The 72,089-nt window shown below is 44.5% G+C and overlaps 2 protein-coding genes across 2 annotated transcripts; both read right to left on the minus strand.

Annotated features, from left to right (window-relative positions):
• Positions 1-29,709: 29,709 nt before the first annotated feature.
• On the minus strand, positions 29,710-30,219 carry LOC136499167 (uncharacterized). The gene has a single exon (XM_066494862.1). The coding sequence runs from the start codon at positions 30,217-30,219 to the stop codon at positions 29,887-29,889; it is 333 nt and encodes a 110-aa protein (XP_066350959.1). The 3' UTR covers positions 29,710-29,886.
• Positions 30,220-32,005: 1,786 nt separating this feature from the next.
• On the minus strand, positions 32,006-36,138 carry LOC136500359 (uncharacterized). The gene is made up of 8 exons (XM_066495699.1): positions 35,942-36,138; positions 34,899-34,976; positions 34,286-34,393; positions 34,026-34,105; positions 33,772-33,847; positions 32,960-33,145; positions 32,730-32,855; positions 32,006-32,531 (listed from the first exon to the last, which is right to left on the minus strand). Exons 1-8 carry the CDS (start codon positions 36,005-36,007, stop codon positions 32,361-32,363), a joined length of 891 nt encoding a protein of 296 aa, XP_066351796.1. The 5' UTR covers positions 36,008-36,138; the 3' UTR covers positions 32,006-32,360.
• Positions 36,139-72,089: the final 35,951 nt, after the last annotated feature.

Raw genomic sequence — 72,089 nt, forward strand, 5'->3', positions numbered from 1 at the left:
TCAACAACTACTAAAGCCAAAACTATTACTGCAGTCTCGCATGTGACAAATTCAGGTGGATCATGCGAGTGTGGCAACAATTAGAACAGGCCGGAACAACACACTCGCGGATTGATCAGTTTCATGAGTTGAACAGTAGACAGGTTGTCATTTACCGTGCCTTCTAGATCCTGGAATTCAGAGAAAACACACTGAGAAGGTTTTAGAGGAGCTACAAGTGGGCAGGATTTTGCCACGAGAATGCGAGAATGGAGATGCAGCTCCTGTAGCACAAGAAAACAAGCTCTTCCAAGTAAGTCCAGCATGACCAAGGTTCACAGTCCAGACCATCAATTTCAACTGCAAGAGCAGCGTCTTGTTCTATGTACACGTAGGTCATGCTGGCAGTTACGCAATTATCGGTATGATATCGTCTAGCAGTGCAATTTCATATAATTAGCTATTATTTTACCTAGAACCATGCTAGCCACTCATGGAGTGAAAGAATAAATCGCCATCAATGGTGACACGACTGCAAAAAAATTGCTCAGTGGGAATGTGGTAAGTCATCACGGTGCTTGAAATCGTGAGGCCACGACTTCTCTCATGCAGATTTTCAGTAAATGGCCCACCGGATGGTGATTTGAATAGCCCGCCCTTTGAGTTAGCGAGAAGAGATTATTTCTGTAGTTTTTTTTTTTAAAACCGACATATTTATTTGTTCATACTTTGTAAACATCTAATTGACCTCCGTGTGTGAATTATCAACTTAGTTATATTTATCTCTTCATCGTGGCTGACGTAACGCCATGCATATGGGACGGTTGACGTGGCATCATTTGGGCCAAAAACCGCTGAGAAACATTGTTACGTGCCCCTGCTGGTGGGCCGTATTTGCTAATGAGGTTTCTCTTGGGCTGGTTCCCGAGGCTGTTTCTTGCATTTTGAGTGCCGTCCATCTTCGTTCCTTACTTCCCTCAGTGGAGATGAAACTCCCACAGCAGAATTCAAAATGGACATGGCCTGTTTGGACCAGACCTGCCTGATTTCGGGTGCCTGCGGCCGCAATCCAAACAGGCCCACGATACGGAGACAAAGCTCCCACAGCAAAAAAGAAAACAAAAAGCCCTTGTTTAATGGTAGGAATTTGGATTTTGAGGTTACTGTAGCACGTTCGGTTTTATTTGGTAAATAGTGTTTAAACATGGACTAATTAGGCTTAAAATGTTCGTCTCGCAATTTCCCACCAAACTGTGCAATTAGTTTTTCTTTTCGTCTATATTTAATGCTCCATACACGGGCCGCAAACATTCGATGTGACAGGTACCGTAGCAACTTTTTAGAAGTTAGGGTGGAACTAAACAAGGGCAAAATGCATGGAAGGTGATAATCATATATACCAAAGTAATTCAACAGATTTTCAAAAAAAAAGTAATTAAACAGGATGGCAAGCACGGTTGAAATAGCGTAATACGTAATATACTTAGCAACTATTTTCGGCATTCGAATGGGACGGGGTTAACGCGCGACCACATCCCCTTCTCCGCTTGTGGTTCCAGGCGCAAAAGGCTAATGCTCGATGTCCTCGATCCCACTCCGGTCCCCCGTTCCCTGCTGCATGTGCGACGCATGCAAGCTGACCCAAGTTGACGTAAACAAAAATAATAATAAAATATTTTCTTTGACTTGGTATAATCTCTAAATGGTGTATTCGTATTCAATTCCGTCTACAACAGTATGTTCTACGTGACGAGATGAACAAAACTAAACCTCACTTACATATATTTCGAAGAATTTAGTAGCAATTTATGTGTAATGTGTGATAAGAGATTTTTCAAAGGAGTTACTAACAAGTAATACCAAAGGTTTTTTTTAGAATACATGTAATACGAAAGTTGCTACTCCAAAAATATACTAAAGTTGCTACATAGTATACACAAGCTCAGGAAAAAAAATCAAAAGGAGTTACTACCATATAATACTAAAGTTGCTAGTCTAAAAATATACTAAGGTTACATAGTATGCACAAGCTGTGGGGCAAAAAATATCAAGGTGTTACTACGACCTAATACCCTAGTTGTACAACTCGGGAGACAAATTATTAAAGTAAGCATTGCAAAACTGTCAACTAGGGACAAATTATTATAGTAAGCATTGCAAATCTGCTCCTCCTCTCCGCTGACTTGCTCCTCCTCCCCGTAGATTGGCCACTCCTCTCCACACTAAAACACATGAATGCTGGTAATATTGAAATTGACAACAAAAAAATTAACTGAAATTGACAATAAAAACTGAAAACTAAAATAGACAAATGAAAAAATACTGCAAAATAACGATGAAGCCGAAATTACCTAAAACTGAAATGGACAAATAGAAACCAAAAATAAAAGTAGACAAAATAAAAAACTAAAAAATTAAACCTAAAATTACCAGAAACTTATTGAAATCGACAACTTTAAAACTAGAATCACAGGAAAATAAAACTAAAATTGACACCCACGGAAAATATTAAACATAAAATTGAAACTAAAATTACCAGAAACTGATTGATATTGACTAGTCTAAAACTAAAATTGACAACCACGAAAACATACAAAATTTGAAAAAAAAAATAAACTAGACAAAAGTCAGGAAACATGACTTGCTGCCAATCGGGAACATTTACATGAAGGTACTGACCCCTAAAGAGAGTAGCGATCTAAACAAGACAAGCTGCAACCTGAGAGTGACAAATTATATAAGCATTTCATAACCAGCCAACTAGGGGGCAATTTATTATAAAACACATTACAAATTCCAGAAAACATGACTTGCTGCTGACTGGGGGCATTTATTACAAAAGTTAGTGTAACACCCTCGGTGTTACACCCTAAACCATTTACTAACACATGTCATGAGCATCATATTTATGTGTTAATGCATGTGATAGAATGTGTAGATAAAATTTCTTGTAACTTAAAATGATCAATAAAAATGTTAAATGAAAGTTGATTCAATAGCTCATGTATATCAAGTAGTGTTGAAAACCAATTTTTATTAAGCAAAAAAAAAACTATAGAACATGTGTGTGATACTCCCTCCATCCCAGAATATCTGTCGTTCTCGCTTCCCGAGAAACAACTTTAACAAAATATATATTAAAAAATATTATTATTTATGATACATAATTAGCATCATTGGAAAGATCTTTGAATCTAGTTTTTTAACAAATTTATTTGAAGACACAAATGTTGCACATATTTTGTACAAATTGAGTCAAAGTCGTGGCACGGACACCGAAAACGACAGATAAATTGGGACGGAGGGAGTACTTAAATAAAGTTTGAAGTACAAACTTTGTAGATGACAGTGAAATACTTGCTGTTGAAAAATAATATTACTAACTAATATTTCTACTAGCCTAGAAATTATAAATTGAAATCAAGTTCAGCTCAAAAACATAGAAAAATTCTAAGTTTGTCAACAGCCCAGAAGCAAACATTTAGTTCTTATAGGCGCTTTAAAATTCGTGCACGACATGGTTTCGGGCTAGTTGGTCGTGTGGGCGCGGTCACCACGCTCAAGCGTTCGTCGTCGCCATGCTGGTTGTCCAGTGCGCACGCGTGTTGCCGCACATGGGCAGCCATGGCTGCTCTGGCCTGGCTATGGCCTGGCCGCCACTGGCTCCTGGCGCGCGGAGCCGCTGTAGCTGCTTACGTAGTCGGGCGGTGCTACCGCCAACCCCGCCGCACTGTGCACTACGACTCGCCCCGTGCCGCGCCGCAGCCACTGCCGGTGTCGTCCCCTCGTCGTCATGTCTGTGTCTCACTCAGCATATATGCGCCGCTGTCGGCCCAGTGCGATGTCGCCTCTGCCGCGCGCACGTGGTTGGGCTCATCGTTGCCTTGTCATTAATGGCACTGTGGTGCGCGGGCCACGCTGGTCGCAAACGCGCGCGCCTGTCTACTAGCGCATGCGCGTGGGCCTCCATGATCACGTCGACCGCGTTCCGCCAGGGCGAGGACGAGCCGAGCCCACCTGCCGTGCCCCGTCTCTCTCTTTCTCCCTCCACTGCCGCCGTCGAGCCGTGCCATCAAATTACCCTGCGAACGATCATCTCCATTCGATTCATCGCATCTAAGGCTTCACCATGATGTCCTCCCGCTGCCCGACCCCACCCAGCCTTGAAGCACGCACGGCCAAACTCCAATTTTGGAGTTTCCCCGCCGCCGTGCCGATTAGGCCGCGTCCAATCGTGGATGTGGGTAGCCCTCCTACTGTCCCGCCCGAGGCAATTCACTTGCACCACTAGCTTCGCCTTGCCTCCCTCTCCACCTTGCGCATGTCAGCGGAACCGCTACCGCCTCCCCGTCATCGCTGAAGCGACCGTGCCACCGCGGTGCCCCACCGCATGGCTCAACCGCATGTGGCCAGCCTTCCTCCACCATCCCCTACCCCAACCGTCATCTTAGCTAGATCCACGGTAGTCTACTGATGCTCCCTCGCTAGCCAGTTAGGTTCTTAGGTGCTCTAAATCACTGGGGCAGGTGCACCGCCGTCATGGATGGTCGCGCATTGCTAAAGCTCGCTCTAGCACGTTCCACCACCCCTCGCCACTGCTTAGCGTAGCCACCAAGATCAGAGATGGTGATCGACTCATTAGGTGGGCCCGCGTAGGTCCTAGGTGACCGGCATAGGCGCTCAGTGCCGCCGCTCGCCATGTTGCTGTGCACTGAGTTGCCGAGGGTGCGCACGGGGGAATTCCAGGAATGCCAGGGGGTTAAGTGAGAAGGTCTGAGAGAGGAGAAAATAGTGTTAGTACTTAATTGTCTGCAGCGTGTACTAGTGAAGCCAGTAATTTTTTGAGGTGATGTGTTTCAAGCATTGTCTGTGATGCCTCCCGCTGTGGAAGGCCTTAGGGTTTTCATAGATAACCAAAAGAGATTTCCAGAGGCAAGCAGACAGCCTGTCTGTGGCTAATGTTTACTGTTAATCAGTATTTCTAAAGGTGGTTATAATGCTCGCCTCTGAAAACATATTAAAAAATAGAAAGCCATAAGCCTGCCGACTAGCTTGTTCTTGAGTCCACCACGTCGTTGAGCCCGTTAATGAGCCCGATGCCATTTTCGAGCTTGCTCCTAGGTCCACCACCATTGCTAAGCCGACTCCTGCCTAGCCGCCATCGCGAAGACCGTTCCCGAGCCAGCTCCTACGCCCGCCACAATCGCCGAGCTTGCTCCTAGGCCAACCGCCGTCGATAAGCCCTGCCACCTCACCGTCTCCCTGCAAACAGAGAGGAAGAGGTGAGGTCGACGAAGTCAAAGCCGGATCCTACTGGATCAGAGAGAGGGTGAGAGAGAGAGAGAAGAGTGATAGAGCAGGATCTCATTGGCCTCCGTGCCTCCGCACGTGTGGATTTTGCCAAGAAAACCGCTGCCTCCGCACGGCCCTCGTCGGGATGGTCACCACCTCTGCGCACATGGATCTCGTTGGGAAGGTTGTCGCCTCCGGATCCGTGTGGCTCTGATTTGGCCGACCACCACCTCCACGTGGCCCTCGCTAGGATGCCGCCGCCTCCGGATGGATCTCGTTGGTCTAGCCGTCGCATCTAAATCTGCGTAACTCTCACTAGGCCGTCGACCTCTGCGCCTCCGTGTGTGGAGGTGTGGGTGGCTCCCGTGTCTGTGACGGTGGAGGTGACGCAAGAGATCTTGATTGGAGAGTGAGAGTGAGAGAGAGAGAGGAACAGGAATGGCGGTTGATGGGTGGGAATAATAAGAGGGTGCAGGTTAGGATTCCCTTTCTAATGGGCCGGTGGGCCGACCGCTCGTAGCTGTTTCCTAAGGCAGGCCTCTAGGGTCTTTTAGAGGTGGACCTTTTAAGAAACCCACCTTTATTAATCAATTTTCACCAGACCATTTTATGCCTACCTGTGTAAATAAATCAGCCCGTCCTAAAATCAATTATGCAATAGAGTAGCTTTTTGTATGTATCCAGATGTATACTGTATCTAGATACACAGTAAAAATTATGAATCCAGAAAAAATGACTTTCAATTTTAGAATAGAGGCCCAATATCATTGGAAAAGAATTAAGGAGTACGATATCATTGGAGTTGGAACTTGGAAATGACCTCGAGGATGACGTAAAAATAAGAATGGGTGTGCGTACTTTACACATGTGTCACTACTATAAAATTGGACATCACTGTCGGCCTCATCACTGTCGAATTTTAAAAAACCAACAGTGATAGACCATCACTGCCGGTTTTCGGCTAAAACCGGTAGTGATAGAACCAACCGTCACTGATATTCGGGTATTCACTGTCGGTTCATATCACTGTCGGTTTTAGCCAAGAACCGACAGTGATATTGGGTCATCACTGCCGGTTTTAGCCAAGAATCGACACTGATACTATCACTGTTGGTTCGTGGCTTGAACCGACAGTGATATGCTGCAAGAAAACTTCATAAGTTTCACATATGATGTTCGATGAAGACGAACTTTATATCAAAGTTGTAGTACTCGACGAGATCTACAACTTTATAGTTCAAACTTTTTTAATTTAAGATCGTTTGGATGTCCAAATATTTTAATTTGAAATAATCTATCTAACGAAAATTACGTTTGATTTCTAAGATTTAAAATTTGAATTTGAATTTTTCAAATGGCCTCAGATGGAGAAACGCCCAAAACAAAAGGTGTAGATCTCGAAAAGTTATGCAACTTTGTAGTTGAAAACTTTTTCATTTGAGATCATTTACTAATTGAAAATGCTATTTGAAATTAAAATTTGAAATTATTGAAGAACTCTAATTTCTCTTTTTAATTTCTGGCTAAAACTTGTAACTAGTCTTTCTCTCTCATACGAACTTCAAATTTAATGATTTTTTTTCTAAAATTTTCTAAAATCATACTCTATCAATTTATTGTGTTCTTACCGCTATTATTTTATCCATCTTTTCATGTGACCGTGTTTTATCTATTTGAATTTTGAATTTCAATAAATGGCAACTTCAAACGTCATTTTTGAACACTAAATTATTTCAGCTAAAAAATCATAAACATAGAAGTTGTAGAACTTATCAAGATCTACAACTTTTATTTTGGTCATTTCTTCATCCGATAAAGTGGTAATAACATTGTTCATAAAATTTACATATATCTCTTATAGTTTCATAAACAACAAGAGTGATATGTAACATTTGTGAACAATGTTACTACCACTATGTCGGATGAATAAATGATCAAATGACCAAAATAGAAGTTGTAGATCTCGAAAAGTTTTGAAACTCTGTAGTTGACAACTTTTTAATTTGAAATCATCTTGTCAAGAAAAATTACGTTTGAATTTCTAAAATTTGAAATTTAAATTTTATAAACGACTTCAGATGGAGAAACTACTAAAATGAAAGTTGTAGATCCCAAAAAGTTATGAAACTTTGTAGTTGATAACTTTTTGATTTGAAACCATCTTCTCAAGGAAAACTACGTTTGAATTTCAAAAAATTTAAAATTTGAATTTTTTAAACGACCTCGGATGGACAAACAGTGAAAACAAAATTTGTAGATCTCAAAAAGTTACGAAACTTCGTAGTTAATAACTTTTTATTTAAAATCATCTTGTCATAGAAAACTACGTTTGAATTTCTCAAATTTGAAATTTAAATTTTCTAAACGACCTCAGATGGAGAAACTACCAAAATGAAAGTTGTAGATCTCGAAAAATTATAAAACTTTATAGTTGATAACTTTTTCATTTGAATTCGTTTAGGGTCTCAAATACTCATTTTAAAATTAGATGAACATAAAATGGCTAGGATAAAAATCTCATTTAAACACAAACAGCTTGCAGGTAGAGTGGCTAGGGGCTGAAGACGCGAAGCAGGACGACAAGGGTTCAAGCGCCGGTGGCCGTGAAGCACGTGTTTTTCGGGCGAAAAATCACTTGACTTGTGACTTACGACGCGCGACCGTGTGGCTGTCCAGTGGGGCCTCTCCCGATATTAAAAATAATTTCTTTATTTTTTCAATAAATTTTTTGGCTTTCCTAGAAACCACGTCACTGCCAGTTCATATCACTATTGGTTCATAAGAACCGACAGTGATGTCAATCCTACATCGTTGCCGGTATATCACTGCCGGTTTAAAATCTGACAGTGTTTGGGTTTTTTTGAACCGAAGATATGGGGTATTGTGTAGACCGAGACCAAGCAAGAAGAAGCGTTTACGTAGGAGTCGTACCATTAGGTTAGTTGAGGGCAGCAATTGCATGCATGCATGTCAAACTTTGCTGCTGCTGATGGATATCAGTAGGACGAGTAGGAGTAGTTTGCAAGTGCTGAACAAGAAACCATCATATATCTCGGCTGCCGTTTTTTTGTCAACTGTTTGACACTGCAGTCATGATTGCAACGTTTACCTGCTACACCAAGCCCATGCATGCAGATCCATCGTCTGCAGGTTCACATACGTACTATCTAGTATCTACTCCAGTGCACAGAAGCAACCGGAAAAGAAATATGTACTATATGTCTACTCTTTCTTTTTTTTTTGAAACGGAACCGGGACAGGAGAGCTGCCTGTTGTATTAAAAAAAAGAAGCCTAGAAAGGCATATACAAACATATATATACAAAAGGTACAAGCGGACGCAAAGGTCCGAACGCCTCGGCTCAGGACCGCACATCAAACACGCAATAATAATTTAGAGACGTATTTTACTCCCGCTGTTGCCCATAGACTCGCGTACTCTTTGATTTTCTGGAGAAGCTCCATTGGTGCGGATTCCTTGTGCTCAAAGGTTCTTGCATTTTTTCCTTCCACACCTCCCAGCAGACAAGAATGATGATGGAGCGTAGTCCTCGTCTCACTGTTGAAGGTGTGCGATCTAAGTTATCCCACCAAGTTTGTACCGAGTCTCCTAGCACTTTATTTTTTGACATACTTAGTGCGCGCGAGATTTTTGTATATTTAGTTTCTTAGGAAAATTATATGAAGGCCATGTGCCTCGAGACTTTGTGCTTGTGTTATTCATTTGTTCGAGTTGAGAACTGAATGTAAGGGTAAAAATAACTACTCCCTCGCTCCAAACTGTATTAGGCCATTGTAGTTAAAGAACTTTGACTTTGTAGAAAACCAAAACGAATTAATGTCTATCTACAACATTAAATTAGTTTTTATCAAAAGCACCATGAAATTTATCTTGATAGTAAATTTATTTAGTATTATAGATGCTAATATTTTTTTAACAAGTATATATGATCAAAGTTAAAGAACTTTGACTTTGTAGAAAACCAAAACGACTGCAATTTAGAACGCAGGGAGCATATATTATTAGCCTAAGTCTATCAAGTTTTTTTTTTAGAAAACAGAATAGATCAAAACTATTGACAACTTGGATAGAGCACAAGACTAGTCAGCGGATCTATTCTTGTTAGAATTTGTATGACGACTTATCTCTTTTCTAGCATGTCTTGTAAGACTATATAAGGGTTAACTCCAAGGATTTATTCCATCTTTCGTTTTGTTTCTCAGTGTGAATACACACGCAGTGGTTGTGGAAGTCGGTTTCAGGAAAAGTTAGCAATCTATATCCATCTATCAGGCAGCTGGTGGTATTAAAAGGTAAAGTTTTTCTTTTCTTCCGAACAGTGTAGTAAAGGTTATAATTGGTAGCTAGTGACTGACAACAGTGCTGTTGACGTGTGATGAAGGGATCATTATCAACGGTAGTAGCTGATCAATGGAGCGAACATATATGACTCCTTTGTTTCTAGACGACGAAGACGTTTGTATGAAATGCAGCATGGATGCACGACGCATGGTAATGTACGTGGATGCACGACGCATGCATGCAAGGAGTTCAAATTGGAGGAAGAAGATGAACGCCTGAGTACATGCTACTGGGTTTTGCATTTAATTTGCTCGAGATCAACTGGTGTCCGATGCTCAGACCTGGCCTAACTGAAATTAAAGCATCCATGTGCTAAGCTGAACGCTGACTAAGCCCTTGTTTAGTTCCTCCGCCAAAACTTTATATCCTATCACATCGAATGTTTGGACACATGCATAGAGTATTAAACACTACGTAGAAAAAGGTTTGTAGGGGCGCCTGGTAACCCTCTGTAGGGGCGGTTTTGCCAGCCGCCCTTATGAAAGGGTGGCTAAAAATCACTGGTAGGAGCGGCTGGTGTTATCAACCGCCCCTACAAATCGATTTATAGGGGCGGCTGGTGTTATCAGCCGCCCCTACAAATCCGATTTGTAGGGGCGGCTGGATATTGAGCCGCCCCTACAAATCAATTTCCAGAAACAGCGAAAAAGTGGCAAAAAAAAATAGCAATTTTTTAACCGAGGAGGTCCCCACCGGCAGCCACACACACACTCACTCTATGGTTGCAGCATTTTTTCACGATTTTTGCACACTTTGCGTCGGCCGAGATTCGAACCGGCGACCTCTCTCGCGCGCCATCTCCTCTACCACTACACCTCACATTCACTTGTGTCCACAATCCATTTTGATTCCCCATGTATTATACAAAACTGAGCATAAATTAATTGTTTGAGGCCCTAAACTAATTCAAATGAAAAAGTTGTCAACTACAAAGTTTTATAACTTTTCGAGATCTACAACTTTCATTTTGGTAGTTTCTCCATCCGAGGTCACTTATAAAATTTGAATTTCAAATAATAGGAATTCGAACGTAGTTTTGCATGACAAGATGGTTTCAAATGAGAAAGTTATCAAGTACAAAGTTTCATAACTTTTCAAGATCTACAACTTTCATTTTTACTGTTTGTCCATCCGATGTCGTTTAAAAAATTCAAATTTCAAATTTTTAGAAATTCAAACGTAGTTTTTCTTGACAAGATGATTTCAAATCAAAAAGTTGTCAACTACAAAGTTTCATAACTTATCGAGATCTACAACTTTTATTTTGGTTGTTTCTCCATCCGAGGTCGTTTACAAAATTTAAATTTTAAATTTTAGAAATTCAAACGTAATTTTCCTTGACAAGATGATTTCAAATTAAAAAGTTGCCAACTATAGAGTTTCATAATTTTCCGAGATCTACAACTTCTATTTTGATCATTTATTCATCCGATATAGTGGTGGTAACATTGTTCATAAATGTTACATATCCCTCTTATTGTTTATGAAAATATAAGAGAGATATGTAAATTTTATGAACAATGTTATTACCATTTTATCGGATGAAGAAATGACCAAAATAAAACTTGTAGATCTTGATGAGTTCTGCAACTTCTATGTTCATAATTTTTTCATCTGAAATCAATTAGTGTTCCAAAATAACGTTTGGCCTTCTTTATGGCTCCTCTAGATATTGTTCCTCTTTTGCCCCTCTATTTTTTTTCTATTTTTTGGGGTGTCGTTGTTTTTTTGGGAAATTTTGACTTTTTTATTTTATTTTTTTGATATTTTTCTTTCACTTAGGAGCACAAAAGAAGTAACCACAAAAAATATGAGCTCAAACAAGTGAAAGACGTGGCCTGTGGAAATTTCAGAAGACGTGCTCAAAATCGACAAAAAGTTTGTGACCACGAAAAGATGATCTTGTGACCACTTTTTGACTAATCTAAAATTTTCGAACCCCAACAAAGTGGGGGATGGACGGATCCGAAATTTTTTTCTGATCGATTTGCATATATGGAACGTCGAAAACGGAGTTCGTATGCGAAACCTAGACCAGTTTTAAGAATTGGCTCCGAATTAGAGGACAAAACGGGAACAATAATTTCAAACAGTATTTTCAAGTAGTAAATGATCTCAACTGAAAAAGTTGTCAACTACAAAGTTTCATAACTTTTCGAGATCTACAACTTTCATTTTGATTGTTTCTTCATCCGAGGTCGTTTACAAAATTTGAATTTTAGTGCTTACTTTTTAATATTCGACGTCCATTTGTAGAGGCACTTCATTTTTGAGCCGCCCCTACAAATCAATTTATAGGGGCGGCTGGATATTGAGCCGCCCCTACAAATCGGGTCATTTGTAGGGGCGGCTAATAACACCGGCCGCCCCTACAAATTCATTTGTAAGGGCGGCTCATTTTGCAACCATTTGCAGGGGCGGCTCTATCACCAGCCGTCTCTACAAAAAATTCGTCCCGTTGCTAAAAAACGTTTTTTACGTAGTGAAATATAGACTAAAAAAATAACTAGTTGCACAGATTGCGACTACTTTGCGAGACGAATTTTTTAAGCATAATTAGTCTATGATTTGACAATAAAGTGTTACAGTAGCACATGTACTAATGCCGGATTAGTTATGCTTAATAAATTCGTCTCGTGATTTACTAATGAATTCTGTAATTTGTTTTTTTATTAGTATCTGAACACCCTATAAGACATCTCATGTAACATCCGATGTGACATCCTAAAACTTTACCTAACGGATCTAAACACCACCTGAGTACGTACAGCTGCAGGGGCTGCATGTAATTAACTTTTGCTAGCTGAGTTCAGAGGTGAGATCAGTTAGAACAGACGGACAACAGGTCCCTGCGTTGTTTGGATGAACCATACACACGCCGACCAGCTTTCTTTTGCAAAAATCACAGTACAAACACAGACGAGATCATATACATATTGAATCATCTCTATGAACGAACGCACGGCACAGGAAACCCTTCGCTTTTCATGACCAAGGAAGCTAGCTTAGCAATGCAAGCAGGGATGATTCATCTGCTGGCCTCCTTCTTCCCTATAGTCTGTGCGCGTACATAGTCCCATATATGCATGCATGCTCACCTCAGCTCATTGTTTGGGCTGGTTTGGTTAATTTCCTTCTCCTGCATGTTCAAGGAAAAAAAAACTTAATAACAACGCAATGGAACTTCCTCGTGGAAAACAACACTCAATATGTTGCTTTCAGATACATTATGGAACTAGGTGACATCAAAATCTCTAGTTCGGTGGCCGCCAAGAGTCCCTGGTTTCTGCACCCAGAACGCACGCACGCAGCTTGTTATCTAAGCCTTGGCAGCAGCAATATAATGAATGAATGATCGATAGCTGCACCTGTCCTCTGTTATCATATGAAAGAAAAGAAAAAATGGCGCCATCATCAAACTGAAACTTATCCATCAATCACCCCCACCTTTTCCTCGTCTTCATAGTTCAATTCTGACCGTGAGCTAATGCAACAGTTAACGGCGACCGGCCACCCACCTGATGACAATTTTTACATGTATACACCAAAGTAAATTCTTGTTAGGTAATTAAATTCTTAAAGGGAATTAAAGCAGCTGAGCTCCTTTAATTTGGCAGATCACGCCTTTTCTGCACAAAGTGAGATTATTACAGAGAGCTGTGTATCCATCATCATATCATCTGCGTTGTTTCTCATAAAGAAATTCACCTTCGTTTTCACCTTTATTACCTGATGCCTGAGCCTGCAGATCGATGGACGACCCCTCTCTTTTTGATGCGGATGAAGATCATGATGAGATTTGAAAGGGATGGAAAACACATGATGGGAAGGCGGAAGAAACATGTATATGCATGCATTGTTTTCATCAAGTTTTCTTCGTGTCAACTCTGCAAACACTGAAACACACACACTTGGTATACATCCATCCACCAAACCAGTAGCATGACAACCATGATTCAGAAGGCTCTCAAAAGACTTTGTTTGGCTTATCATCCAAGGAAAACAGAAGGGCAGTAGTACAAGATCTAGAAGCAAGACAAGGTTTGCATTATAACGCAGGATCGGAAGAGGAACAGACAGATAGGAACATTTTGAAAGTCTAAATGAAATTCTAATGTGGCCACCAATCGAAACGAAAGCGAAAATTCAGTTACCTGCAAAAAGGGGCAATGGTGGCGTAAGATGATAGAGGAATTAAAGGGGAGGTTTTGACATGATTTTCCAGGTTATTAAGAGGGTCACATCTCAAGGGTAGGTGGTAACAGCCCTGATACATAAGAAAAAAGGCCAGGTTAGGTAGTAGCCGGCTTGTGGAAGTATCATGCTAATTCTAGATTTCTTGAAGCATTTGCATGCAGAGACGGTCGCTAGCTTTGATAACCAGTGGCTTCAAAATATAAGCAAAGGAAATCGGCTTCACAGGTCGCTTCGAGAATTAAGGAGGACATTGAGCAAAGAAAAAGGGTTTTAGAAAGGGGGGCCTAGCAAGCCTGTGTTGGTGCTGCATCCGGGCTGTGCTTCTGTGTGTTTGCAACTTCATTTTTTTCTTTGCTTTTGCAATCTGTCGGGCTAAAACGTATACGTAAACTCTCTTTTATTCTACCTTAATTGAGAGGCACAACTCCTGTCGTTCTTTTAAAAAAAAGCAAAAACAATGGAATGCTGACAATGCAAGGATTTATTCCTAGCTCACTGCACCTTGACCTCTTCAAGTTCCAATCCTTGTGTTCATCTATCCATGCTGACAAGAAATTTTAATTTTATTATCAACCTACCGCGCTATCGATATCACGATTTGCGGTAGTCAACTGGCATTGATCTGAGAGGCATCAAGTCAGAGTGCTGTAAACAAAACAAAAGTTTCTTTGAGGAACGTGTGTGTCAAGTTGTAATAATGTGCAAGTCATCCTGGTGCAGATCTTTTCTGCCCTTTTCCTGCAACACAAGTTGATCTGATCCCCACGACCTTTGGAATTGACCATCCATCCAACTCTCCTAAACCTTTCACGGGGATCATGTGACAAACTCAGAAGGTGACAACACAGTTTACTTTCGATTCGCAGCGTCATCGAATTTCGGTTTTCCCGGATTTTGTGGAGCAGCTTCTGACTTAGCTTCTGACACGTGTGAGAATGGACTTATAGATGTTTCTGCTGATAGTGATCAAGCTCAGTAATTTTCAAGGACCTGGTTACTACTAGAAACTGCAAGTTTGCTTGTTTGGCAAGTAGAAAGAGAAAAAAAAAACATGAGGAGGAGGAGCTAGCTGATTGGTTGCAAATTCCTGTCTTCTAGAAGTCAGAGAAACGAAACACACTGGAGACTTGAGAGAGCAAGCTTGTTGGGCCAAATGTCAAGAACACAAAATGGATGGAGATGCACAGCTCCCATTACAGAAGAAAACAAAACAGAAGGTGCTAATCTTGCCAGGACAAGTAAGCAGGATGACAAAAACTGGTGGAATAGTATAGGTTGGCTAGACTGAAATCTCCATTTTCAAAATTGTTGAGTGCACAAACCGGCGGCGACGGTGGCATCCTCACCAGCTCGCTCAAGTCACAAGAAAAAGAACAGTGTTTTCCTCTCACAACAAATCAGCATAAGCCAAATTTCAGCAAAAACAACAGGCCACATGAAGCTGTTCCAGAATTCAGACGCTGTTTTCATGTCGGTGACGGTTGCAATGAACATAACCGTGTTGACAGATCCGACGTTTCTTCTTTGGGATGATGAGAAGTCTGATGCCTTCATGTAAAAGTCACCTCCCAACACGACGAAGGTTCAGAGTTCAGACCAAGTGCCTCAATTTCAACTGCAAGCAGCGTCTAGTTCTATGTACACACAAGGTCACGGCAGTCACGCAGAACGCCTTATCGTCACCATCCTTTCCTGCTTCAATAAGCCTGCTTCATGTGATTGCTTTCAACAACTACTAAAGCCAAAACTATTACTGCAGTCTCGCATGTGACAAATTCAGGTGGATCATGCGAGTGTGGCAACAATTAGAACAGGCCGGAACAACACACTCGCGGATTGATCAGTTTCATGAGTTGAACAGTAGACAGGTTGTCATTTACCGTGCCTTCTAGATCCTGGAATTCAGAGAAAACACACTGAGAAGGTTTTAGAGGAGCTACAAGTGGGCAGGATTTTGCCACGAGAATGCGAGAATGGAGATGCAGCTCCTGTAGCACAAGAAAACAAGCTCTTCCAAGTAAGTCCAGCATGACCAAGGTTCACAGTCCAGACCATCAATTTCAACTGCAAGAGCAGCGTCTTGTTCTATGTACACGTAGGTCATGCTGGCAGTTACGCAATTATCGGTATGATATCGTCTAGCAGTGCAATTTCATATAATTAGCTATTATTTTACCTAGAACCATGCTAGCCACTCATGGAGTGAAAGAATAAATCGCCATCAATGGTGACACGACTGCAAAAAAATTGCTCAGTGGGAATGTGGTAAGTCATCACGGTGCTTGAAATCGTGAGGCCACGACTTCTCTCATGCAGATTTTCAGTAAATGGCCCACCGGATGGTGATTTGAATAGCCCGCCCTTTGAGTTAGCGAGAAGAGATTATTTCTGTAGTTTTTTTTTTTAAAACCGACATATTTATTTGTTCATACTTTGTAAACATCTAATTGACCTCCGTGTGTGAATTATCAACTTAGTTATATTTATCTCTTCATCGTGGCTGACGTAACGCCATGCATATGGGACGGTTGACGTGGCATCATTTGGGCCAAAAACCGCTGAGAAACATTGTTACGTGCCCCTGCTGGTGGGCCGTATTTGCTAATGAGGTTTCTCTTGGGCTGGTTCCCGAGGCTGTTTCTTGCATTTTGAGTGCCGTCCATCTTCGTTCCTTACTTCCCTCAGTGGAGATGAAACTCCCACAGCAGAATTCAAAATGGACATGGCCTGTTTGGACCAGACCTGCCTGATTTCGGGTGCCTGCGGCCGCAATCCAAACAGGCCCACGATACGGAGACAAAGCTCCCACAGCAAAAAAGAAAACAAAAAGCCCTTGTTTAATGGTAGGAATTTGGATTTTGAGGTTACTGTAGCACGTTCGGTTTTATTTGGTAAATAGTGTTTAAACATGGACTAATTAGGCTTAAAATGTTCGTCTCGCAATTTCCCACCAAACTGTGCAATTAGTTTTTCTTTTCGTCTATATTTAATGCTCCATACACGGGCCGCAAACATTCGATGTGACAGGTACCGTAGCAACTTTTTAGAAGTTAGGGTGGAACTAAACAAGGGCAAAATGCATGGAAGGTGATAATCATATATACCAAAGTAATTCAACAGATTTTCAAAAAAAAAGTAATTAAACAGGATGGCAAGCACGGTTGAAATAGCGTAATACGTAATATACTTAGCAACTATTTTCGGCATTCGAATGGGACGGGGTTAACGCGCGACCACATCCCCTTCTCCGCTTGTGGTTCCAGGCGCAAAAGGCTAATGCTCGATGTCCTCGATCCCACTCCGGTCCCCCGTTCCCTGCTGCATGTGCGACGCATGCAAGCTGACCCAAGTTGACGTAAACAAAAATAATAATAAAATATTTTCTTTGACTTGGTATAATCTCTAAATGGTGTATTCGTATTCAATTCCGTCTACAACAGTATGTTCTACGTGACGAGATGAACAAAACTAAACCTCACTTACATATATTTCGAAGAATTTAGTAGCAATTTATGTGTAATGTGTGATAAGAGATTTTTCAAAGGAGTTACTAACAAGTAATACCAAAGGTTTTTTTTAGAATACATGTAATACGAAAGTTGCTACTCCAAAAATATACTAAAGTTGCTACATAGTATACACAAGCTCAGGAAAAAAAATCAAAAGGAGTTACTACCATATAATACTAAAGTTGCTAGTCTAAAAATATACTAAGGTTACATAGTATGCACAAGCTGTGGGGCAAAAAATATCAAGGTGTTACTACGACCTAATACCCTAGTTGTACAACTCGGGAGACAAATTATTAAAGTAAGCATTGCAAAACTGTCAACTAGGGACAAATTATTATAGTAAGCATTGCAAATCTGCTCCTCCTCTCCGCTGACTTGCTCCTCCTCCCCGTAGATTGGCCACTCCTCTCCACACTAAAACACATGAATGCTGGTAATATTGAAATTGACAACAAAAAAATTAACTGAAATTGACAATAAAAACTGAAAACTAAAATAGACAAATGAAAAAATACTGCAAAATAACGATGAAGCCGAAATTACCTAAAACTGAAATGGACAAATAGAAACCAAAAATAAAAGTAGACAAAATAAAAAACTAAAAAATTAAACCTAAAATTACCAGAAACTTATTGAAATCGACAACTTTAAAACTAGAATCACAGGAAAATAAAACTAAAATTGACACCCACGGAAAATATTAAACATAAAATTGAAACTAAAATTACCAGAAACTGATTGATATTGACTAGTCTAAAACTAAAATTGACAACCACGAAAACATACAAAATTTGAAAAAAAAAATAAACTAGACAAAAGTCAGGAAACATGACTTGCTGCCAATCGGGAACATTTACATGAAGGTACTGACCCCTAAAGAGAGTAGCGATCTAAACAAGACAAGCTGCAACCTGAGAGTGACAAATTATATAAGCATTTCATAACCAGCCAACTAGGGGGCAATTTATTATAAAACACATTACAAATTCCAGAAAACATGACTTGCTGCTGACTGGGGGCATTTATTACAAAAGTTAGTGTAACACCCTCGGTGTTACACCCTAAACCATTTACTAACACATGTCATGAGCATCATATTTATGTGTTAATGCATGTGATAGAATGTGTAGATAAAATTTCTTGTAACTTAAAATGATCAATAAAAATGTTAAATGAAAGTTGATTCAATAGCTCATGTATATCAAGTAGTGTTGAAAACCAATTTTTATTAAGCAAAAAAAAAACTATAGAACATGTGTGTGATACTCCCTCCATCCCAGAATATCTGTCGTTCTCGCTTCCCGAGAAACAACTTTAACAAAATATATATTAAAAAATATTATTATTTATGATACATAATTAGCATCATTGGAAAGATCTTTGAATCTAGTTTTTTAACAAATTTATTTGAAGACACAAATGTTGCACATATTTTGTACAAATTGAGTCAAAGTCGTGGCACGGACACCGAAAACGACAGATAAATTGGGACGGAGGGAGTACTTAAATAAAGTTTGAAGTACAAACTTTGTAGATGACAGTGAAATACTTGCTGTTGAAAAATAATATTACTAACTAATATTTCTACTAGCCTAGAAATTATAAATTGAAATCAAGTTCAGCTCAAAAACATAGAAAAATTCTAAGTTTGTCAACAGCCCAGAAGCAAACATTTAGTTCTTATAGGCGCTTTAAAATTCGTGCACGACATGGTTTCGGGCTAGTTGGTCGTGTGGGCGCGGTCACCACGCTCAAGCGTTCGTCGTCGCCATGCTGGTTGTCCAGTGCGCACGCGTGTTGCCGCACATGGGCAGCCATGGCTGCTCTGGCCTGGCTATGGCCTGGCCGCCACTGGCTCCTGGCGCGCGGAGCCGCTGTAGCTGCTTACGTAGTCGGGCGGTGCTACCGCCAACCCCGCCGCACTGTGCACTACGACTCGCCCCGTGCCGCGCCGCAGCCACTGCCGGTGTCGTCCCCTCGTCGTCATGTCTGTGTCTCACTCAGCATATATGCGCCGCTGTCGGCCCAGTGCGATGTCGCCTCTGCCGCGCGCACGTGGTTGGGCTCATCGTTGCCTTGTCATTAATGGCACTGTGGTGCGCGGGCCACGCTGGTCGCAAACGCGCGCGCCTGTCTACTAGCGCATGCGCGTGGGCCTCCATGATCACGTCGACCGCGTTCCGCCAGGGCGAGGACGAGCCGAGCCCACCTGCCGTGCCCCGTCTCTCTCTTTCTCCCTCCACTGCCGCCGTCGAGCCGTGCCATCAAATTACCCTGCGAACGATCATCTCCATTCGATTCATCGCATCTAAGGCTTCACCATGATGTCCTCCCGCTGCCCGACCCCACCCAGCCTTGAAGCACGCACGGCCAAACTCCAATTTTGGAGTTTCCCCGCCGCCGTGCCGATTAGGCCGCGTCCAATCGTGGATGTGGGTAGCCCTCCTACTGTCCCGCCCGAGGCAATTCACTTGCACCACTAGCTTCGCCTTGCCTCCCTCTCCACCTTGCGCATGTCAGCGGAACCGCTACCGCCTCCCCGTCATCGCTGAAGCGACCGTGCCACCGCGGTGCCCCACCGCATGGCTCAACCGCATGTGGCCAGCCTTCCTCCACCATCCCCTACCCCAACCGTCATCTTAGCTAGATCCACGGTAGTCTACTGATGCTCCCTCGCTAGCCAGTTAGGTTCTTAGGTGCTCTAAATCACTGGGGCAGGTGCACCGCCGTCATGGATGGTCGCGCATTGCTAAAGCTCGCTCTAGCACGTTCCACCACCCCTCGCCACTGCTTAGCGTAGCCACCAAGATCAGAGATGGTGATCGACTCATTAGGTGGGCCCGCGTAGGTCCTAGGTGACCGGCATAGGCGCTCAGTGCCGCCGCTCGCCATGTTGCTGTGCACTGAGTTGCCGAGGGTGCGCACGGGGGAATTCCAGGAATGCCAGGGGGTTAAGTGAGAAGGTCTGAGAGAGGAGAAAATAGTGTTAGTACTTAATTGTAAATTGAGGAGAGTTTGAGGTCTCTTTTGCAAAATCGCTAGCGCGCGCGAGATTGCCCCGCCACGGGCCGTCTCGCGCTGCAGGCCGGCCTCGCGTGGGCCGCACCGTGGGGTAGCGCGTGCTCGCGCGCGCGCTGCGTCGCGTTGGCCACGCGTGTGGGCCGCACGGGATATTTCATTTTTCTTTTTCATAAGGAATTAGAAATAGTTTTCTAATTTAAATTTTGAGCTAATCTTTGGTAAATCATATAAAATCATGTAGGTGTCCAAAAATTATGAAACAAATTTTGTTAGGTTCCTAAAATTATGCTCTATCTGTTAGTGTATTTAGTTCATATATGTACATATTGATACCAGGAGCTATTAAATCATTTGAAAATGTTTAATATTGTTAGAAGAATTATTGTAGGAATTTTTGTGGTAAATTAGTGATAACTTTAGTCCTAAAATTTTTATGATAGCTTCATTGTATTATTATGTGCTCACTGTAATTTTTGTAGCTGTAGAATAGACTAAGCATTAGGGTAGTTAAATGCTCTTTGTTTCAAATATACATTAAATCATTAGTAGAAATAAAGATATATCCTGCATTTGTAAAGCTAGGTGTTTGTTAGTTGAACCCAACACTTTGTTTGGTAAAGATGATAGTTAGCTTAATAGCTTAGTATGCATATTCTTAGTTTAGGAGTTGTTGTTGCTTAAATACTAAGTGTTGCATCATCATCGCATGTATATAGAGAACGAGTTGGCGGAGATCATGATCACCGGTGATCACGAGTTTGAGGAGATCGTCGAGGAGTACGAGGAGGAGATTCTCATACAGGAGGAAGTCCTGGAGCCGCCACTAACTAACTCAGCTGACACCGCACCTGCCCAAGACAAGCCCTGGTGCATAACCCTTATTTTTGATAATCACTGAATATATATATGTGATGTGCATTTATGTTATAGAAATTTTATGAAAACCACATGCAAAGATATAACTGTCCTATGAGTCTTACTAGTGCAGGTTCGAGTAGCTGCTATGCTTAGGTTTTCGGTAGTGTGAGTAACCTGTCGTTACTCACAATAGGTGATTATTATAATTACTCTCATGATAAAATGATGAAAGAAAAAATGAAGACACGGCAGGGATATGGTATGAGTATTGGTGGGTGTAACAGGTTGTGTCCCGCGGCCAACGGGGCTTAGCTTGGTTACACTGTTTTCCCTGTTCATGTCGATTAAGGACAATCCGTTGTTGTAGATGGTAGTTAGGTCACATACTTATTATCCTGAGCATATACTTGCTTATGGGAGCGGGAATGCTCGTTATGCTCTTGCCGTGGGTTACGGCTCTTTTCGGACCGACTAGCTAAAGCTTGTTGCGGCCTATTGCTGGATAGCTGCGGCTAGTAATGGCTTGCTGCTAGTTGGCTGTGGCTGGCTACGGCTAGCTGCGGTTGGCCGGCAGCTTGCTAGAGGTGGCAGCAGACATCCAGGAGATGGTCGTTGCTACTGGACATGGCTTCGGTCCTCGACGGTGATGGCTGGAGTCGACGAAACATGCTGTAAGGCTACGGCGATGGTGGAAAAGGGAGCTCCGACAAGGTTGGCGTCGACGGTAGCTGCAGAAACAAACCCACCTGAGCTTGAAGAGAGGCAGGTCGATGGGGTTGCTGTGGCGGTAGGACTGCTGTGCCCGGGTCAGTGTGGGGCAGACGTGCTCCTGGGCGGCGGTGGAGTAGAGGAGGCCAACGATGGGTGTGCTCGGCGGAGATGATGTAGCTCGGCTCCATCGTCCAAGCAGAGCAGGGCATAACCATGGCAGGTGGCGGGAAGGTCTCGGTGAGGAGGAGCTCATTGGTGGTGAGGTGGAGCTCGACGGTGTAGGCAAGGGACACCAACGGTGAGGAAGGGCGTGGCTTGGTCGTGATGCGAAGCAGGGAGGTGGTGGTGTCATGTGAAAGGTTCTAATGGCTAGAGGGGGGTGAATAGCCTATTAAAAAAATCTACAACAATACTTAACAAACCGGTTAGACAATTATGAGGCGAAGCAAGTGTTGCGCTAGCCTACTAAAATAGCAAGCCATCTACCACAATTCTAGTTTATATAGTTTCTATCCACACAATAGCTATGACACTACACTAAGTTAGTGTGCTCTCAAAAGCTAACTAAAGAGCCACACTAACCAAACTAACAAGCTCTCACAACTAGGTACACTAAAGAGCTTGACAACTAGTTTGCGGTAATGTAAAGAGAGTGAGCAAGATATTTATACCGCCGTGTCGAGGAAGGAGCCAAACAATCACAAGAATGAATACCAATGAAGACCAATCACCTCAGAATCAAATGATGAACACAATAATTTTTTACCGAGGTTCACTTGCTTGCCGGCAACCTACTCCTCATTGTGGCGATTCACTCACTTGGAGGTTCACGCGCTAATTGGCATCACACACCAAACCCTCAATAGGGTGCCGCACAACCAACACAAGATGAGGATCACACAAGCCACGAGCAATTCACTAGAGTACCTTTTGGCTCTCCGCCGAGGAAAGGTCAAGAACCCCTCACAATCACCATGGTCGGAGCCAGAGACAATCACCACCCTCCGCTCGACGATCCTCGCTGCTCCAAGCCATCTAGGTGGCGGCAACCACCAAGAGTAACAAGCGAATTCCGTAGCGAAACACGAACACCAAGTGCCTCTAGATGCAAACACTCAAGCAATGCACTTGAATTCTCTCCCAATCTCACAAAGGATGATGAATCAATGATGGAGATGAGTGAGAGGGCTTTGGCTAAGCTCACAAGGTTGCTATGTCAATACAAATGGCCAAGAGAGTGAGCTTGAGCTGACCATATGGCTTAAATAGAAGCCCCCATGAAATAGAGTCGTTGTACCCCTTCACTGGGCACAACACGGGGTGATTGGACGCTCTAGTCATATTGACCGGACACTAGACCTTAGCGTCCCATCACGCGATGCGTGCCACGTGTCCCCTCTCTTCAAATGTTGATCGCCCGATCTCAACGGTCAAGTGATGATCAGATGCAGCATCTCAAAGTGATCGGACGCTGAACCCCAGCGTCCAGTCATTTCTAGTAAGCAACCAGAGACGACTTTTCATGACCAGACGCATTCGGTCATGCTCGACCAGACACACCCAGCGTCCGGTCAGAGACCGACGCTGCGTGCCCTCTGCTGCCACTAACCGGATGCGCCGGTCCAACCGAGACCAGCATCCGGTCACTTACAGTGACCTCCATCTTTTCTGTCTAGGGCACCGTCGAACTGTTCGCACTCTATGGGCGGACACTTTGCCGGTGAAGTTCCTAACCCTTGCTCAAATATACCAACCACCAAGTGTATCACCTTGTGCACATGTGTTAGCATATTTTCACAAACATTTTCAATGGTGTTAGCACTCCACTATATCCTAAATGCATATGCAATGAGTTAGAGCATCTAGTGGCACTTTGATAACCGCATTCCAATATGAGTTTCACCCCTCTTAATAGTATGGCTATCGAACCTAAATGTGATCACACTCTCTAAGTGTCTTGATCATCACCATGGCATCACCATCATCATGTCATGATCTTCATTTGCTTCACCACTTGGAATGTGCTACCTATCTCATGATCACTTGATAAACTAGGTTAGCACTTAGGGTTTCATCAATTCACCAAAACCAAACTAGAGCTTTCATCATGGCATGGTTCCAGCATCTATCAGCAAGGAGGGAGAGGCCACCGACGAGGTCGTAGAGGTGGTCTGGGCAGCGGAGGTGCTCACGGACGGCGACATAGTGAGGTCAAAGAAGGGGCTCATGGTGGTGGTGCTAGAGGCAGAGCGGGGCACATCGGTGTTGGCTCGGTGCTCGGCGAAGAAGATGACACAGCGCCAGGGAAGGAGTCTGGGGTGCAGTGGCGCGGTGGAGACAGCTCAGGCAAACACGGGTTGGAGAGGTGGCCTCGGCGTAGCTCAGCGAGAGGAGGTGGCAGCTCGACGTCGCGGCGTGGCTGGAGGTAGAGTGCGATGTGGACAACGAAGAGGAGGTAGACATGGAGGACGTCGTCGCGGTGGCAAGGCAATGCACAACATCGAGGCGGTGGCGTTCAGCGGTCGGCGCTATGGTCATGACATGACGAGGGCATAGAGGCAAGCAAGGCGATCACGGCGAGCTTGGCGAGGATGGTAGGGTAGCATGGTGGCCGGCTATGGCCACAGCGGTGGGTGGAGTAGCGGCCATGCCCGGCTTAGGGTTTGGCGCCGTAAGAGGGAGGAAGGGAAGCAGAGGAGTACAACGGTGGATTAGGGAATGGAGCAAGGAGTGACGACATCTGCTCCATTTATAGGAGGCAGCTAGGGTTAGGGTTGGCCGTGCGGCTTCTATGGACAGCGGCGATCCTCGGAAGGCATGGTAGGGACGTGTGGCGGTCATCCATCGGCGCGTGGTACGGATGCCGAGCCCGGCACGGCACGGGCACATGAGAAGCAATGGCGGCACGGCTTGAGACCGAGAGCTAGGAGCTCCCTCTCCTAGGGTTTTCACCCCGGATACACGAATGGCCCCATGGGGGCTAACGGTGCGGGTCTGCGAGGGTTGGTGGGTTGCGAGCTAGGCTGAGCGGGGCGCTGCACTGGTGGGCCGGGCGTGGGAGGAGGCGAGCGGCCTGCTGAGCCACGACATGGGTTGCACGGCCAGGAAGGGAAGGGAGAGGAGCTAGGCTTACGGCGGCGGGTTGGGCTAAGGCACGAGCGGGCCAGGCGGGGAGAAGCGGAAGGCGAGCTGGGCCTACGGCGCTATTGGGCCACGGGAAGGGGAGAAAAGGGAGTGGGCTGGTTGGAAAGAAAAAGGAAAAAGGATTTCCCTTTTATGAATTATGACCCGAGGAATTTGAGAGTGGTTCAAAGGAGATTGGAGATGAATTCGAAAGGGATTCAAGAGGATCTTGCTACGGATTTGTGCACCCCAAACTCCAAACAAACTCAAACCCCAAACCAACTCAAGAACACAGGCACTTCCTACAATCAATTCTATATGAGTGCAACAATTTATTAGCGGGTTTGACTTAAGTTTGACCTAGAGACTACATGATCCACACATTGCATGAAAATTTTTAAAAAGCTTGGATTTTTGGATGCTCGAAAACCTGGGTTGTTACACACGACGTGTTGTGTGGAGTGCATCCAATCCTCCCCATACGCTCAGTACTAATTTCTGACCCTGTTGCACTAGCAAAGAAGCAACATCATCCACTCTCGTGACTTGTTTGTCCAATATCCACACACGCACATTGGGACGAGCCTACAAATATTGACAAATAAATCAATACGAAACGCCATGTATAAGAAAATTATGTTTACAATATCATAAGTGTAGTATACTGAAAATAATTATGACAAATATGCACAGACATACCACATCTGACCATGGCAAGGCCATGGCCATCGTTCAGCCAACAGCAGCCACCCCTGGACAGGCCACAGCTGACCCTGGCCAGGCCATAGGGCAGCCACGGCTGGCCATAGAGAGGCAGCAGCCGGCCACGAAAGCCAGGTAGGTAAGGGCAGCAAAGGACGGCCGGTAGTCGGCCACGGCCGGCTGCGGCTAGGCAGGGGCGGCCAGCGGTGGGCTGTGGCGTGGCTAGTGACGGCCATGGCATCTAGGCGATGGCTCTGGCCGGCAGTCAACCCTAGGGCCGGCAAAAACAACACTACAGCAAGGTGGAAGCAGTAGATCAATGGCTTACCTGTACCCTAGGTCGGCGGTGGCCAAGATAAGCTCCCCTGGACGGATTCTGGGCTATGGCATGAAGGAGAAGAGGCGCGGAAACAGTCGCGGTGAGTGCGTGAAGGAGATGGCGGCGCGGGGAAACTCCAGATACCCGCGACTTGACTGTGCGCATTTTTACGCGCAAAGGAGGATGTTTTTCCATGTGCCAAAAGATTAGGAAGGTTTATTGGGTACTCTTGGAGATGAGTTTTTTTTTCCTAAAAAAAACTTGGATTGAGAAGGTTTATTGGGTACTCTTGGAGATGCTTTAAGGGGCCAGGTCCATGGCTTCCGGATGTCGTTGTGGTATGAGCATATAACATGATTTTTTTGTCTGATCGGTTGATTCTTCATATACTATGAGTTTATTAATTTGATGTAAAGGAGGAAGTTTTTCCAAGTGCCAAAAGATTAGGAAGGTTTATTAGGTACTCTTGGAGATGAGTTTTTTTTTTCATTTTTCCAAAAAAAAACATGAATTAGGAAGGATTATTGGGTACTCTTGGAGATGCTCTAAAAGGGCCAAGTCCATGGCTTCCGGATGTCAGTGTGGTACGAGCATATAACATGATTTTTTTGTGTGATCGGCTGATTCTTCATATACTATGAGTTTATTAATTTGATGTAAAATTGGCACTGCAATTGATTGAGGTAATCTGATGTAATTGGCATGCAGTTGATTAAGGGCCAGGTACCACTTCTATTTTGATTTTTAAGTGTGATCGGTTGATTCTTCATATACTTTGAGTTTATTAATTTGATGTAATTGGCATTGCAATTGATTGAGGTAATCTGATGTAATTGGCATGCAGTTGATTGAGGGCCGAACTAAAGTACAAACAAGTGTGAGATCATATAACATGTGAATTTGTGAAAAAACAACAAGCAAATAAAAAGAGAAAAGATAATGGACACAGCCGTATATATGGTACGGTTTCTATAATGAATGGCTTGTCTATCATGCAACGGATGCTACTATTAAGTGATTCATATGATGAAGTCATAAGCCAAATTTATAAGGCTAAGAGACATATATATAATTGCTTTGACATTTTCACAAGTATGAGCCAAGGTACCATATTTGTAAGGTAATGGACTTGTAAAGATCTTAAGAATATGTCAATTTACTCATGAAATTGAGATCTCGACATTGATGCATGTGTCCCAAAATGAGTTGTCTAAATGCATGTCAATATGTTATCTACACCTTTAATAATAACCCTCTTTTGTGGTTCCATTTTTTTGTCTGGCCTTCCAACTTCTTATCAGGATGGTGAAAACCTGATTCCTAATCCAAATCCAAATAGGAAAAAAAAAGTTGAATTCTATAAACAAGAGGATGGGAACGAGAGTAGAATTCTACAAGATATATTTTTTTCGGCTCTAATTGTTTTTTTTAGTTTGTCCAAGAACGTTCGGACTTTTTTCTTTTTTGACGTAGAGACCAACAAGAGGACGGGAACGAGAGCTGTGACTCCTCGCCGGACATTTTTTTTTTTGATTCGTTTTTTCAGTTCCGGCAGTTACATTTCCTTATTCACACGTTCAACTAAATAAATGTAGAAACAGGTAGGTAAATAATAACAATAAAAATAAAAATAAAAACAAAAACAGCACAATATATAGGCTTTGAACTTCATATTCCTTTGATGAGAAATAAATATTTCTACCACCAAGTTATTAATGTATTAAAAGCAAAACTCATATTATTATAACCTGATTTAGTCGATAATCCAAAATAAAATCATGAAATTAGATCTTGAGTAGTTTGTTATCTCTAAATAAATGTGCCTCCTGCCACCAGTGCCATCACCGACAATGAAACGATGTGGAAAATCGACAGCAGCCTTCTGTCATAATCATCACAAATAGTAGCCCTTGATATCAATAACTAATGCCACGCTAACTTGAGTTACAAGTTTTTAAGTGTCTTCAAAAGAATTCATGAAATTTGATATTTAATTGTACCAACATATTTTTGTGCTTAGCAATGCGAGAAAAAGTTTACAATGACCTTATTTTAATTTGATACAAGCTTAATTATACATTGTCATAGTATTGCCAACATTTGCTTATATTTTCGTTGTTGTCACAAAATAAATTATAGCTCTCAAACTTTATAAAAAAAAGGGAAAACATATAAATAAACATGTGGCACTTTTTCTCCCATTGCAACGCACGGGCACGTTTGCTAGTAGAAATTAATTGTGAAAAAACTATTGTATATTTTTGGTATTTTTTGTTGGAGGTATGTGTTTCCTTGTGAAAAAACTATTGCACCATATTTTTTATAACCGCCAAGTAGCTATTACATGTATACTTGTGTTTCCTGAACCTACAATTCATTTTATTAATTAATTGAATTTGCCTTGAAAGTTTTTTTTTTTTTTTTGATGCAACGTCTGATGTTGCAATAGTGACGGCTAGCTCTTCAATTTGGAAGACTTGTGACGTTTGTTTGAATGGGCCTTGGCGATATTTAATTGGCTTGAATTTTATGTCACCTATAAAGTTCGCTTCAAAATGAGCTGGGCCCACAAAGGCACACACAGTTTACCAAACTGGGTTAAGAAAAATATTAGGCCCCAAATTGGATCATAAAATGGGCTAAGCCCAAACAACCTGGTTTAGAAATTGGCCCATAAAAGCTACAGCCACATGGGCCATGGTTATGTGACAAATTTTATGATGAAAAACAGACTTGTCCATTGGCGGTAGCCTTTTTTTTTGGACATCCGTAGCCTTCTTCATGAGAATTTCAATTATCTTAGCATTTGTAATATTCCGAGATCATGATGGGCTGACCCCCTCCCTAAATTTGTAACAAACTTGGTTGCTCGCGATTTGGCTGAGCATGAGTTTACTAATGCAAGGCCGTAGAGCCATGTTAAGGATAAAAAAAAGGCTTATGATTTTATTATTACGATGATGTGTTTTGTCCCTAATTCTATGATGTTTTGTCACCCGTTTGTTGCTTAGCAGCCTGGGAACGGGAACATTTCCCGTTCTCAAGTTACACGTTCCGGGAACGTCTACGTTCCGGAACGAGAACATCCCCGTTCCCATGTTATAAAATAATACCCCAAGTTCTCGTACTTGTTCCGGGAGCGTGAACGGAAACAGGAACATGGCTGCTAAGGTTTGTTTTTAGAAGTTGTTGCTTAGAGACGCATCGCATCTTCTATGACAATTGGCCGATCGCCATTTCGTTACTGGATGTCAACATCATACGTTTAGTGACATAAAAAAGCATCTTCTCCTCCAATCCTCCATCACAGTGACTTGTGACATGGCATGTTGCCGTGCTATGTCTGATATATATGCAGGAGGTTCATGATGCTCTTCTTGACTAGAACTTTCTTCTTCTTTTTTTCTGGCCGAACCTTTGTGCAAGACAAGAAGAATATATTACGAAAAGTATTCCATTTTAATCCGGCCCGTGCGTGTAGAATATATATAATCACTGGGAGTCTAGATGGAGGCATGCCAAACACAGACGTACCCTGCATGAAGGAAGGGCTCTGTTTCATCCCTGGTCCGACACAGGATCCCATCCAGGACACGCGCATGATGCGAATTCCAGTTTTGAATGCATGTTTCACATTAGAGCCTTAGAGGGTGAAGTGAGGATTTATAATTAAACAAAAAGACAAGGAAAGGAACCGCAACAGCTCTGACGAACACAGCTAGACATAAATGTTTGTATCAGCAGCTAGCTTTGAGAAAGCACGGTCCTCCAGCACGTAACAGCCCTGAATACAGCTGCGGCAGCGCCGCTCTACCCCCTCGTCCTCCTCCTCGCAGCCCCCGCGCCCGCGCCGCGGTTGCCGGCCTTGGCCATGTTGGGCGGCAGGGCGGCGCCGCCCCGATGATGCCGACGCTGCGAACGCCGCCGCGACCGCGACACCGCGGCGTCGGGGAAGAACGGCAGGACCATCGTGTGCTTCTCGAGGACGTAGTGCAGCGACGCGAGCTCCAAGGAGTCGTACAGCGGGCTGCCGCAGTCCCACGTGGCCAGCACCAGCTCCTCCTCCTCTTCGCTCCCTCCTCTCATCTGCAGCTGCAGCTGCAGCTCAGCTCCTCCCGCGGCCTCTCTTTGCTGCTGCTGCATGGTAGCTTGGGAGATCAGCTGCTAATCATCCCAGGGCCAGGGGCTATCATATCGTCAGACACTATGTGCTCGTGTAGTACCAGTCACCTTCTGTGTAGGTAGAGGAAGCAATGCCGATCGCCCTCTATGCAGGTAGACGAAGCCATTGCAAGCGTGTGGTGGACCGTTGGGTGGGTGCAGGAGAATAGCCCTCTTTTAAATAGTGTCTCCCACCAGCGACCATAGGCCGATCCAAGAGCAAAATTGATTGGGAGCATTAAGTATAACTCCAGTGTAAGAGGGCCTTGTAGTAATTCATTTATGTTATTACCATATTTGGAATGCTGCTTTGTGCCCTCAGTCACTCCAAATATATATAGGAGGTAGATGCCCACGATTTCAATTTATAAGACGTTTTAGTTTTTCTAAATACATCGCTTTTACTATGCATCTAAGCATAATGTATATCTAAGCACGTAGCAAAAGCTATGATCTAAAAAAATATCAAAACATCTTATAATTTAGAATAGAGGAAAGTAACTCTTACATGCCCCTTGAGTATTTAGATAACGATAATGAAACATACCAGATGTCCGGACGGACGAACGCCTTCGTCCGCTCATTCCACCCGCGCCCCTTCCCCCACCGCGGCATCTCTGAACCCGCCACACCCACGCCGCAATGCTTCTCTGCAGAGCCGCGCCCCCGCCCCCGACCCCAAGCGCATCGCACGAGCCATGCTCCCCGCTGCCTCCCTCTCCCTCCTCCTGCTCTAGCGCGGCGGTGTCCCTGGCGCGAGCACGAGCTCTGATCCACGCGGCCACCCCCGGCGACCCCCTTCCTCTTCTCCGGTCGGCCACCCCCGGCCTCAACTCCGGTGCGGGGACGGGCGCGACCCCGGCGACGGCCTCGGCGCAGGCGCAGATCTGGTGCGGGCGCGTGGCCCTACTCCAGCACCGGGAGCCCCCAATGCCCACAGATTCAGCGGCCATGGCGCTCCCCGCGCCAGGCTCTCTCCCCCCTATGTTGCAATTGTATGTTTTAATTGTTTCGGACATTTCAGAGGTATGTTGCAGTTGAATCATATGGATGTTGTAAAAGTAGATCGGGGATGTTGCACATGTTACATATGTTGCAATTGTTTTCAGAGGCATATTGCAATAGTATGTTTAGAGTGTTTTAGATGTTTCAAGGTATGTTTTATATGTGTTTTCCAGATGCATGTTACAATTGTGTTTATCTGGATGTTACATATGTTTCACACATATGTTGTATGTGTTTTATTCGGATGTTGCGTATGGGTTGCAATGGTTTTCAAGTGTGTTTTAGGGTTTGTTTTTCAAGTGTTTCAACTGCCTTCAAACTTATATTCCAACCGTTGTATTTGAATGTTTCAAAAGTAGACCTGGTGTTGCATCTCTCCTCCTCCCACCTCTGTTGCATCGTCTCTCCCGGAGCCGGCAGGGCATCCATACGAACGAGGGATGGGCGATGGGCATGGGTCGAGGAAGGTGCGTGCATCGGGCGCAAGTGAGAGAGCTCCGTACGGACGGACGCTGCCTCGGATGCAGGATGGACACTGGGCGAAGAGGGCTGCGTACGTCGCAGTTTGGGAGCAGGGGCGCAAGCACGTGGTGACATGGGCACAGCGGGCGGGCACTCTCCTGTTGTGCTAGTGCGTGAGGGTGCACGGAGGTTGCGTCGTACGGGAGCCTCGTCTGGACGCACGCCTAGAGCCAGACGTCTAGGCGCTAGGCTTGCCGTTTAGATAAAGTTTGTAAACGATGGCACCATCAGCTCAGCAAAAGAACAGTTGAAAAGCAGAGCTCCAGAAATGAACAAATATTACACCATACTGATTTTATGTCGAGGGTTGCCCACTTGTCCCTCTATAGTCCAAAACTAATAATTAGTTAGAAACCAAGTTCTTTCAGAATGCTACCAAAAAGCAGCTTTAAAACGACAGCGACATCCAACAATGAGCGGAGACGCGCCTTAAGGCAACATAATAATGGCACAAACATTGAGATTTCTGGTTTCCACAAGTCAAAGTGTACAACAAGCTCCCCTGGAGGCCAGGTCGGCACTAAACAACGGCCATGGAAATATCCGTTTGGTGGTAGGCTCACAAGTTAACAAATTGAGTGACATGCCAGTTTGGTTTATTCCTCGTCATCCACTGCATCACCGGAGCCACCTTTAAGGTGCAGATGCTTCTCCCTCCTTTGGAAGTCAGTCAGGCCTTTGCCACTCCCAGTGACACCCACCTTACCTCTGTGGTCATCCGGCGACTTGAAGATGCTCTCCTTCTTGCGACCAGAGAAGAACCCCACCTGCAAACAAACCATCGAAATTCAGACAATCTGTTTGTCGACAAACTGGGATGCAGATGCTCCATTTTAGTCATCATAACATATAAAAGCTGAGGAAGTCAGGTACCTTGAAATTCAGATTTTTCTAACTTATAATGAAAGAGTGCCTAGCCAAAAAAATTTCCCAAAAACAATATGGTGTGGGGGCCAAGAAGCTACCTTTTTGGATTTCCCTTTGGTTTGAAACTGCTGCCATGCATTCTGCCGCTTGTTTTGGGCAAATTCAAGTTGCTCAAAGCGGGCTTTTGATTTGAAAGCATGTATTTTCTTACGCTTTGCAGCTTTCTGCAACACACAAAATGGTCAGTAAGAACACACGATACCACAAGGTTTAGGTTAGTTGCAACTTGCAACGCACATTATCGAAATGAAAAGGCGAATTCACTTACAACATCCTCAGGATCACTTGGTTCGACACGAAGTTTGGCTGGCAAGCTACGCGCCTGAAAATCAGATGTTGCAGCTTGCTCAATTTTCCTCTTTATTGCCATTTTTGTAGCTTCAGCTTCCTTTTCAGCTTGTCTCAAAGCATCAGCTGCTTCTTCCTCAAGCAGCCTCACATTATCTGGGTCCACCTATATAAGGCAGTCAAATTAATAGCTTAGAACAACATATTATAGAAGTTCAGAACTGTATATGAATTACTAATTACTTTTTTTTTTGAGATAAAATTACTAATTACTATATAGCAATCTTACAAGACAAACTTAAACAGGATAAATGTAGCTAGGATGACACATGTTCCTGAGAACAACTCAACCCATTAGCAATAAGGGCCTCTTTGGCAGGGCTCCGGCGGCTCCGGCTCCCGCCTGTCAGCCGCCTAGCGGCCGACACCCGGTTACTGTTCACCGGAGCCGTTTTTCTCTCTCCTCCTTTCCTCTCTCACTAACACAACCGGAGCCGGAGAAGCTCGTTTTTCTGGCTCCGCGGCTCCGGCTCCTGTAGGCACCTGTCGGCCGCCCAGCGGCCGACACCCGGCTACAGTGCAGGAGCCGGAGCCGGCCGGAGCCCTGCCAAAGAGGGCCTAAGTTTTGATGAACAAAACATTTGAATTTGCAGGTCATCACACAAGTAATATTAGAAACAATTCTGTTTAGTGCAACTGAAGTAGTTGTCTGCTCCATACTCATATAAGAATATACCAACTCTATTTTTAAAAGAAAAATATATTACTTTCAGAAAAAAAAAAGGAGCATACCTCTTCCCTGTTTCCCCAGCCATCGTAGGCTACATAATATCCATTTGGTGTCAAAGCTTCAACTGTTGCATTATACCTGGCAATTCAGCTAATCAAACATGTTGTAATGGAATGATGTGAAAAATATTGAAGACAAGATCATCTAACCTGGCAATTCAGCTAATCAAACATGTTGTAATGGAATGATGTGAAAAATATTGAAGACAAGATCATCTAGACACAAACAATGCTATGTATATCAAAGAGAAGCTCACCATTCCCCATCTTCACTCCACACAGCTTGAACTCTAGTACCAACGGCAAACTTATGGGAATGTGAAAAGTCATCTAGTCCCTGCCACAAGACTGTCAGAGTAGTGTAGGAGAAGCCATTATATTTCAATGTAAGCAACACAAATTGTAATTCATCAGGACAATCCCTTTATCTATGGAACAATTGGCATGTCTGTATTTCTTATTAAGAATTTCAGCTAAAGGAAGAAGCCATCTAACGAGTAATGAAGAAAAACGCTACCTCAGACTGCACTCCAGCTGAATAATTTGATGGTGATAGACCTGCAGCATTCTGGGCACTCTCAGTTTGCTTTGCAGTTGCCAAAATCTCTTCGGTCAATGTTATGACCTGCAGCGGTCACAAAAAATGACATTAAGCATCATAACACAAGCAACCTCCCAGTATTATTAAATATGCGCTCGTATTTCGAGATCCAACTTAGAACAGCAGCAGCGACACCCAAATCAGGAGTAGTACAAACCTGCAATCAATCAAGATAAAGGGTAATGGACAACTTTGAAGCCACTGAATTTTTGCATATTGTTCATTACTATTAATATGGTTGCTCAGACAGTCCCTACCATTGTCATAATCAACCTTCTCACCTTTCAAGGTTACAAAAAATCTAAATTCCCCAAAAACAAATCTTCTGTTGCAAGCGGCCTTTGCATGCTACCTTGCTGGGCATGGCTCCTTGTAACAAAGAAGAGAGAGGAATCGATAGCAACAGGCCCCAAAAAACAGAGAAGAAATCAAGCATCCATTTGTGAAAATCATTAATTCCATGTATCTGACGTGTAGCTACACGAGCATGAGGGATCACATTACAGGATAAAATAAGAAATGAACTCACCTCTTGAAGCTCTTTCTCCATATCAATATATTCAGAAATTCCAGGGTCATCCTTTTTCTCCTTGATAAGCTTCTTAACCTGAAACACATGGACATAAGAGACATATGTAAGTACATGAATTTGATTTACTATCTCAAACGCATGGACATAACAAGAAATGTTTCACAGTAAGATAGATTTGGTAAGGAAAAATAAAGGCAAGGAATTAGCATGAAGCTTCAGTGTGAAATGGGTATAACAAGGATCTTGACTAATGCAAACTTCAATTATTAATCAGTGACTAACAATTCCATTCTCAAGTCAAGTGTGATGCTAATATAGCATATTCTTGGCAGTTTCCAGACAGAAGAAAATAGTGTGCCACGTCTGCCTGAAGAATAGCATTCCTCAAAATGAAATCACTAGTCAAAAACAAGAATGAGATGAGAGACATTGGGTCTGAACAAGAGTGAGGTTCCATGTTCTAAACATTGAGAGCAATAAGAAAGGCTAATGTCTAAAATGCATAACATGAAGTCTCTAACAAGTAACAGATGTCGGTTTCCATCAAACAAATAACCTAATTAACATATAAAATGCATGTAAATAAATATAGGCATAAACATGACGCCACTTTTTGCTACTTGTTATTAGGAGCCAGGAGCAAAGTTGTAATTCCAAAGGCATGGATATGACTGAATTACTAGCTAAATGGCTACATCCTATATAAGGTAAATGAATGTGTTGCTAATTCAAAAGGCAAGGCTAAGCACGATGCTATTCCTATCAATATAACACGAGATGCAAATAACCGAGCAAACCAGCGAGGTATAATCTTATTACTCGTAAACGAATTTGACAACGAATAAAACTTAAAATAATCAAATAATCAAAACCCTAGACTAAATCAGAGCCGAACAACCATTGTAAAGGAATCCAGTTACAACAGTGCGCAAATCCTGAGCCGTAGACGACGACACTCGCTAGAACGACCGTTCTAGAAGAATCGCAGCCAGAACGGAAAAGGGGCGCGGCCAGATCGAGGAGAGCGGGGGAGAAGAGACCTCGCGGAGCTGCTCTTTGTAGGTGGAGAGGTTGGAGGCGAGCTCCTCCACGCTCAGGTCCTCCATGCCTGGCGCCGGCGCCGATTCCGCCGCCCTCCTCCCTGTCTCTGACGCTTCTCCCCGGCTGGATTCGATTCGATTCGATTTGCCTCTCTCTCTCTCTTCCCCCAATTCGAGTTCCCTTTTTTCCCTTCTCCTGTTTTCTGATGGTTGGGATTTTATGAGCAAGACAAGAAAAGGCCGAGTCGTGCTCGTGCCCCAATCTTCCACATGGGCCCGGCCTCATCCTGGTACTTTCGAGCCCATTTCAGTTTGCACTATATGGGCCTTCAAAGATGTGCTCGGCTTGGTTTGGGAATATATGTTTTTTTTTTCTCAAAAAAACTCTTCTACAACATCAAGTTGGTTCCATGGAGGAGGATCTGAAAGAGTTGGGCCCCTTTGCGCTACAAATTCTTCTACAACAGATGTTTGGATTGTAGACTGGTGGGCCAAGTGGGGATTGCCTCGTTCGATTGCCTACCCGTTCTGTGACCAAGACGAGAAAATAATTCAGCATTTGCTAATCGCTGCCCGGATGTCCGGACTGGGGCTAGCGTCCGGACATCGCGCTTGTTGCGCTTGCCCGCACCCCCACGTAGGCAAGCTACGCCTGCCCGCACGCCTGCTTCACGTGGGGGCTGGCGCCGCTCTGTTGCCCGCGTCTGCGCGCCCACCTAGGGCCGCGTCCTTAATTTGCACCCACATCATTTCCCGCGCTTGCCGCTTGCACCCCCTCTACACCCACGCACATGCAGCGCGGGCCCAAAAGCTGCAGTAGGTGGCTACGGCAGATGGGTTCCACTGCAATATGTGCAACACCAGATCTGTTTTTGTAACATCTAAATGAAACACACTTGCAACATATGTCCAAAATAGTTGAAACACTTGTAAGATACATTAGGAAAACACGTGTGAAGCCATTGCAAAACATATGCAACATCTAGATAAAACACTTGCAACATATGTGTGAAACATATGCAACATCCACATGAAACACTTGCAACATATGTGTAAAACATATGCAACATTCAGATAAAACACTTGCAACATACGTCCAAAACACAGATGAAACATTGCAACATACATTTGCAACATTCGTGTACAACCATTGCAACATATACAACATCTCGATCTACTTTTGCAACATCCATCTGAAACACTTGCAACATACCTCTAAAACATCTTAAACACTTAAAACATACACTTGCAACATGCGCTTTCAGCGCAATATCACCTTGCTGCTTGGACGAATGGAGCTCGTCGTTGTGGAGCTCGACGACGGCGCGGAGGTCGACGGCGGCGCATAGAGCTCGCCGGTGCGCCAGCGGAGTGGCAAGCACTGCGCGGGCGAGCACCACCTGCAAGATCGCGAGCACCCCTAGCGAGCAGGAGGGCAGGGCGAGCACTTGCGGCTGCGTGGTGTGGACCGGCGCGGGCAGGGCGAGCACGGACTGTGCAGGGCACGAGCACCGCAGCTGTAGGTTGACCATGAAGCCACGTGATTGGGAGGAAGGTGTGGGCCCGCCTGCGGCAGTGTGAAGTGCGCGCGTGGGCAAGGATGCTGAGCAGTGCTGGGCGTGGAACGAGTGGAGTGGAGAGTATAACCCTCGGTGAGGAGTGGAGGAGGTATTTTTGAGAGAGAGATGGAGCCATAGAGAGCAGGCGTTGTTGGGCTGATAGCGCGCAGGCCCGGGAAGCGTCGCGTCGAAGGACGAACGCCTTGAGGGTATCATTAACGTTTGCTAATCTCTTGTGTTTTCTCTACGTAGGTTTGTTTTTCCATTTTACAACATCTGAATCTGGATGCGGTAGAAACAATAATTTTTATCTCTTGCATTGTTTGAGAAAAAATAGAACACTAATTTAACGTATGACGATTATTATTTCCACATCTCATAGACTCCAATTGACGCTTGCGTTGCGCATATCCTATTTATTGTAATTTTCACATCCTAGCTTGTCTTTTATTCTTAAGCTTTGCTTAATGTTTTTGTTGTGCCTTGGACCTAGGATTTCAACTGATTAGGCTCCTTCCTAAGTTATGGATTTGATTCAGATCTATTATGTGCTTTTGATGGGCTGCTAGTTGCTTTTTGATTTGATTGCCAAATTTTGTATTAATAGCTAGGCAGAGGGGGCATGCTATTGGTTCATAATTTGATAGATTATGTGCCAAAATATCAGTCAACAAATAGATAGAGAGATCCCTTATTTATTCTCTTGCATCCAAGAATTCTGTAAAACTAAAAATGGATATCTTCAATATTAAATAGGCATTGAATACCTCTAGGGATCTCTATTCATAATAAGTGATACAATATCTTGGTTGCACCATAGGGTATCTATCTTTCACAAAGTTTGATTAAAGGTTCATCAAGAATCAATGCATGAATCCCTTGTAGACTATGATCACTTGCCTTATTACTATATATAGGAGCTCGTAGGCCAATGTTCTATACAGAGCATCAGGCTTAGGGCTTTGTTCATTACTTCATTCACCCATTTGGTCAGCACCTGCTAAATTACACTATTAGCACTGAGATGTTACCTAAGAAAGTAGCTATTCTCTTTCTAGTAGTAGTGTTGGCAGCAATTTCTTCTCTTGACACCGTGACTAGTGGATGTTGCGGCAAGACATGTACAGATAAACAAAAGAACTACATCTTGCAAGTATGTGGGCCCTACATCATGGCATCAAACACCCGTAGGCTGCCACCTAAAAGTGATCCATGTTGTGCGTCCGTGAGAACATTGCAGAGCCACGGCGAGGGGATGATGCAGTGTGTCATCGATCGACTTACAAACGCAGAGAGCGGGCAATACAATGCAACAGTGATGCTATATTTGAAAAGATATTGCACACAACGTTCATCTTTTGCTCTTCCATCTGCTGAGGTAAAAATCATGTATTGATGATTATTTGCATATACCAGTCCCACACAACAACATGCAAGTGTGTAGCAGAAGCTAAGAATTTGGTCATTCTTTAAATCATGTTTCCTTATTACCAGGTCATGGAGTGTAACGATGCTGACGAAGTGCATGGTCATCACTACTACAAAAAGATTTCTGGAGAGGCGGTTGTTCTTAAAATCGAATGTTGATACATCCGCTAATTGGTTAATAAAATCGATCAAAGCGCAAGACCATTGTAACTTGTATCTTGAATTGTTCCTAGCATGGTATACTCCTAAATAATAAGTGGGACCATTAATTTGATTAGATTAGCAAATATACCCGTTCGTTTCAAACAGAGGAAAAAAATCACTGCATGTCCTTGACCATATCTCTACTATATGAAGAACGAAAAGGAGACATCCACACTTACCTTCGTCCGTCGCCCCCTTCATCCGTCTGTTGGTTACCTAATCCCAATCCCCATCCATCCATCCCCTCCTCTAACACAACCCACGCTACGCCACCCCTTCTCCTCCTCACCCACGCTGATGGCCGACCCTACTCCTCCTCATGCACTCCTGCTCCACCTCCCCCCACGACCCCAAAGACATTCCTAGCCCCACAACTATCTACAACAGCTTTAGCACCGACGCTTGCCTCCTACTGCCACCAGACATTGTACAGTGCCAGCCGGCTCCGCCCATATCCCTGCTACCCGTGCCGCGACATGTCCTGCACTGCTCGAAGTCGCTGCAGAATGTGATCCACTTCCTCCTTGCCATCCAGTTTCCCATCGCCGCAGCCAAGCACAGCGAACACCACACAGCGGGCTTCTCACCGTGTGCCGCGACGAGAGGCCAGGGAGGACGACATGGTTTTGTGTTTTTTGTTTTGACATTTCCGAAAGGTGTAGCGGACATTGGTGAGATTTATGTTTGTATAGGTAATAGAAGCAAGATGGCCATCATGCGTTTCTTGACAAGGATGAAGAGAAAGACTACAAGTATGATGAGTCCGGCAATTGGGACAACGAATAGACAATGAACTCCATGTTGTCAATGAGCGACGACGAACTCCGTTCTTTTGATGGGGGTTGACATGGAATGACGAGTGCCGCAACGGGTTGACGATGAGGGCACTGTGGAACCACAATGAGGGTTGTGGCAGGTTGCCAACGAGGGCTATCGCGGGAAGACCAAGATTGATGAGGGATGTTGCAGGCTGCCGATGAGGGCTAACACGAGAAGGATATGATCGATTAGGCGACGATGATTTCTGCACCGTCGATGATGGACGACGTTGCGACGATGAATCTCCACGCTATGAACAAGAGACGATGAGGCAGCGACGATCTCCATGCCGTCGACGAGAGATGACGATGATCTCTATGTCATGGACGAGAGATGACGAGGCGACGATGATTTCCGTGTCGTCGACGAGAGACGGCAAGTCAACGATGAACCCTAGCTGTCGATGAGGGACGACGAGTCAACGACATTTTTTGGCTATCGACAAGAGATGACGAGTCAACGACAAACTCGAAGCCGTCCTATGGGTGTGTAACCCTGGGTACCCACGGCGATGTACATGGGCCGCACCATCGGGGACGGTCCAGCCCGCAGGATCAAGGCGTGTGGTGCAAGACACTGCTCGGCGTGCACCACAAGACTTCTGGAAGGAATCTCGAAGACAAAGATAGATCTAATCGGATATGCTAGATATCGTATTCCTTATAATGATTATCTTGTAACCGACTAGATTTAGATCTAACCGACTTGTAACCCTACCCCGGACTATATAAGGCGGGTAGGTGACACCCTCAAAACATATCACATCATCTCATTACAATACAATCCACCAAAACACAGGACGTAGGGTATTACCACTAGTAAAAAAAGGGCTTCTATTCTCGGCTGCCAACCCCCTTTATTCCCAGTTACGCAGCCGGGAATAGGAGTTCGGAAATAAAGGGTTAGTAGCCAGGAATAGAAATGGACCTTTAGTCCCGGTTGGTGATACCAACCGGGACTAAAAAGGTAGCCACGCCAGCGCTTGGGCTGGCCCCTTTATTCCCGGTTGGTATTACCAACCGGGACTAAAGGGTCTTTTTTTTATTTTCCTGCTTATTTCAATTGATGATTCTTTTTTGTTTTAATTTGGTTTTCGAATACGCATTATTCGCTGCAAAGTAATATACGTATACGCGTGCGTACTGTAAAGTTTTCGCTCGATCAATGCACGCAAGCAACACAAGTAAAAGTAAACTAAACATAATATTACATTTCATCATCACATGTAAAGTTTGCATTAATTGTACATTTCATCATCACATGTTCTTTGGATCAATATGAAATTTGGCTTTCATCATCACATATTTGGATCATAGTAAAACTCGCCGTCGGGAGTTAAGACCTGATCATTCAGAAATCCACCTATTGTCTCTTGGATTGCTTTGAGATGGTGTGTGTCCAGGGTTTTTTCCTTCAACCAACGAGTCTTCAATTTGAGATATGAGATAAAGAAAAAGTATATTAGTATATATATATATATATATATATATATATATATATATATATATATATATATATATATATATATATATATATATATATATCAAGAATAATGATAAATAAATTGTATCTATCACGAATATATATATATATATATATATATATATATATATATATATATATATATATATATATATAAATATATGTATGAAGAATATATATATATATATATATATTGTGTGTGTGTGTGTGTACACTTACCCTTTTTTGCTCTAGACTAGTTCTTTTTTAGCACACTCTCATGAACTCGCAAACATAGTATCCACAGAGATTGGTCCCCTGGGGCTACAGCAGAACCCACTTTACGAGAAAAAGATTCGTCATCATCTGAGCAAAGGGAAATTGAACTAAGGTAGGTATATAGTACTTACTTTGTATAGCACTACTTTCAGTGGCACTTTGCGTTTCATATGGTGTTCCTGACAGACCTTTTCCCAACAACTACCAAATAACATAAAAAATATTTGGACCATTAATTTGCATGCAGAGACACTAGAATAGTTTTGCTAGTGAGACTGCAATTACCTCTGAATAATATTTATCATCTCTTGGAACTCTTTTTGCTCTTTTCTCATCGAGTCCCAGATGCCTAGAAGACCTTTCTCCAGATCGAGTTCCATCAATATCCAGTGTTCACTGCCATGTCCATTAACACTCATTAATTAGCTAACAGGTACAGTGAACATATATATATGGATACACGATCGTCGACATTATGAACACTTACCTGAAGTTGTAGGGGAAGAGTATACATTTCTCCCTTACAAGGTACCCACAGTGGTACACGAATTTCTGTGCATATTGTCCTAGTGGTTCGCCTGTAGCCACGTTGAATTCTGAGATGATGTAGCGGCCTTCCAACGGCTTTTTGGCCCCTCGAACATTCTTTGTGTTCCCCGTCGTCGTCGTCGTCGATCCAGACGGCTATGTACGCATAGAAACACAAAAAATATTATAAAACAAAGGTCGATCCAGTGGGCTACATGTATGCATAATAAATAAATGAGAGCTAGATATTGAGAAATATATACCTCGTCGGAATTATCTTCATGAACAACTTCCTCAACAATATGATCGAGATTCAAGTATTGACTCCCGTCGTCTTCCTGCTGGTCATTATCAACATCGGCACAATGTTCAGTGCCGGCGTTGATAATATCTATCATTTCCGCCTCCAGGTCATCGTCTCTCGGGTCGGCCATAGAGAGCCTAAGCAATTAGGGTTTCATAGACATTTCATACACATTTCGGGGTGATGGTGCCTGCGTGGGGCGGCCGGCCAGCGTCGATAGCCGGGGAGGGTTTAGGGTGGTTTAGGGTTTAGGGTATAGGCCACATGGTATCAGAATATAACACAATTGATTTTTTTTCCTAAGGAAAAATTATACATGTATACATTAATTGATATATATATATATACACACACACATTAATTTCATACATATATACATTAATTGATATATATATACACATTTCATACATACATAATTTCATACATATATACATTAATTGATATATATATATATATACACATTTCATACATATATAATTTCATACATATATACATTAATACACATTTCGTCAATATAATCCATAAATATAATAAATATAATATATATATATATACCGGCGGTTTAGAATTAATGGAGTGTTGGCGACGAGCGGTGGTGGACAGCGGCACTGGATCGAGGCACGGGGGCTCCTGGCCGAGCGCGGCGTCGTCGGGGCTACTCCGGTGAGGTGTGGGTGGGCGTCGGGATGCCCTCCGGTGAGGAAGAAGGCGCGGCGTCAGGCCGGGGTGGCTCGGGAAAGCGAAATCGGCGGCGGCGTGGCGTGCGCGCGGCGTCGGGGGCAGCCAGGGGCTCCTCCTTGAGGGGCGCGGCGTCGGGGCTACTCCGGTGAGGTGGGCGGGCGTCGGGGTGCCCTCCTGTGAGGAAGGCGGCGTCGGAGTGGCCGGGAAGGTGAAATCGGCGGCGGCGTGGCGCGCGCGCGGCGTCGGGGGCGGCCGGGGCCTCCTCAGTGAGGGGCGTGGCGTCGGGGCTACTCCGGCGAGGTGGGCGAGCCTCGGGGTGCCCTCCGGTGAGGAAGACAGCGTCGGGGGTGGCCAGGGAGGCGAATCGACGGCGGCGGAGCTCTGGGGACGCGCTGAAGACGAAGACGATCGATGAGGAGGAAGAGAGAAGGGAGGCGGCGGTATATAGGAGAGGGACCTTTAGTCTCGGCTCCATCCACCGCCCGGGACTAAAGCACCTTTAGTCCCGGCTCCTGCTACCACGGCTGTTGGAAGGAGACGGGACTAAAGGATTTTTTGGCGGACCGACAAATGCAGCCCACCTTTAATCGATGAGTTCGGGCGGAAATTCAATTAAAGTGAAAAAAGTACCAAACCACCTCAGAAAAATCTCAAACTTGGTGGTGGCTACACATAAGGCATTTGAAGTCTTGAGAAAAAGTTTCAGCCCAATCCGGCACTAGAAAGCACATGGACCTCAGAATACCAGAGAACCTAGGTGTATAGATAGGGTTCGACGAAAGGTTCTATATACCTCTGTGAAGCACGTCGACTCTGCCTTTGTCGAAATGGCTTAAAATTTTTTTGGCAGTCATTTACACCCAAAATATGGCCCCACACAAGATCTTACTTTTTCTGATAATTATTTTTATTATTACATTTTTTCTTTGTGCCACGTGAGATGAAATACGGCGAATTACATATTCAAAACAATATAATTTTGCATCAACCTCCACAAATATTTGTCTCCTAGGGCACAAGAGACCATTTGGCAAAGTTTGGCACCATTCCGGATCTTTTCGGGGGTGGACTCAGTTCAACGTATAATTAATCGGTGAAGTCGCGTGGAGATTCAATTAAAGTGAAAAAATTACCAAACCAATTCAGAAAAATCTCGAACTTGGTGGTGGCTTGACACTGGGCATTTGAAACCCTGATAAAAATTATGAGATCAATCGGGCACTAGAAAGCACATGGACCAGAAAATTCAAAGTATAGTTAACAAAAGAATATAATCAATTAAAGGGTCTTTTCTCTTATTAAATAAATGTTTGGGTGCTTTCTTGTCGAGAAAGTGACTTAGTTCAGATGGCTAGCCAGTGCGCTGCGGTTTGGACCTTGGCTATGAGGTCGTGGGTTCAATGCCTGGCTGCCCCATTTTTTTGTCCAGCGCGACTATATTATTTTATCAAGAAAGATTTTATCCTGGTCCCAGAGCCGGGACCCGGCTGGAGCCTCAAGCCGGGAGTAAAGATTTATTCCTGGTTAGTCCCGGCTCTGGGCTATAACCGGGACTAATTGTTGCCTGCCGTCGCCACACACTTGGGGTACAGACTAATAGTCCCTTTAGTCCCGAACACAAAAAAATACCGGGACTAAAGGCAAAAATAGAGCCGAGATGAAAGGTCTGTTTTCTAGTAGTGTACGTCGTATTGATGGCCCGAACCTGTCTAAACCTCGTGTCCCTCCGCTTATATCACCATCTGGTTCTTGATCACGCGCACCTCCACCACACAATCTACCATTGTGAGTATACCCCTCGATGGACTATCGACGATATCTCATCGACAGATGACGCGTCAGGTAGAGGTGTACGTGCTGATTCTCCGGCGAGCCATATGACAGTTTTCATGGATGTCTACTAAAAAACCGGATGCGACTCATCTCAAGCCGGTGCCCTATCTCGCTCGCCCCCCGCATAGTCGACTTCGGGTGCCGAATCTCGGATCCCAGCATCTACGCATGCGACCTCTCCGCTTAGCACACCATCAACGTCCTGCCGTCGCAGCAGTGGCCTCGCCATCAACGACTTCGCCGTTAGTATCTCCGGCGTCATCTCGTCAAGTACCCGGTCTGGCCATCAGCAACTCCGGCAGCTCTGTCCTCGTGGCCGTGCACGTCTGTGATCTTGCTACAGCAGGAAAAAAGAGATCACATGCGATCTGCACTGCTATGCAAGACAAGGACAAATAAGCAAGCTGTACAAGCATGTACGAACGTCCACATGTACAAGAATATTTTGTTTTTGTTTTTGCGAAACACATGTACAAGAATATCGAGGCTCCAATGCAGCAGCCATGCAAGCACGGAATAGTTTCCTTGCCGCTTGTTAACGCTTGCGTGATCCGACGACTCGTTCACCCGATGGCAACATCCTTCGGTCGGGGAGCGACGACGGGACTCGAAGTGTTGGATCGAGAGGCGGAGACGGACTCAGCACTCGGCCGGTGGGGTGACCTACCTATTCAAGTCGGATAAGCGATGCAAGCTTTCAAGTCCGGCAAGAGCACGCTTGATTATTCCCAAACTACTCAAACACGGCAACCATGATGATATTTGGAAGGCATTAATCATGGGCATGCACGTACAAGACAAAGAGTATCAAGACGGCTAAGACCCTGTTCTCTTGGAGGAATTTAGATGAATCTGGAGGAATTTGTGAGAGCGTAAACAGTGAATTTCAGCTGTCTACAGTGAATTCCGGCTGGTTTTTCAACCAGCCGAACGGCGCCTAAGTCATGCAAGCGCGAGCCAACCGAGCCGCAGCGAGCCGTCCGAGCTGCAAACGAGCCGTCAAGTCGTCGCCGAGCTGCAAGCGAGCCGTCCGGGCCACATCCGTCCACTCGGATACCGCGACATGCCGACTACTCTACTTGGATGCTGCGACTCGTCACATGTCGACTACCCCACTCGGATGCTGCGACTCGCCGACTCCTCCACTCGGTCTTGAATCAGACTAAGTCACGCTTTAATATTTTTCTAAATATCTCCGGATATTAAGTCACGCTTTAATCAAATATTTCTTTGATCCCCATACATCTTCAAAAAATTTCTTCATGATTCTTTGCCGACCACCCTAAGGGTGCGCTTAGCGTCTAATTATGTTTCTTCGCCTTTTACTTTCGACTAAGTCGCTAAAGTATTTAGGTGGAACACGCTTTCATCGTGAGGCAAAGAAGTGGCCCTGTTTCCGATTCAGCACCTAAATGTGCATGGACTGCGTCATGGGCTGGTCGGCAGAGGTTCCTTGGTGATGCATGTACTCTTAAGCGTGTATGGGCGGTAGCGCTCTACGCCATGGGGTATGGGATAGCTGGGGCTTTGTTCTCACGTAAAAGGCTAACCACTTGAGAAGATAAAAAGAGCGAGAGGTGAAGTTATTTCGCATATGTTATTTCATCAGTGCTGATTTACTCTGAAGTTCATATATTTTATTTTTACATCATATACTACCCATTCTACATATTTGTATTACAGGGGCCAGATTCGGTCGACGAGCTCATTTTTTACGCTCGGGGACTGGATCAGTCAGGAAAGATAAGAGGATCATCGTCCGGGTGATCACACCACCTGGCACTCGGACTTCATCACCGACCAGTTGGTTGGACTGCTCGGCGCTCGCTTCGTCGCTGACCAACTGGTCGGACTGCTCGGCGCTCACTTTGTGGCCGACCAGTTGGTTGGACTGATCGGCGCTCGCTTCGTCGTCGACCAACTAGTCGGACTGCTCGGCGCTCCCTACTACCCGACGCTCACTCCGTCGCCGACCAGTTGGTTGTACTGCTCGGCGCTCGCTTCGTCGTCGACCAACTGGTCGAACTGCTCAGTGCTCACTTCATCGCCAACCAGTTGGTTGGACTGCTCGGCGCTCGCTTCGTCGCTGACCAACTGGTCGGATGGCTCGGCGCTCCCTACTGCTCGGCGTTCACTTCGTCGCCGACCAGTTAGTTGGCTCGGCGCTACATACTGCTCGGCTCTCTCTTCGTCGCCGACCAGTTGGTTGGAATGCTCGGCTCTCGCTTCATCGCCGACCAGCTAATCAGATTGCTCGTCGCTTGGTTTTCATCGTTAGCTACGCTGGGGGCTTGCCAGCGATGCTGGAGACTCCTCGGTGTTCGGATTCTTCGTGCAAGAGTCGCCATCTAAGCTAGGGACTCCCTTGGTGGTCGGATTTTGCTATGTATCGTCGGAAGGATTTTTTGGACCCTGCTACAAGATTTTTTTCTCACTCTTCTAGCAGGCTCGGGGACTAAATGTGCACACTTCACCTTATGGTGAGTGTGCTATATCTTCGTGTTAAGGGTTATCAGCTAAGCTGGAATTGGCTGTGTGAACAGCTAAGCACCTGGAGTCTTTTATTTTTGAGTTAAATGCACCAGGAGCCCTCGAACTTGTAAGCGTGTGTCACATAGACTCCTAAACTTTGAAAATGCATTTCTAGTCCCCTAAACTTGTTAAGTGGTACACCACAGGCCCATACTTGCCACACGGGCATTTTTTGCTGACGTGATGAAAAAATATGCACCAAACCCCTTCACAGAGGTGCTCACCATCAGGAAGGACAACAAGGGGAGCATCAGTGGCTAGAGGGTGAGGTGGCGCCGTGGCGCGTCGTAGAAAGCACGACCCTGGCCGGCGATGATGCTTCTCCTAGTCGTAGGCCAGACCGCGTGCGCATGGCTCTGGTCAGTGATGCTTCTATGCGTGGCTTTGATCGTGCCGTGGCCAGCCATGGGTCCGCGCGAGCTCTGCGACCAGAGCCACGCGTGGAAGCATCGCCGATTGGAGCCATGCGCACGTGGTCTGGCCTGTGACTAGGAGAAGCATCGCCGGCGGGCAGGGTCATGCTTTTTGCGACATGCCACGGCGCCACCTCACCCTCTAGCCGTCGATGTTCCCCTTGTTGTCCTTCTTGACGGCGAGCACCTCTGTGAGGGGGCTTGGTGCATATTTTTTCGCCACCTAGCAACGCCATGTCAGCAAAAAATGCCTGCGTGGCAAGTATGGGTCTGTGGTGTACCATTTAACAAGTTTAGGGGCCACAAATGCATTTTCAAAGTTCAGGGGCCTATATGTACCACTTAACAAGTTTATGTGGCCAAAAATGCATTTTTAAGTTCATGGGCCTATGTGACACACGCTTACCAGTTTGAGGGCCCCCGGTGCATTTAACTATTTATTTTTTGACCCTGGCACTAGGTTCATTCTTCACCTAATGTTAGGCTCAGGGACTAAGTGGCTACGCTTCACCTGGCAGTGAATGTAGTGCTTTTTTCCTTATTTACACTCCTTATTGACTAAGTCATGGATGATAATCATCTGACCTCGCAAACGGAGTCTAAGTGGCTATACTTCATCTGAGGTGAAGAAATCTCAAAATTAATTTTGAGCTTCTTGCATCCTTCTGGCAAACCTTACTTAAATAAGTCCGAGGCATGCTGACTAGTTAAATTGGTCGGCACCTATGTTCACTGGTCAGATTACCAGCTAAACTTGTCGGCACCTAGTTTCATTGATCGGATTATCAGTTAAACTGGTCAGATTGCTAGTTAAACTGGTCGGCTCCAAGTCAAGCTGCTCAGACTGATTCAAGATGGCGTTGCTCAGCGGATACAAGGCGCTCGAAGACTAGTTGTGGGGGATATACCCCCGGGTACCACAAGATCGTACAAGATGTGATATACTAGGACTCTTATAGATATTATAATCCAAATAGAATACCTACCATATAGCCGACTAGGATACTTTCTTTGTAACCCTATCCCTCCAGAGTATATAAGGAGGGGCAGGGATCCCCTAGTTGACATCCCGCATCTGCATACCAGATCTAGATCCACATCCGAATCTATATAACCCCAAGGCCTAGCCTACGACATCTCGTCTCATTACCTCATACACAATCAATACAAACCAGCAGAACATAGGTGAAAGGTCCTAATATGGCTAGAGGGGGGGGGTGAATAGCCTATTTAAAAATCTACAAATCAACTAGAGCAATTTGATTAGTATGACAAATAGCGTAATGCAAACTTGCTCTAGCTCTACAAGGGTTGCAAGCCACCTATCCAACAATTCTAGTTGCAATGATTACTTAGGCACACAAACTTGCTATGTAACTACTCACTAAGAGCTCTCAATCTTGCTACTCTAAAGAGCTCAACTAGATGAATGTAAATAATAAAGCAAGCTCTCAATTCTAATTACACTAAAGAGCTTGTATCAACTAGTTTGCAAGAATGTAAATAAGTGAGTAGGGTGATTATACCGCCATGTAGAGGATGAACCAATCACAAGATGAATATATAGCCAATCACCGGGAGAATGCCAAAGATAAGAGACAATCGATTTTCTCCCGAGGTTCACGTGCTTGCCAACACGCTACGTCCCCGTTGTGTCGACCAACACTTGGTGGTTCGGCGGCTAAGAGGTGTTTCACAAATCTCATCCACACGATAGGACACCGCAAGAACCGACCCACAAGTGAGGTAACTCAATGACACGAGCAATTCACTAGAGTTACCTTTCGGCGCACCGCCGGGGAAGGTACAACTCCCCTCACAATCACCGAAGGCGGCCACGAACAATCACCAACTCGTGCCGATCCTCCACCGCTGCTCCAACCGTCTAGGTGGTGGCAACCACCAAGAGTAACAAGCAAAATCCGTAGCGCAACACGAATACCAAGTGCCTCTAGATGCAATCACTCAAGCAATGCACTTGGATTCTCTCCCAATCTCACAAAGATGATGAATCAATGATGGAGATGAGTGGGAGAACTTTGGCTAAGCTCACAAGGTCGCTATGTCAATGAAAATATGCAAGAGAGTGAGCTTGAGCCGGCCATATGGCTTAAATAGAAGCCCCCACGAAATAGAGCTGTTATACCCTTTCACTGGGCAAAACGCGCTCTGACCGGACTCTCCGGTCAGACTGACCGGACCCTAGACTCAGCGTTCGGTCCACTGATTTATGCCACGTGTCACTCTGAGTTAAAACTGAACCGTCAGATTACAACGGCTAAGTGCTGACCGGACGCTCCGGCTAAACTGACCGGACGCTGGATCCTCAGCGTCCGGTAGAGTACAGTAAGGGTCCAAATCCGTTTTTCCTCGACCGGACGCGTCCGGTCCACCACGACCGGACACAGCCCAGCGTCCGGTGGCATACCCTAGCTAATGTACCGCCAAGTCAACGCGACCAGACGCAGGCAGTCAGCGTCCGGTGCATTCAAATCCAGCGTCCGGTCACTTGATCGACGCTGGCATCTCCTCTGTCTTCTTCACCCTTGCTCAAATGTGCTAACCACGAAGTGTATCACCTTGTGCACATGTGTTAGCATATTTTCACAAATGTTTTCAAGGGTGTTAGCACTCCACTAGATCCTAAATGCATATGCAATGAGTTAGAGCATCTAGTGGCACTTTGATAACCGCATTTCAATACGAGTTTCACCCCTCTTAATAGTACGGCTATCTAACCTAAATGTGATCACACTTGCTAAGTGTCTTGATCACCGAAACAAAATGGCTCCTACTATTTATACCTTTGCCTTGAGCCTTTTGTTTTTCTCTTTCTTCTTTTCCAAGTTCAAGCATTTGATCATCACCATGCCATCATCATTGTCATGATCTTCTTCATTGCTTCATCACTTGGACTAGTGCTACCTATCTCATAATCATTTTGATAAACTAGGTTAGCACTTAGGGTTTCATCAATTAACCAAAACCAAACTAGAGCTTTCAATCTCCCCCTTTTTGGTAATTGATGACAACCCTTATACAAAGATATGAATTAAAGTACATTTGAATCCACGTTGCTTGCCCAAGCATATTTACCATGTGTAAAGGATATGGGCAAGTTTCATGAACTCCATATGATAGCAATTGCTCCCCCTACATATGTGCTAAGAGTTTGGATTGAAGCTTTGCACATATGATTAGATAGGAAATTTAGGAGTCAATTTCTATCAAATGATGCTAAGGTATAAGAGATGGACCTTTGAAGCGTGATACCAATCGGAGTGCACCATGAAAGGATCAAGATGCCCAAGAGGGGGGGTGAATTGGGCTAATTCGAAATTCTCTTGCAATAAACAAATCCTACGGATAGCCCAATTAACCCCTTGTGCCTAGAAAAGTGTTTCTATCAAACTAATGCACAACGAACTCACAACCTATGTTCCAACCTTTCTCTAGCAAGCAATTCTATGGATGTAAAACAAGTATTGAATTGCTCAAAGTAAATACTCAAAGTAAGTGCTCAAAGTAAATAGGGAGAGAAGGGAACGCGGCGATGTTTTGCCGAGGTATCGGAGAGTCGCCACTCCCCACTAGTCCTCGTTGGAGCACCCGCGCAAGGGTGTAGCTCCCCCTTGATCCGCGCAAGGATCAAGTGCTCTTTACGGGTTGATTCTTCGACACTCCGTCGTGGCGAATCACCCAAAGCCGCTCACAACTTGAGTTGGGTCACCCACAAGCTCCGCCGGGTGAACACCAAACTCTCAATCACCACCAAGCCGTCTAGGTGATGGCGATCACCAAGAGTAACAAGCACGAACTCTCACTTGACCACACGAAGCCTAATGAGAAGATGGATGCACACTTTGCTACTCTTGATTTGCTAGTGAGGCTACTCTCTTGGATTCTCAAATCACAAACACCTCACTAGGACCTTGCTCTTCTTAGCACTCACAAACGTGTTTCTCAGCTGTTGGAATGAGCAAAAGTAACTCCACTCACGAGTGGAGCTTCTATTTATAAGGCAGCCTGAAAAACTAACCGTTATGAGCTTCTGCGGGACGACCGGACGCTCCAATCATGATGACCGGACGCTCCGGTCAGTTCAACCCGCGAACCAGTAGTAACGAGTCGACCGGACGCTGGCAGGGTCCGGTCAGCACTGACCGGACGCGTCCGGTCGCATAAAACCCTTACTGGAACCTTACTGGACTCGACCGGACGCTGAACCCTCAGGGTCCGGTCATCACTGACCGGACGCGTCCGGTCGCTCTTTCCCAAGTCTGGACCCTTACTGGAGTCGACCGGACGCTAGCCCTCAGCGTCCGGTCACAAGACCTTCCAGCGTCCGGTCACAACAGACTTAACCACCTCAGTCAAACGAACTGACCGGACCCTGCGGCCAGCGTCCGGTCGCACCGGAGCCAGCGTCCGGTCAGTGTTTGACCCTCCATTCACTTCCAACTTTCGAACATATGTGAATGAAGTTTGCTCCAAAGGATCTTAGGCATTCATAGGAGCTACCTAGAGCTAGTTTTAACAAGTGTGCACCACACCTAACTCACTAGACTCAACTAGGTCAAGCTACCCATTCATACCCCCCTTCATAGTACGGCCAAAGGAAAAACAAAGTCCTAAACTACTCTAAGTGTCTCTCCAACTCCAATCGACACTTAGAACTAGTCATCCTTAACCTTGTCGTCCATCCTTTGAAAACCGAAACGATTTCCATCGTAGGGGCATGACAACCTCGATTGCCCAATCGATCTCCATTACCATGACCTAACTTAATTGCCTCTGCAAAACACACGTTAGTCATAGTAAACTTGTATTGACATTAATCACCGAAATCCAACTAGGGGCCTAGATGCTTTCAATCTCCCCCTTTTTGGTGATTGATGACAATACCACCTCGAGTATGTTATGGAGTGAGGTTTTTGACGGGCTTGGTTCATATAAGCTTTTGTCAATAAGAACAAAAAGAGTTAGTCAAGCTTATATGACCCAAGCCAACACAATGTACTCAAAGGATATGAATTAAGCATGAGTACAAATAACAAAGCTCATTTGCTTCGAAATATAAACGCGGAGGCAATAGCAAATGAGCATTACCCAAGTGATATGACATATAGATAAAGCAAAGTAGAAGTCACACATGTCAAATATCACAACCACGTAGATAGCACTATCACATATATATAATAGTATGCATGAAAGTAAACACACGAATGCATAAGTAATAGTGTATCACACAAATAAAACTCCAAATGTATATAATAAGCTAATACTAGATAACTAGCTCCCCCTAAAGCTCGCTCCCCCTGAGTCTTCATACTCAAACCCTCTCCCCCTTTGGCATCAAACACCAAAACCTAAGGGTCGGTCGGCGGGGCTGCAGCGGACGAGTCGGGCGCTGAAGTACGTGGAGCAAGATGGAACTGGGCGCCATCATCATCTGACCCTGAGCTCTGAACTGACTGACCCTCTAAAGTAGGAAGTGTCGCTGAAGCGGTCTGGGTCTAAGCTGGGGCTGGTGCTGCCTATGATGCTGCAAGTATGTCCGTCGTAGGATCTGACGAGGCGACAGACGAGGGGAGCCTCTGAGTGGTCATAATAGCTGGAGCTGCTGTAGACGGACCGACAGAATGCATGTGAGGCGGAGTAGGCATGCCGGTCAACTCGCTGAATGATGCTCCAAGACTCCTGGAGACTGACGACTCAGGCACGAATAGCGAGGAAGTCTGCTCTGGTGAGAAACCCGTGTGATAAGGAGTGAACTGCGGGGCTACACCAGGTGAAGCTAACCACTAGGACACCTGTACAGGAGGTGAGGTAAACTGAGCTGGAGGCTGTCCCTGACTCTGAAGCCCGATGGGCTGTACTGCTGGAGTCGTCGAAGTGGTAGGTGGCTGTGCAAGCTGGGGCGAAGTCTGTGGCAGTGGGATCCCAATGGCTGTCACTACATGCTGCATGAATCCCATGAGCTGCTGCTGCATAAGTAACTGCTGGTGCTGAAGGAGCTGCTGCTGCCGCTGAAACTCGTCCTGACGAGCCTGAAACTGTGCGAAGTTTGTAGCTGTCTCCTGTGCCTGTCGTGTCTGATCCTGCTGCATCCGCTCAAGAATAGCAATGAGAGCGGGGTCTGTCTGTGGAGCAGGTGGAGCAGAACTGGAGCTATCGGCCTCTGCATCATGTCTACGTGGAGGCATCTGAGGTATCGGCTAGTAGTCGTCGTCAGAGCTGTCACTGTACTCACTCACTCCCTGCTGTGCCTCTAGCTCCTCCTCCTCAGTGGCTGCAATCCCTCTGATGATCTCGTCCTGCTGAGCTGCAGACTCTGGCACGTCGGGGCGACGGCTAGGCTGACTGGGTGCCTGAGGAGTGGCGTGTCTGATCCTCTGTGACAGGTTGTAAGCTGGGAACTCTGTAGTGGCACCTGTATACTCATCCATCATGCCAGGGGGCTTATCAATCACAACTCTGCGGATGAGGAACGTGATCTAGTGAGCATAGGGAAGCTGCCTGCGACCCTTGAATCCCTCAGCTATAGTATCCTCCATCTCTGAAAGAAGGAGATCCCAGATGTCAAACACTGTCATCTGCATGATGGCATTGAGAAGCCAGAGCTGTAAGCGAGTCAGGCCCTCCCTGTATCCCAACCTAGGAAGCAGTGTCCTCCTGATGATGGCCTCTAGTATCCTCGCTGTAGGAGTCAAGTCACTGGGGTTCCTGCTCGACCCCTCACCGAACGGCTCCTTGAAGCAATGCCGCACTAGATCTGTAGGGGGCACCTGCCCTCCATGAGGACGCCTAGGAGGCTCCTGATGTCCATAGCAAACCTCATGCATCTTTACAGGCTGCTCCTGTAGTCTCAGTATCTCCCTGGCTCTGCCACTAGTCACTCTGTGGTCTTTGCCGTTGAAAGCAAAGTGAATGAATCTGTGATGAGGATCGATGTAGAGCGAGGCATAAAACTGACGGACCCAAGAAGGTACATATATCCCTGTCCGTCCAATCAGATCTGACAGTCCTGGCAAATATGATAAGTATTGCCGAATGCCCTCTCCGGCTGCTGCCACAATGGACTCTATCTGATAGACCCTCTGTGATCTGAACACTGCCCCACTGTTAAGATATGCATTGTAGAAATCCTCCTACAGTGGCGTGTAGAACCCCTCAGCTGCTCTCTCATCCCTCCTCGGAGGAAACCAAACCTCAAACTCAACAAACCACAGCTGCTGAACCTGCCTGGCTGTAGCGGCCCTCAAGTCGAGGTGAACCACTGGAGGCGGACCCTGTGGTCTGGGCGGAGGGCGTGAACCCCTGCGCCGTGTAACTAGCCTCGGTGGAACTGCAGCACTAGTGCGACTCGAGCGGCGTAGCTGAGGTGCCGGCTCGGTCTCCTGACTCTCCTGAGTCTCCTGGGCTGGCTGAGGCTCTGCTGGTGGGGGCTGCTGCTGTGCTGACGGACCCTCCTCAATGGCGACCCGTCGTCCTGCAAACGTGGCAGTCCCAGCTGGACTACCATGACGTCACTCAACCTCCTCAATCGCAGCTCTGACTACAGGTGAAACTGGCTGATCTGCAATGACAACTCCGCTGCGGGTACCACCTCTCTCGGCACGCTCTGCGGCCTCTGCAACAGCTGCTGCTCTCGATGTCTCTGCATTGGGGTACTTGCGCTTCTTGGATGTCAGCTGCTTGGTTGACTTGCCCTTAGATCCGGCTGGCTGGCGAGGCGGGGGCCTCCGATCATCATCACCTGGGCCACCACCAACGTTCTTGGTGCGAGCCATCTGAACAGACAAGATGGTGAACTGCCGCTGGTGAAGATCAACTGTCAAACTGCCGCTTTCGAGGCTTGGCCTCGATCCTTACTCGCGAGCTTGGCTCCGAGTTGACTGCCAACTGCCAGACGAAACACAACGGAACTGACTCGCTGCACGATAGAATAGATGGATATACAAATAAATACCATATTGCTAATAGATGCGAAACCCTAGCAGAGAAAGCAATGGAGATGCGAAATTGAATCGAGTGGCTTTCTACCTGACGATCAGCGAACCGAGACGAGATGAGATGTCACGTGGGGGATCCTCGGAACCAGGCTAGGGTTAGGTCAAACGCCCTGAATGCAATGGGGAATCAGGCATTTAGAATTGATCTAGGTCACAATTGGAGATCAAGATTGAAACGCAAAATCTCGCCTTACCAAACAATGGGAGGATAGGGCAAGAGCACTTGGCGAAGATTTGCAGCCTGGCAACAGTGGAGCGGCAAGCTTCGGCGCGAGGTGGCTGGCGTGGTGCTGCAGAGGCGAGGCAGGGCTGGAGCTTCGGCGGCGCTTGGCTGCGACGGGCCGGTGATGGCGCGGGGCAGGGTAGGCGCGGGACTACGGCGCGATGCTGGCGCGGGGGCCAACCGCTGAGGCGCGAGGGACGGCGTGAGGGACTGCGGCGACTCGGCGAGGCTGCGGCGGCGCGGCTGCTCGGGCTAGGGCTGGCGAGCGAGGCTGCGGCGGCGCGGCTAGGCAGGAGATGGCGGCTTGGCTGCGGGCTCACGGCGGCGCTGGTTAGGTCAAGGCAGGTGAACCGAAAGTCCGGATATATAATCCCCCAACTCGTGACAGAAAAGGAAACGGGGAAAAGAGACCTGAAGGCGCGCGAAATCCACTGACCAGACGCTCCGGTGGTAGCGACCGGACGCTACCACCCAGCGTCCGGTCAATTCCAGAGAGGTCCAAATCCTCTGAAATCGCGACCGGACGCGTCCGGTGGTCCATGACCAGACGCAGGCAGGGTCCGGTCAGTACAACTTGACTTTCCTCCATCGACCGGACGCTGAACCCTTTCTGACCGGACGCACAGACGCAGCGTCCGGTCACTCCTTCAACAGCAGTTCACCTCCTGTGAACTGACCGGACGCTGGACAGCAGCGTCCGGTGCAGCGTCCGGTGCACCTTTTCCAGCAAACCTTCAACCTTCCTTCGCGCTGCCTGTTCCCAATCAAGTCCCAACTTGAATAAGATCCAAATAAACACCAATTGGGACTGATGTGAGTGACCTCTCTCAAACCCTCATATTTTTCAAAATATTTTGCCTTAGGCTATAATTCTTTTTAAGAAAATAGGCAACAAGAGGGTAAATGGAACAAAACGACAAAACAACATTCATGCATATGTAATGCTTGTAAGTAAATCTAGTTGCTTGTCAAGTTTGATCCAAGGTTAAGCTTCTTCACATGCTTTTCGGCGGTTATCTTAACCATGTTAGACAAGCCCTATATGCATTGCCACAAATTAAACATGTTGTATATTACAATGAATGCAAGGGACAACACAAGCTCAATTTTTAGTGAAGTTACTAAAATCAAGTACATTGAGCTCGTTCCGCAATCTACAAAATGTAGCCTCATCTAGTGGTTTAGTGAAGATATCCGCTAATTGATCTTCGGATCTTACACCTTCTAGTGATATATCATTTTTAGCTACATGATCTCTTAGAAAGTGATGGCGGATATCTATATGCTTGGTGCGAGAGTGTTGAACCGGATTATTTGCAAGTTTTACCGCACTTTCATTGTCACACAAAAGAGGTACTTTCTCTAGAACTACTCCATAGTCTAGTAAAGTTTGTTTCATGTATAATATTTGTGCACAACAAGCACCCGCGGCAATGTATTCCGCTTCGGCGGTGGACAAAGCCACACTATTTTGTTTCTTGGAGGACCAAGACACAAGTGATCTACCAAGCAAATGGCACCCTCCGGATGTGCTCTTTCTATCAACTTTGCATCCGGCGTAGTCCGAATCGGAATAGCCAATTAATTCAAATAAAGCTCCTTTGGGATACCAAAGGCCAATGCTTGGAGTGTGCTTAAGATACCTAAGGATTCTTTTTACGGCAATTAAATGTGCTTCCTTAGGACTAGCTTGAAACCTAGCACACATACACACACTAAACATGATGTCGGGCCTAGATGCGGTTAAATATAACAAGCTACCAATCATAGAACGGTAGAGAGTTTGATCAACCGAGTTACCTCCCTCATCTAGGTCGAGATGTCCATTTGTAGGCATTGGGGTCTTGATTGGCTTACATTCATCCATCTTGAATCTCTTGAGAAGATCTTTTGTGTATTTCTCTTGAGAGATGAAGATGCCTTCTTTCATTTGCTTGACTTGAAAACCAAGAAAGAATGTAAGCTCACCAATCATTGACATCTCGAACTCCTTAGACATCAATTCACCAAATTCTTTGCATGAGTCTTCATTTGATGATCCAAAGATGATATCATCAACATATACTTGACAAATGAAGATATGCCCATCAAGCTTCTTGGTGAATAGTGTGGTGTTGACCTTTCCAATGGTGAAGCCCTTCTCAATAAGGAAATCCCGAAGGCGCTCATACCAAGCTCTTGGGGCTTGCTTAAGCCCATATAGTGCCTTGGACAACCTATAAACATGATTAGGATATCTAGGGTCTTCAAACCCGGGAGGTTGATCAACATAGACTAGTTCATTAATAAAGCCATTTAAGAATGCACTTTTCACATCCATTTGATATAGTTTCATTTCATGATGTGATGCATATGCAAGAAGGATACGGATGGCTTCTAATCTTGCAACCGGTGCAAAGGTTTCTCCAAAATCTAAACCTTCAACTTGAGAGAACCCTTTTGCTACTAGTCTTGCCTTGTTCCTCACAACAACACCTTGATCATCTTGCTTGTTGCGGAACACCCACTTCGTTCCAATGACTCTTGCACCTTTTGGTCGCTCTTCAAGATTCCAAACTTCATTGCGAGTGAAGTTATTCAACTCTTCATGCATGGCATTGATCCAATCCGGATCTTTGAGAGCTTCTTCTACCTTGGTAGGCTCATAGCAAGAGACAAAAGAGTGATGAGCAATAAATGAGGTAAGTTTTTGAGATCGAGTCATCACCCCCTTTGTTGGACTCCCTATGATGAGATCTTGAGGATGATCTTGTAGGAGAGGTGTATTTCTTCTATTGACCACTTGAGGAGGAGGTTGTGGAGCATCAACATCTTGTGCTTGTACCACCATTTGCTCATGGGAGATATGAGTATCTTCATTTTCTACTCTCCCAACTTTTTCACCATCTTGTGGTACATTTGATGAAGAAGGTTGGTTAATGACTTGTACATCATCTTCATCATCTTTTGGCTTGATGTCTCCCACCGGAATATTCTTCATAGCCTCTCTCAATGGTTCATCACCTACATCATCAAGATTCTCATGTGCTCCTTGGGAGCCGTTAGATTCATCAAATTCCACATCATATGTTTCTTCAACCAAGCCGGTGGCATGATTAAATACTCTATATGCTTTGGACTTCAATGAGTAACCAACAAGAAAACCTATATCACAACGCCTTTGAAACTTCCCTAGGTGTTGCCGCTTCTTGTAGATGTAGCACTTGCAACCAAACACCCTAAAGAAGGAGACGTCCGGCTTCTTCCCATTGAGCAACTCATATGGTGTCTTGACAAGGAACTTTTGAAGAAATAGGCGGTTGGATGCATAACATGCGGTGTTGATTGCTTCCGCCCATAGAGCTTCGGGGGTGTTGTACTCATCTAGCATTGTCCTTGCAAGAGTAATCAAAGTCCGGTTCTTCCTCTCAACTACACCATTTTGTTGAGGAGTATAGGTTGCGGAGACTTCATGTTTGATTCCAACTTCATCACAATAAGCTTCTATGTTTGTGTTGTCAAACTCTTTGCCATTGTCACTTCTTATCTTCTTGAGCTTCACTTCAAATTCATTTTGAGCTCTCTTGGCAAACTTCTTGAAGCAAGATGCAACTTCGGATTTGTCATGAAGGAAGAACACCCATGTATATCTTGAATAGTCATCCACAATCACAAGACAATAGAGATTTCCTCCCAAACTCTTGTATGTTGTTGGTCCAAATAAATCCATGTGTAGGAGTTCTAGCACTCTTGTGGTTGACATGAAAGCTTTGGTTGGATGAGTGTTTGCAACTTGCTTGCCGGCTTGACATGCACTACAAAGCTTGTCCTTCTCAAACTTCACATCCTTCAATCCTCTCACCAAATCATTCTTCATAAGCTTCTTGAGTGAGCTCATCCCAATATGAGCAAGTCTTCTATGCCATAGCCACCCAAGTGTTGTTTTGGTGAATAAGCAAGTCTTCAAGTTTGCATCTTCGGAAGTGAAGTCAACTAGATATAAGTTGTTGTATCTAAATCCATTGAATATCACTTGATTGTCATCTACCTTGGATACAACAACCTCCTTCTCGGTGAATAAGCATTGAAAGCCAAGATCACACAATTGCCCAACGGATAGCAAGTTGAAGCTCAATGAAGCAATATAGAGCACATTGGAGATGGAATGATCATTTGATATTGCCACTTTGCCCAATCCTTTGACCTTGCCCTTTGAGTTATCTCCAAATGTTATTTTCTCTTGACCATCTACCTCTTCATCTAGTGAGGTGAATATACGAGGATCACCGGTCATATGTTGAGTGCAACCACTATCAATAACCCAATGACTTCCACCGGTCTTGTAGTTCACCTACACACAAGAGATTCAAGCTTTAGGGATCCAAGCTTGTTGAGGGCCCTTCACCTTCTCAACAAGTGACTTAGCCACCCAAATTTTCTTAGGCCTACTCTTGTTGGGGGGACCTAAGAACATGACTTTCATCTTTCCACTCGAATCTTTTCTAAGCATGTAGTGAGCATTGAAAGCAAAGGGTCTAGCATGCTTGGGCAAGGGTTGTGGTGGTGGAGTTTGACACTCATGAGCAAAGTGGCCTTCTTGTCCACATTCAAAACATCTCTTTGGCTTTGGCTTTGGCTTTGATTGTTGGTGTTGAGCTTGAGCCTTCTTCTTCTCTACACTTGCCATATATCCAATGCCACTTCTATCCATCTTCATGACGGTATTCATGAGTAGCTCACTTTGGAGATGCTTGCCTCTAGCAAACTTGCTCAATCCCACCTTGAGATGCTCTTTCTCCATCTTGAGCTTCTTGTTCTCTTCCTTGAGAAGATCATTGTTCTTCTCCTCCTTGAGTTTCTTGACTTCTTCTTTTAACTTCTCATTCTCAAGGATCACCTCTTTGTCATGATCAAGAGTTTCTAGCACAATGGTGTTGTGACTTTTCATTTCTTCAAGATCTTACATGAGCTTCTCATTGTTACTCTTGAGCTTGACATACTCATCATAGTCATTGCACTCAACCACTTGCTTGCCCTTGCTACTAGATCCATGCTCAATGCTTTCATCAATTAAATCATCACATGAGGTAGCTATATCAATCTTAACAACATGGTTAGTAGCATCATATGGCTCATTTGGTAAGAATTCTTGTGCAATAATAAGGGTATCATAATTGATCTTTAGAGTTGCATATTCATCTTTTAGCTTATTGTGACTAGTGATAAGCTCATTGTGCACCCACTCAAGTTTATCATTTTTATCTTTAAGCTCTTTCTTAGAAGATTTGAGCTCCTTGAGTTTGGATGATATAGAATCATTTGTTTCTTTGAGCTCATCATTAGCCTTTTCTAATGTGTCACATTTAGCTAAGAGTGAATCATTTTTAGCATCAAGTTTTTCATTTGTAGCTCTACTCTTTCTAATGATCTTAGTATATTTTCTTAGTATTTTGACAAGATCATCATAAGTAGGTGAGTCATCATCATCGCTATCACTATCATCATCACTAGCATGTTCATCATCACTACTATCATCACTCTTAGTTACCTTGCGTTCACCTTTGGCCATAAGGCATAGGTGTGTAGAGGATGATGGCGATGGTGGTGGTGAAGATGCAAGATCAATGGCAATGGTGGCCACCTTTTCATCGTCACTATCATCATCGGATGATCCACTTGATGAATCAATGTCCGTGAGCCAATCACCGACAATATAGGCCTTGCCACTCTTCTTCTTCTTGTAGAACTCCCTCTTTTTGCCATCTCTCTTCTTGTATGGCTTGTTCTTCTTCTTTTCATCTTCATCACTTGAATCATCTTTCTTGCCCTTGTTCTTGAACTTGTCTTTCTTGGGCTTTGTGCATTGATGAGCTAGATGACCAAGTTCGCCACAATTGTAGCAATCCATCTCGGAGATTGGCTTTCTTCTTGAGCTAGTGAAGAACTTCTTCTTCTTGCCATCAAACTTGATGCCACTCTTGTTTAGCCTTTTTAGCATCTTGGTGGTCTTCTTCACCATGAGGGCAAGGCTTTCTTCATCATCTTCATCACTTGAGCTCTCATACTCAAGTCTTGCTTTGCCCTTGTCTTGGCTAGCTTTGAATGCTAAGTCCTTCTCTTTCTTCTTTGTAGAGGATGAGCCATCTTGTGGTGTGATGTGCATGTACATCTCATGAGCATTGATCTTTCCCAAGATTTGTGTCGGTGTAGCGGTGGAAAGATCACCTTGATGTAGCACGGTCACAATGTGCCCATATTTATCAATGGGGAGGACACTCAAGATCTTTCTCACAACATCGGATGGTGACATTTGAGTAAGTCCAAGCCCATTGACTTCCTCTACAAGAACATTTAATCGAGAATACATCTCATTAGCACTTTCTTTGGGAAACATCTCAAAAGAATTTAGCTTTTTAATCACAAGATGATAGCGTTCCTCACGCTCACTCTTGGTTCCCTCATGGAGCGCACAAACGTCCGACCATAGAGCATGGGCGTCTTTGTGGTTCCTTACACGATTGAACACCTCTTTGCAAAGGCCTCTAAAAATGGTGTTGCGAGCCTTTGCATTCCATTTCTCATAATTCACTTCATTGCCTTGAAGTTGTGCGGCATTCCTAGGTGCGGGGAACCCTTGAGAGGCGGCTCTAAGAATTCCAACATCTAGAGCTTCTAAGTATGCCTCCATGCGGATTTTCCAATATGGAAAATCATCTCCCTCAAAGATAGGAGGAGGTCCATCCCCGTGAGACATCTTGCTCTAAGCGATTAAGCTTAAAAACGTGAGCACGAGGCTCTGATACCAATTGAAAGGATCAAGATGCCCAAGAGGGGGGGTGAATTGGGCTAATTCGAAATTCTCTTGCAATAAACAAATCCTACGGATAGCCCAATTAACCCCTTGTGCCTAGAAAAGTGTTTCTATCAAACTAATGCACAACGAACTCACAACCTACGTTCCAACCTTTCTCTAGCAAGCAATTCTATGGATGTAAAACAAGTATTGAATTGCTCAAAGTAAATACTCAAAGTAAGTGCTCAAAGTAAATAGGGAGAGAAGGGAACGCGGCGATGTTTTGCCGAGGTATCGGAGAGTCGCCACTCCCCACTAGTCCTCGTTGGAGCACCCGCGCAAGGGTGTAGCTCCCCCTTGATCCGCGCAAGGATCAAGTGCTCTTTACGGGTTGATTCTTCGACACTCTGTCGCGGCGAATCACCCAAAGCCGCTCACAACTTGAGTTGGGTCACCCACAAGCTCCGCCGGGTGAACACCAAACTCCCAATCACCACCAAGCCATCTAGGTGATGGCGATCACCAAGAGTAACAAGCATGAACTCTCACTTGACCACGCGAAGCCTAATGAGAAGATGGATGCACACTTTGCTACTCTTGATTTGCTAGTGAGGCTACTCTCTTGGATTCTCAAATCACAAACACCTCACTAGGACCTTGCTCTTCTTGGCACTCACAAACGTGTTTCTCAGCTGTTGGAATGAGCAAAAGTAACTCCACTCACAAGTGGAGCTTCTATTTATAAGGCAGCCTGAAAAACTAACCGTTATGAGCTTCTGCGGGACGACCGGACGCTCCGATCGTGATGACCGGACGCTCCGGTCAGTTCAACCCGCGAACCAGTAGTAACGAGTCGACCGGACGCTGGCAGGGTCCGGTCAGCACTGACCGGACGCGTCCGGTCGCATAAAACCCTTACTGGAACCTTACTGGACTCGACCGGACGCTGAACCCTCAGGGTCCGGTCATCACTGACCGGACGCGTCCGGTCGCTCTTTCCCAAGTCTAGACCCTTACTGGAGTCGACCGGACACTAGCCCTCAGCGTCCGGTCACAAGACCTTCCAGCGTCCGGTCACAATAGACTTAACCACCTCAGTCAAACGAACTGACCGGACCCTGCGGCCAGCGTCCAGTCGCACCGGAGCCAGCGTCCGGTCAGTGTTTGACCCTCCATTCACTTCCAACTTTCGAACGTATGTGAATGAAGTTTGCTCCAAAGGATCTTAGGCATTCATAGGAGCTACCTAGAGCTAGTTTTAACAAGTGTGCACCACACCTAACTCACTAGACTCAACTAGGTCAAGCTACCCATTCATACCCCCCTTCATAGTACGGCCAAAGGAAAAACAAAGTCCTAAACTACTCTAAGTGTCTCTCCAACTCCAATCGACACTTAGAACTAGTCATCCTTAACCTTGTCGTCCATCCTTTGAAAACCGAAACGATTTCCATCGTAGGGGCATGACAACCTCGATTGCCCAATCGATCTCCATTACCATGACCTAACTTAATTGCCTCTGCAAAACACACGTTAGTCATAGTAAACTTGTATTGACATTAATCACCGAAATCCAACTAGGGGCCTAGATGCTTTCACACCATTATACCATCCTTAGCACCATTAGTAACTAGACATACACAAAAACTAGAATACCCATTGAGATCAATATTACAAATAAGGGTCTAGTTTCCATAGAATGAACATGGGTCTAGTTACTTTAGCCTATGCATGCTAGTTTTTCATTTCAACATTCAAACCTACAACTAGCATACACCACACAAGCATGGATATTTGAAATTAAAACTTATGCCATGCAAGCAAACATATGTAATGCACATTCAAATGCACTATACAAGTTTATGAGCTTGCTCCCCCTATTTGTATGCTCAAAATTTTAATTGATCCCCTTCCTTTGTCATATTTTATCTGATTTTAATTGATCCCCTTCCTTTGTCATATTTTATCTCTCCCCCTTTGTTTCTTTGTTGTCTTTTCACTATCTTTGTACACTATTTCTCCCCCTTTGTCATCAATGACCACAAAGGCTTAAAGTATAGATAGGGTAGGATTATCAATGTCAACAATTAGCACAAAAGATGACCTCAAATTATAGATATGTTGGGGTGAAATCATGTGAAGTGAGGATCATTTTCCTAATTTGGTTCAATCTAGATTACTTGCAAAAGATATTTAACTCGGTTTGATCCAAGGACAAGCTTCTTCACACCTCCAATTAAGGGTTATCTTGTACCATGTTGAGTTAAACACTTCTAGCTCATTTTCTAAATCAAACACTAGGTTTGCAAGCCCACAAACATGTCATATGCTACCACTAGATCATTTCAAACATACAAGCAATAGTGGTACCATACAAGCATTAAATTCATTTGATTTTCATGAATGAGCCTATTCAAATGTGAAATATGTCACATAACAATGGCACTTGCTTGAACTTGATTCCAAAGTCACTCAAAGTAGCCTTCATCCAAAGTAATTGAGCACAACAACTACCGGCCAAAATGTACTCCGCTTCGGTGGTTAAAAGTGCTACACTATTTTGCTTCTTTGATGACCAAGACACAAGTGATCTTCCCAATAGTTGACATGTGCCCGATGTGCTCTTTTTCTCAACTTTGCATCCCGCATAATCGGAGTCTGAATATCCAATCAACTCAAATCTTGCTCCTTTGGGATACCACAATCCAACATTTTGTGTATGCTTCAAGTACCTCAATATTCTCTTTGTTGCCTTCAAATGACTTTCACTTAGTGAGGCTTGAAATCTACCACACATGCATACACTAAACATCACATCCGGCCTTGATACGGTCACATAGAGTAGGCTTCCAATCATAAACCGATACATCTTTTGATCCACCATGTTGCCACTAGCATCACTATCCAAGCTTCCACTTGTCCCCATTGGTGTACTAATAGCTTTAGCATCATCCATTCCAAACTTCTTGAGCATGTCCTTGATATACTTGCCTTGACTCACAAATGTGCCATTTTTCATTTGCTTGATTTGAAGACCAAGAAAGTAACTAAGCTCTTCAATCATGGACATCTCAAACTCACTTGCCATCATCTTACCAAACTCCTCACAAAATTCTTGATTTGTTGACCCAAAGATGATATCATCAACATAGATTTGCATTACAAACAAGTCATTTCCAAGCTTCTTGGTGAAGAGAGTGGTGTCAACCTTTCCCATCATGAATCCCTTAGAGAGTAGGAAATCCCTTAATCTCTCATACCATGCTCTAGGTGCTTGTTTCAATCCATACAACATCTTTCTCAACTTGTAGACATGGTTGGGTTTCTTCTCATCTTCAAAACCGGGAGGTTGCTCAACATACACAAGCTCATTGATGTACCCATTTAGAAATGCACTTTTCACATCCATTTGGTACAACTTAATGTTGTGGGCACAAGCATAAGCTAGCAAGATCCTAATTGCTTTCAATCTTGCAACCGGGGCATATGTTTCTCCAAAGTCAAAACTTTCAACTTGAGTGTAACCTTGAGCCACTAATCTTGCTTTGTTCCTTATTACTATCCCATCTTGATCTTGCTTGTTCCGAAAGACCCACTTAGTTCCAATCACATTATGATCCTTAGGCCTCTCAACTAAATCCCATACTTGGTTTCTTGTGAAGTTATTTAGCTCTTCATGCATAGCATTTATCTAATCAACATCCTTCAAAGCTTCATCTATCTTCTTAGGTTCAATGGATGACACAAATGAGAAATGCTCACAAAATGAAGCCAATCTTGATCTTGTTTGCACACCTCTTGAAATATCACCAATGATAGTGTCCAATGGATGATCTCTTGCAACATTGGTTGGTTGAAGCACTTGCACTTGATTGCTAGCATTTGATTGATCACTTGGTTGAGATGATGAACTAGCCATTTGTTGATCTTGCACATTGCCATTACTAGTGCTTGCTTGGATTTGATCATGAGAACCACTAGCTTGCACATTTGAGTTAGAGAGCACTTGATTCTTGTCATCTTCAACATCAATCACCTCTCTAGGCCTTAACTCACCAATGTCCATGTTCTTCATTGCATTGACCAATTGAGTGCCTCTTACATCATCTAGATTCTTATCTTCCTCTTGGAAACCATTTGTTTCATCAAACTCCACATCATGAACCTCCTCAAGAGTACCGCTAGCCAAATTCCAAACTCGATAAGCTTTGCTAGTAGTGGAGTAACCAAGCAAGAAACCTTCATCACATTTCTTTTCAAACTTGCTTAATCTAGTGTATTTCTTCAATATATAGCATTTACAACCAAAAACCCAAAAGTATGCTATGTTGGGCTTTCTTCCATTCAATAGCTCATAAGGTGTCTTTTCCATCATGGGGTGACAATAGAGTCGGTTGCTATAGTAGCAAGCCGTGTTGATTGCTTCGGCCCAAAATGAATGACTCACATTGTACTCACTCAACATTGATCTTGCCATATCAATCAAGGTTCTATTCTTTCTTTCAACTAGCCTATTTGATTGAGGAGTATACTTGGCCGAGAATTGATGTCTAATTCCAAATTCATCACATAACTCATCAGTTCTAGTGTTCTTGAACTCACTTCCATTGTCACTTCTAACTTTCTTGATTGTTGTTTCAAACTCATTGTGAATGCCTTTGACAAATGATTTGAATGTTGCAAACACATCACTCTTGTCAACAAGAAAGAATACCCATGTGTATCTAGTGAAATCATCCATAATCACAAATCCATATTTGTTTCCACCAATGCTAGTGTATGTGGTTGGTCCAAACAAGTCCATGTGCATCAACTCAAATGCCTTAGATGTGCTCATCATGCTCTTCTTAGGATGTGTATTACCAACTTACTTTCCGGCTTGACATGCACTACATAGCTTATCCTTCTCAAATGTGACATCTTTCAAGCCTCTAACTAAGTCATGCTTAATCAATTTGTTCAATTGTTTCATTCCAACGTGACCAAGTCTTCTATGCCATAACCAACCCATGCTAGACTTAGTGATCAAACATGTTGATAATTGAGCTTCTCTAGCATTGAAATCAACCAAGTATAGATTCTCATATCTAAATCCTTTGAATATCAAGTTAGAGCCATCTACACTTATGATCTCTACATCATCCACACCAAATATCCACTTGAAACCAAGATCACACAATTGAGCTACCGATAATAGGTTGAAGTTCAAGCTCTCTACTAGTAGCACATTGAAAATGCTCAAGTCATTGGATATTGCAATCTTACCAAGTCCTTTGACCTTGCCTTTGCCATTGTCACCAAATATGATACTATCAATCCCATTGCTCTTGCTTTCATTGATTGAATTAAACATTCTTGGATCACCGGTCATATGTTGTGTGCACCCACTATCAAGCACCCAATGCCTTCCTCCGGCTTTATAATTTACCTACAAAAGAAGATCAATTCTTTTTAGGTATCCAAACTTGCTTGGGTCCTTGTAGGTTAGTCACCAAGGTCTTTGGTACCCAAATGGCCTTCTTCTTTGGGCCCACAATTGGTGTACCAATGAACTTAGCCTTCACACCATTGGCACCCTTATAAAGCATGTAACAAGAATCAAATTTGATTGAGGATACATTAGGTAGCTTGTTCTTGTTAGTCTTGCAATTTTGCTCTATATGCCCAACTTGCTTGCATCTATTGCAAAACCAACCATTGCCCTTCACAAAGCTAGCTTTGGGAGTGACAAAGGCCGCCTTGCCTTTCTTGGGGGTATAGCCTAATCCCTCTTTGTTGAGAGAAAATCTTTGGCTACCCAAGCACTTTAGCAAGTGGGCTTCTCCACCATAGGCATTGCCTAAGGCACGAGTGAGCTCATTCACCTCCTTGAGGGTTTCATTTTCCACCATTAGTGATGTATCATTCATTGGTGGAGTGGTAATGGTTGTGCTACAAGAAGTGTTAGTAGGAGCAACAATAATGGGTTCATGAAAAGATTTATCAATAAGATCATATGTTAGTCCCACATCACATGTTATGATCACTTGCTCCTTCTTGGCTTCCTCCTTCTTGACTTGCTCAATGAGAGAAGAGTGAGCCTTTTCAAGCTTAGAGTGAGCTTTGCCAAGCTTCTCATGGGCATCCATTAGCCTCTCATGAGTGGCATTGAGCTCATCAAGGGATTGCTCAAGAAATTTGACTTTCTTGTTCAATTCCTTGCACTCCTTTCTCTTCATCTCAAAGCAAGTATGCACTTGCTCACACATATCCATGAGCTCCTCCTTGGAGTACTCCTCCTCATCATCATCATCACTCCTACAAGCATCACTTTCACATTCATCATCATCACTCACATCATATTTTACCTTGGTAGGTTTTGCCATGAGGCACGTCGATGGAGTGTCGAAGATGGAGGGCTTGTTGTTGATGGTGATGCTTGCTAGTGCTCTCTTCATAGATTTCTTGTCATCATCACTAGAGCTATCACTATCCGAAGAGCCATCACTATCCCATGTGACCACATAGCCTCCACCCTTCTTCTTCTTTTGGAAGGTCATTCTCTTCTCCTTCTTCTCCTTCTTTTCTTTCTTATCCTCCTTGTGCTTCTTCTTCTCATCCTCATCATTGTCACTATTGTATGGACAATTTGCTACTACATGATCGGGGCTTTTCCAATTGTAGCATCTTCTCATATACTCTTTCTTCTTGGTGTGATCTCTTCTCTTTCTTGCACCATAGCCCTTCTTCTTCATGAATTTTCCCATCTTGCGCACAAAGAGAGCCATAGCTTCATCATCAATATCACTAAGATCATCATCATCACTTGATTATTTCTTAGACTTGCCCTTGTTCTTTGATGATGATGAGCTAGCCTTGAATGATATGCTTTTCTTCTTCTTGTCATCCTTGTCATCCCCCTCCCTTTCCACACGGTATGTCTCTTATGTCATGACATCACCTAGTACTTGGTTAGGGGTAATATCCTTCAATCCTCCTCTTATGATGAGCAATCTCAATATCTCAAATCTTGGAGGTAAGCACATCAAGAATCGATGGGAGACATCATCATCCTTGATCTTTTCTCCCAAAGCCTTCAAGTCATTGACAATTACTCGTAGCCGATGGAACATCTCTGGAATGCTCTCATCATCCTTCATCTTGAAACTTGTCAACTTGTCCTTGAGGATGTACAACTTGGCACTCTTCACCGCCAGTGTGCCCTCGTATGTTTCCTCCAATCTCTTCCACACCTCATTTGCTCTTTCACAATCCTGGATTTGCTCAAACACCTTGGAATCAATGGCATTGTATATGGTGTTGAGAGCCATTGTATTGCATTGCTTGTTGATCTTATCTTGGTTGGTTGGATCATCAGGATCAATGATAGCATAGTCATTCTCGGTCACTTCCCATACTTGATCATTGATTGAACCAAGATACATCCTCATCTTTCTCTTCCAATAACCATAGCATGTGCCATCAAAGAACGGTGGTTTGCCCCCCATATGGTTGAACACAACTTGAGCCATAATTTGACACCAAGGTTGTTAAGCCTTCAATCAAACGGTGACCACGGCTCTGATACCACTTGAAAGGTCCTAATATAGCTAGAGGGGGGGTGAATAGCCTATTTAAAAATCTACAAATCAACTAGAGCAATTTGATTAGTATGACAAATAGCGTAATGCAAACTTGCTCTAGCTCTACAAGGGTTGCAAGCCACCTATCCAATAATTCTAGTTGCAATGATTACTTAGGCACACAAACTTGCTATGTAACTACTCACTAAGAGCTCTCAATCTTGCTACTCTAAAGAGCTCAACTAGATGAATGTAAATAATAAAGCGAGCTCTCAATTCTAATTACACTAAAGAGCTTGTGTCAACTAGTTTGCAAGAATGCAAATAAGTGAGTAGGGTGATTATACCGCCGTGTAAGGGATGAACCAATCACAAGATGAATATATAGCCAATCACCAGGAGAATGCCAAAGACAAGAGACAATCGATTTTCTCCCGAGGTTCACGTGCTTGCCAACACGCTATGTCCCCGTTGTGTCGACCAACACTTGGTGGTTCGGCGGCTAAGAGATGTTACACAAACCTTGTCCACACGATAGGACACTGCAAGAACCGACCCACAAGTGAGGTAACTCAATGACACGAGCAATTCACTAGAGTTACCTTTCGGCGCACCGTCGGGGAAGGTACAACTCCCCTCACAATCACCAAAGGCGGCCACGAACAATCACCAACTCATGCCAATCCTCCACCGCTGCTCCAACCGTCTAGGTGGTGGCAGCCACCAAGAGTAACAAGCGAAATCCGCAGCGCAACATGAATACCAAGTGCCTCTAGATGCAATCACTCAAGCAATGCACTTGGATTCTCTCCCAATCTCACAAAGATGATGAATCAATGATGGAGATGAGTGGGAGGACTTTGGCTAAGCTCACAAGGTTGCTATATCAATGAAAATATGCAAGAGAGTGAGCTTGAGCTGGCCATGGGGCTTAAATAGAAGCCCCCACGAAATAGAGCCGTTATACCCTTTCACTAGGCAAAACGCGCTCTGACCGGATGCTCCGGTTAGACTGACCGGACCCTAGACTCAGCGTCTGGTCCACTGATTTATGCCACGTGTCACTCTAAGTTAAAACTAAACCGTCAGATTACAACGGCTAAGTGCTGACCGTACGCTCCGACTAAACTGACCGGACGCTGGATCCTCAGCGTCCGGTCGAGTACAGTAAGGGTCCAAATCTATTTTTCCTCGATCGGACGCGTTCGGTCCACCACGACCGGACACAGCCCAGCGTCTGGTGGCATACCCTAGCTACTGTACCGCCAAGTTAATGCGACTAGACGCAGGCAGTCAGCGTCCGGTGCATTCAAATCCAGCGTCCGGTCACTTGATCGACGTTGGCATCTCCTCTGTCTTCTTCACCCTTGCTCAAATGTGCTAACCACGAAGTGTATCACCTTGTGCACATGTGTTAGCATATTTTCACAAATGTTTTCAAGGGTGTTAGCACTCCACTAGATCCTAAATGCATATGCAATGAGTTAGAGCATCTAGTGGCACTTTGATAACCGCATTTCAATATGAGTTTCACC

This window comes from Miscanthus floridulus, chromosome 13 (genome assembly GCF_019320115.1).
Source record: "Miscanthus floridulus cultivar M001 chromosome 13, ASM1932011v1, whole genome shotgun sequence".
Taxonomy (NCBI): domain Eukaryota; kingdom Viridiplantae; phylum Streptophyta; class Magnoliopsida; order Poales; family Poaceae; genus Miscanthus; species Miscanthus floridulus.

Coding starts and splice junctions, on each gene's coding strand:
- LOC136499167 (XM_066494862.1), bottom strand. CDS start 30,219: ATGCAGCAGCAGCAAAGAGAGGCCGCGGGAGGAGCTGAGCTGCAGCTG.
- LOC136500359 (XM_066495699.1), bottom strand. CDS start 36,007: ATGGAGGACCTGAGCGTGGAGGAGCTCGCCTCCAACCTCTCCACCTAC. Junction 33,848..34,025: donor TGGAGTGAAGATGGGGAATG/GTGAGCTTCTCT, acceptor CTGAATTGCCAG/GTATAATGCAACAGTTGAAG. Junction 33,146..33,771: donor GCTGGGGAAACAGGGAAGAG/GTATGCTCCTTT, acceptor TGCCTTATATAG/GTGGACCCAGATAATGTGAG.